The 72089-nt window shown below is 39.2% G+C and overlaps 1 long non-coding RNA gene across 1 annotated transcript; it reads right to left on the minus strand.

The window, feature by feature from the left end:
- Window positions 1–13457: 13457 nt before the first annotated feature.
- On the minus strand, window positions 13458–40617 carry LOC307065999. Its single transcript, XR_013811360.1, has 3 exons — window positions 40542–40617; window positions 38967–39025; window positions 13458–13516 (listed from the first exon to the last, which is right to left on the minus strand). It is a non-coding gene; the product is annotated as an uncharacterized lncRNA (long non-coding RNA).
- Window positions 40618–72089: the final 31472 nt, after the last annotated feature.

Raw genomic sequence — 72089 nt, forward strand, 5'->3', positions numbered from 1 at the left:
TAATGTTGTCCCAGAGGTCTCTGATATTGTCCTCTGTTCTTTTCATTCTTTTCTCTTTATTTTGCTCTGCATTAGTTATTTCCACTATTTTATCTTCCACCTCACTTATCCGTTCTTCTGCCTCAGTTATTCTGCTATTGATCCCATCTAGAGTATTTTTCATTTCATTTATTGTGTTTTTAATCGATGCTTGATTCATCTTTAGTTCTACTAGGTCCTTGTTAACTGTTTCTTGCATTTTGTCTATTCTATTTCCAAGATTTTGGATCATCTTTACTATCATTATTCTGAATTCTTTTTCAGATAGACTGCCTATTACCTCTTCATTTGTTAGGTCTGGTGGGTTTTTATCTTGCTCCTTCTCCTGCTGTGTGTTTTTCTGTCTTCTCATTTTGCTTATGTTACTGTGTTTGGGGTCTCCTTTTTGCCGGCTGCAGGTTCGTAGTTCCTGTTGTTTTTGGTGTCTGTCCCCAGTGGCTAAGGTTGGTTTAGTGGGTTGTGTAGGTTTCCTGGTCGAGGGGACTAGTGCCTGTGTTCTGGTGGATGAGGCTGGATCTTGTCTTTCTGGTGGGCAGGTCCACGTCTGGTGGTGTGTTTTGGGGTGTCTGCAGACTTTTTATGATTTTAGGCCACCTCTCTGCTAATGGGTGGCGTTGTGTTCCTGTCTTGCTAGTTGTTTGGCATAGGGTGTCCAGCACTGTAGCTTGCTGGTCGTTGAGTGAAGCTGGGTGCTGGTGTTGAGATGGAGATCTCTGGAAGATTTTCGCCGTTTGATATTATGTGGAGCTGGGAGGTCTCTTGTGGACCAGTGTCCTGAAGTTGGCTCTCCCACCTCAGAGGCACAGTACTGACTCCTGGCTCCTCAATTTGGGATGATTTGTTGTCTATTCATGTATTCCACAGATGCAGGGTACATCAAGTTGATTGTGGAGCTTTAATCCGCTGCTTCTGAGGCTGCTGGGAGAGGTTTCCCTTTCTCTTCTTTGTTCTCACAGCTCCCGGGTCTCAGCTTTGGATTTGGCCCCGCCTCTGCGTGTAGGTCGCCGGAGGGCGTCTGTTCTTCGCTCAGACAGGAAAGGGTTAAAGGAGCAGCCTCTTCGGGAACTCTGGCTCACTCAGGCCGGGCGGGAGGGAGGGGCACGGAGTGCGGGGCGAGCCTGCAGCGGCAGAGGTCGGCGTGACGTTGCACCAGCCCGAGGCGCGCCGTGCGTTCTCCCAGGGAAGCCGCCCCTGGATCCCGGGACCCCGGCAGTGGTGGGCTGCTCAGGCTCCCGGAAGGGCGGTGTGGACAGTGACCTGCGCTCGCACACGGGCTTCTTGGCGGCGGCAGCAGCAGCCCCAGCGTCCCACGCCCGTCACTGGGCTCCGCGCTTTCAGTCGCGACTCGCGCCCGTCTGTGGAGCCCCTTTAAGCAGCGCTCTTAATCCCCTCCCTTGGTATTGATATTTACCCAAAAGAGATGAACACTTCTGTCTGCACAGAAACCTGCACATGGATGTTTACAGCAGCTTTATCCATACATGCCTAAGCCTGGAAGCAACCAAGATGTCCTTCAGCAGATGAATGAATAAACTGTGGCATATCCAGACAATTCAGTGCTGAAAAGAAATAAGCTATTAAGCCATGAAAAGACATGGAGGAACTTTAAATGCATATTATTAAGTAAAAGAAGCCAATCTGAAAAGGCTACATACTATATGATTCCAAGTATATGGAAAAGGCAAAACTATGGAGACAAAAAGATCAGTGGTTGCCAAGGGTTGGGGTGAGGGAGGAATGAATAGCAGAAAGTATTTTAAGGGCAGTGAAAATATTCTGTATGATACTATAATGGTGGATATATGTGGATACATTTGTCCAAACCCATAGAATGTACAACACCAAGAGTGAACCCTGATGTTAACTATGAACTTTGGGTGATTATGATGTGTCAAAGTAGGTCCATCAATTGTAATAAATGTACCACTCTGGTGGGCGATGTTGGTAATGGGGTGGCTAGGCATGTGTGGGGGCAGGGGGCATATGGGAAATCACTGTACCTTCCCCTCAGTTTTCCTGTTAACTGATAACTTCCCTTAAAAAAATCTTTAAAAAATAATAGTAATAATTGTGAGTTCCCAGAGTTCGGGGGCGGGGGGGGGAAGTCATTGATTTTCAGTTTGTTCAGGTTTTTTTTTTTTCCTTGTTGTAAGAATGGGAGCAATGACTTCCAAGCTCCTTAAATGTCAGAGCTGAAACCAGAAATCCTGAATTTTTTCATCAGTATGAAAACTTTAATTTCCAAAAGAGTCATATATTTCACAGCATTACCACTTACTTGCATAATCATCAGTGCTGGATGTTATGTCTTTGTAATTTTCCAGCTGGCTCTGCAGCTATTTCTTGTTACTAAGTGCTAGCCAGTAGAATGTGAAGGAAAGTAATGTTCTTGTTACTAAGTGCTAGCCAGTAGAATGTGAAGGAAAGTAATGTCTCCAACTTTAGATACCTGTCCTTAAAGTAAACTGATGTGCCTCTCTGCCCCCTTTTCCACTTGGCTCCTTGGGATGTGAATATGATAGTGTGCCATCTTGGGCTGTGTGAATAAGGTTACCACCCTAGGAGTGTTGGAAAACAAGAAAGAGAAGTCATACCAGTTCTGTACTACCTAACTTCAGACTATTAAAGTAAGGATAAAAAAATCAGTTTTTAATTTTATTTTAAGGCACTATTATTTGAGGTCTCTTACATTCTAAATCTGTCTCTCAAAACATTAGCTTTAACAATAAAGGGACCTGAAATACTTGAAGTCAAACCCACACCAATCCTGTGAATTATATGCCAGTGTTTTCCAGTAATTTCACTGTCATTTTTAATGCCATAAGTCAATTCTGCTATTCTGTTCCACTGTCAATATTTGTTCTATTTACTCACATTTTAACATTTTCTTTGCCCACTCTTCTTGTTTCTCAAATCCTCTATCTAGGACCACTTATATTTTTAAATAGCATGCCAACACCTCTCCTCAGTTCCCCTCCCTTCACAACTTTTTAGTCCATTAACAAAGAGTTTTTGAAGAGACCAGGGCAGATGTCAAAACAGCAGTTCTTAAAGAGCGGTTGGAGAATCCCTAGGGGTCCCTTAGGTCAAAATATTTTCATAGTAATTCCAAGACTTTATTTTCCTTTTTCACTTTCATTCTCTCATGAGTGTAGAGTCTCCCAGTCTATATAACATGTGACATTGCTACAGAATGAATGCAGATATGAGAAACCATGTATCTAAAAAATTATATAATGATGCCACTCTCATTATTTTTGTTTTGGAAAATAATTACTATTCATAAAATGTTAACATGTGATGAGTTTATTCATTTTTAAATGAATTTAAAATTTTAATTTCAGTTTGAGACTTGCTATTGTAAAATGTCTGCCTGTCTTAGGTCAGGTTGCCTGGGAAACAGAATCTGAGAGGAAGCAGATTGGGTGGAAGGTGAAGTTGATCTGTGATAGGGTTGCAGTATGTTGGGGAGCTCTAGGACGGGATTGGCTCTTTGGACTTGCTCTAAATTGCCCTTGGGGAGGCAGTGTTAACCGTGCACGACCCAGCTCTCTTTGTGCAAGAGCAACTCCTATAGAGGAACTTAGCTGTGAGCTGTCAGCAAAGATCCTCAGCAGCTGGCAGCACAATGAGGGGGGAATCTTGACAAGTCTAAGGCATAACTTACATTCTAGAGTTCCCTTAGTAATCGGGCTGAAACGTTCCATGGCAGGACTACAGCTGAGATCACACCCTTAACTTCCTCTTTACTGTCCTGCTTCTTCATGCCCTTACCATTCTTACTGGGAGAACTTCCTTAATAAACCACTTGCATAGGAATCCTCATCTTAAGGTCTGCTTCTGGCAGATACAAGGTAAAAGAATGTCCACAATAGAACTCGATTCCATCCTCCAATCTTTACCCCAAAATGTTTCTCCCTAGTCTGCTGCATTTTTAGCAAATGGCGACCATCCAGCTGTTGCTCTCCACAAAAATGTAAGAGCTATCCTTTATCTCCCTTTTCCTCATCTTTCATATCAGCAAACTTCAAATTAAGTCTGAAACCTAGAATGGAAATTCTCCAGGCAGCAGTTCACACGCGTCCAAGTGGAGAGGGATTTATCGTAGTTTGATTAATGATTTTGTTTTCAGATGTTATCTCAGTCACTTAGACCTTATTTCTATTCCTTAGGACAGGGAAAAAACTTAGAGACCAGATCACTTTCTTGTTGACATATAGTCAGCAGAACAGCCTTCTTAGACTTGAGATTCAGGTTTACTCTCAGGCACTTTATCTCACCCAATAAGCACAGCCACTCTTAGTGGGAGAGGCTAAAAGAGGCCCCTAAGGTAGTCCTTATGGACTGCAGGTGAAATTTTAAAAATTTCTGTTGACTCCAAAGCTATGTAAAGGGGCAGAAGATTTAAATGAGATATGAGCCAAATAAAGAAACATGAAGAATTGGGAATTCCCTGGCAGTCCAGTGGTTAGGACTCTGTGCTTTCACTGCCGGGGAACTAAGATCCCGCAAGCTGCCTGGTGCAGCAAAAAACGAACAAACAAAAATAAAAATAAAAAACATGAAGAAGAAAATCAGGGGACTTCCCTGGTGGCACAGTGGTTAAGAATCCACCTGCCAATGCAGGGGACACCGGTTCGAGCCCTGGTCCAGGAAGATCCCACATGCTGTGGAGCAACTAAGTCTGTGTGCACAACTACTGAGCCTGTACTCTAGAGCCTGTGAGCCACAACTACTGAGCCCATGTGCCACAACTACTGAAGCCCGTGCACCTAGAGCCCGTGCTCTGCAACAAGAGAACCACCGCAATAAGAAGCCTGTGCACTGCAACGAAGAGTAGCCCCTGCTCGCCCCAACTAGAGAAAGCTGGCACGCAGCAACAAAGACCCAACGCAGCCAAAAATAAAAATTAATTAATTATTTTATAAAAGAAGAAAATCAGAGTGAAAAATGACAGTTTAGACCAAAAAAAAGTTTTGCAACTAAAAATATACAGATCTTGTTATGTATACAACACATGAACTTTGAAAACTATTTTTAAAAAAAAAGAAGTCTACAAAAAAGTGTGCTGGCAAAATTGGACTTAGCACAAAACCTATGAAAGAAGAGATTATGAAATTACAACACTCATTTAGATATTTAAGTTTTGGTAAATTATTGATTTCATAAAAATCAGCACCTGCTATTTACAATTGTAAGTCACTGTCAGTCTTCAGAAATAGCTAATAAAAGTAAAATTGACATTACTCACGTTTGTACTTCATAAATTTAGTTTGAGATTTAGTTTTGTGAAATCAGCTTCAAAATAAATGTGGCTGACATTCAAACATTCAAAGCTAAAGATTCCTTTTGAACAACATCGCCAATCCTAATCATGTTTTTAAAAAGGCACTAATGGTTTTCTGTATGTCAAGTAATATTGTAGAGGTGATATAATTTTAAAAAAAATTACCTGAAGGGGTGATTCATGTATTGTTACAGAGGATGAGATCCTTTGAGTGAAATTCTTATTACTGCTCAGAGTCTTAGACCACCACTGCTTCCAACCAAAACTAGATAGGTACATAAAACAAGGGCTGTAGAAGAGTGAAACAATTTTACATAATTGCTGATGGCCACCTCAAGAAAATAAAAGTCTTTCTTGGGACTGGTGGTCCAGTGGTTAAGAATCTGCCTTCCAATGCAGGGGACATGGGTTCGGTTCAAGCCCTGGTCGGGAAACTAAGATCCCACATGGCGCGCACCGCAACTACTAAGCATGCACTCTAGAGCCTGTGTGCCACAACTAGAGAGCCCACGTGCCACAACTAGAGAGCCCATGGGCTCTGGAGCCCACTCACTGCAACAAAAGATCCCACACGCTTCAATGAAGATCCTGCGTGTCACAACTAAGACCCGATGCAGCCAAGTAAATAAATAAATAAATAAATAAAATTTAAAAATGGCCTATAAAAGGCTTTCTTGTTTCAAAATATTGTAATAATTAACAATGATATTAATGCCTATGCTGGTTGTATGGAAACTTACAGTGCAAGACTAATATTGTAGAGTTAATTTCTCAGGAAAATCTTTTTCTCTCCACAATGACTCTAAGCATATTACTAACTTATTAGCTATAAATCCAACAAGTCAGCTGCCAAATAATGCAAGACACATTGAGAGAGTAGGGATCATTAGACCTTGATGATGCCCTAAAATAGTAAATAAAATCATGTTTGATTTGTCACACTTCCCTCTGATTTTCAAATTTTTAATAAATAATTAGATACTTCCTTGAATCTAAGATATACTTGGTTGAAAATTGAGTTCTAAATTCAGAATGTGAAAATGTGGGGGAAAAAAGCATCATGGGATTGATAAAACATGTTAACTTCATATTATATAGTAAACAGAACTATCACTTTTAATTACTACTTTTCTGGAAATATTTTTGACAAAATAGTTCAGCACCTGATAGGGCATATGAATCCATTGTAATATTTTATTCTCTGGGTATAGGCTTCCCCTAGCCAATAAATCCTGAGAAATAAGTACAAAAACACTATTAAGATAAGACATCCATATCACCATTATATATCATTAACTTTTAAGATTTATTTTATATGCTACCCATCTTTTTTTAAGGCATAAAAATTACAAGTAAAGCTAAAAGCCCCCTTTGACCAACACCCTCAATCCTAATCTCCTGCCAGAGACAACACTATCGATAATTTGGTATGTGTCCTTTTTAATCCATTTAAAATAGTTTTACATACATATTTCAGTAATAAAAACAATTCTATTCTTTGTGAATGATTTCACTCCAATTTACATGAATGTTATTATATGGTATGTTTCGTCTGGATCTTGATTTTTTTTTCACTCAACATTATTTTAGATAACAACCATGTTACACAATACAGACCAAGCTCGTTGCTTTTAACTGCTATATACCACTCCATTATTTGAATATATCACATTTTATTCATCCATTATCCCTTCAATATATATGTTGTTTTCAATTCATATATATATATATATATTTCTTATTCATATTTATGAATTTCTTTAGGATGTATATCCAGAAATGGAATGGCAGGGTCCTTTTAAAAAATATTTCCCTGCCTCAAAGTCATAGACAATATCCTGTTATTTCCTTTCAAGAAGTTCAGAGTTTGGCTTTTCACATTTCAGTGTTCAAATCCTTTGGAATTCTTTTTCTTTATATGTTGTAAGGTTGTATGTAATTTTATTTTCCCCAATGTGGAGATTCAAATACTCCAACTGTTTTTATTGACTAGGCCATCATTCTTCTACTGATTCACGATGTCATGTCTAATATACAACAAGTTTGCATATATTCATTCATTTACTTCTAGGCATTCTATTCTGTAAATCCTTTTTATTTATCCATTAATGTTCTAATACCACACACTATTATATGACCATACCTTCATAATACATGTAGTATATGGTAGAAGGTGTGTCCTCTCTGTTCTTATTCAATATTGTCTCAGCAATCCATAGACTTTTATTTCATATGGATTTTAGAATCATTTGGTAAAGACCCTAGAAAATTCTTGTTAGATGTTTGGAACTATATTAGGTCCATAGATTAATTTGGGGAGAAAAGACATTTTATGATATTGGGTTTTTCCATCTATATCCATTGTATTTCCCTCCATTTACTCAAGTCTTTTGCCCTTCAATAAAGCTTTACAATTTTTTCATAAAATCTTTTTCATTTTTCGAGACTATGCCAAGACATTTTAAAGTTAAGTAAAGCATGGATTGAATTTAAGAGAAGGCCTTTATTCAATTAGTATACTCGGCGTTTCTCACCTGTATGACCTCTCTTATGTATAGAAAGGGATGCCCTTTGAGAGAATGCTTTCCCACATTCATTACATTCAAAAGGTTTCTCACCGGTGTGAATTCTCATATGTATTATAAGTAATGAGCATTGAGAGAAGGCTTTTCCACATTTATTACATTCATACGGTTTCTCCCCTGTATGACTTCTAACGTGAAGAGTAAGGGATGAGATTCGAGAGAAGGCTTTACCGCATTCATTACATTTAAATGGTTTCTCTCCAGTATGAATTTTTTCATGTTCAAGGAGATTTTGTCTCTGACTGAAAGCTTTTCCACATTGATTACAATGATAGGGTTTCTCTCCAGTATGAATTTTCTCATGTTCAGTGAGATTTGATTTCTGGCTAAAGGCTTTCCCACATACTGTACACGCATAGGGTTTTTCACCAGTATGAATTCTCTGGTGTCGGATGAGGTTTGACATCTGAATAAAAGCTTTCCCACATTCATTACATTCATAAGGTTTCTCTCCAGTATGAATTTTTTGATGTGTAATGAGATTTTCTTTCCGGCTGAAGGCTTTTCCACATTCATTACATTCATAGGGTTTCTCAGCTGTATGATTTCTCATATGTACAGTAAGGGATGAACTTTGAGAGAAGGCTTTCCCACATTCACTGCATACATAGGGTTTCTCACCTGTATGACTTCTCATATGTATAATAAATACTGAGCATTGAGAGAAGGCTTTTCCACATTTATTACATTTATAGGGTTTCTCCCCTGTGTGACTTCTCATATGTAGATTAACAGATGACATTCGAGAAAAAGCTCTACCACATTCATTACATGCATAAGGTTTCTCGCCAGTATGAATTTTCTCATGCTCAATAAGATTTTGCTTCTGGCTGAAGGCTTTTCCACATTCCTTACATTCATAGGGTTTTTCTCCAGTATGAATTCTCTCATGTTCAATGAGATTTGATTTCTGACTGAAGGCCTTCCAACAATCCTTACATGCATAAGGTTTTTCTCCGGTATGAATTCTCTGGTGTCTAATAAGGTTTGACATTTGAATGAAAGCTTTTCCACATTCATTACACTTATATGGTTTTTCCCCAGTATGAATTTTTTGATGTGTAATAAGATTTTCCTTCCTACTGAAAGCTTTTCCACATTCCTTACATTCATAAAGTTTCTCTCCAGCATGAATTCTCTCATGTCTGATGAGGTCAAATTTATGATTAAAGTCTTGTCCACACTGATTACACTTAAAGGGGGTTACAACATGGGATGAACAATGGTAAAATGGTTTCCCATACTTATTACACTCATAATTTTTCTCTCTTATACAGCCTTTCTCATAACTAAGTAAGTCTAAATTATGTTCAAAATCCTTATCAAATGAGTCATATTCACAGAAGTTTTGTCTTGAAGTAACAATGTCTGAGCCCAGAGGAAATACTTTTGCAACTTTTTTACATTCAATGACATTTTCCTTAATTAGAGTTTTCTTGGAGATGGATGTGACTTTCCTCACAAGTGTTTCCTGCTGCTCCTTGATCTGTTCATCATCTTCCCAAACTTCTAAAATGGAGGACCAAAAATTATAACTTTTGAATTTTTCTCCTACTGCATTATTGATAACATTTCAGAAATTTGCCAAAGTGGGGTTGATCTCTGATATTGGCTCTAGTCTCCCAATATGAAAGAAATCCAAAGTGCAAATGTCCCTAGTTTCTAAGATTTGAGAAGTTAACTCCTATAGATAATATTATGGAGAGAAAACTGCCATTAATAGGCCCAAGCTGCTTTGATTGATTTAAAAAACATACTTATACAATGCAGATATCAGTAAAATGAATAGAATAATTAAGATGAAAGGGCAACCACATAAATGACTGGATAGCAAGTCAAATGACTAGAGGATAAAATTAACACTTGTGGTTAAACAAAACAGATCGAATGTATATGTTTATTTCTCCCACTTCTTAAAATTCCATTGAAATGACAGTAAAAGAATAAAGATTGAAATCCATAAGAACAAAGGAAATAGGAGTAAAAAGAAGGGTAAACAAGACATGTCAACAAAATACTGGAAGGCAAAAGGGTAAGACAACTGTCAACTGATAGCTTAGCTAAGAAATTCAAGTTTTGTGCTACGAAGATGCAAACGTCCAACAACAAAGTGCTTTGACAACAAAACACTAGAAAAGCTCAAAAATTGGAGGATTTAGGTACTTAAAAGGCAGGGATAAGAGTGGGGCTGAAAAACAGAGGATTAATTTAAAGTCTGGAGTTATATACTGATTTGAAGGCATGAACACATCTATATCATGAAGGTACATAAAGGAAAAAGGAGTCTATATGTAATTTAGAACTATTTTGGATAATGCTCAGTGAGGGCTGGAGTAAAGGAGTCATGTAAAACACAGTTCATAAAGGAATAAGAAAAAATAAACAGGAACTGAGAAGAAATCAGAATCCTTTAGAGAAAAGAAGACATTTCCAGGAAGGGTGATCCACAGGATCAAATATAGAAGAGGAATTCCTATTTCAATATGGTGGAATTAAACATCTCTGTGTCCTCTCCTCTCTGCAAACATGAAGAAGAAACAGAAAAGAAAATATATCCTCAATAAAACTAAAAGACAGCTAAACTCCAATTCCAGAGTATAAGGAAAGACCAGAGGGCAGACTGAACCAGGTAAGGAAGAAACCCAGACACTGGCTGTTCTTTCTTATCTTAGACAGAAAGCATGGTGAATAGAGTTCTCCAAAACAGAAGGCACACCCTGTGGACAGAATGAATGAGACATTTTTTACAACAGTGGAATCCAGACGTGTTAAGATTGCATGGTGGCAGGAACATAATGGTCTTCTTCTGGCCCTGTCAAATGGTAGGGAATACAGAGCTAAGCAAGGAGATGCAAATAGCCATTATTCTTGTATAAGCAGGATGCTGGCATAGGAGGGTAGAAGAGATACTGAGTGCTAGAGGAAGCATGCAATTAATAATCTCTGATTCAGAAGAAGTAAAGGGCAAACCAACTCTTAACACCAAACCTTGTATGACAGAGGAAGTCAATACGAGCAACAGAGGCTTCCTACTAGCTCAAGAGTATTTTTCTAGACAATCTCCAGCACTCTCCTTCTGTAAATAGTGGGTCCAGCAGGAAATAACCTTATTCAAAGATGAGGAATGATAGTTATAAAAGGAACCAGTATTCAGATCTATACCACACTGCAAGAATCAAAAAACATGAATATGCAAGCTTATAGGAAAAACTGATATTGACTCATCAATAAGCCTCATAAAGTTCTAAAGCTTTCAAGAAAAACAAACGTATGGGCATCCAGGCAAATAAATCAAGTCACCTATGAGGGAAAACAATCAGGCTTCAGATTTCTCCAAGCAACAATTCAAAGCCAAGAGGCAGCAGAGGACTATCTAAAGTCTTCAGGAAACTGTCTACAAAACCTCTAGGAAAGACAGTATGGCTCAAGAATTTTATACACAGCCAACTATCAACTAAATATAAAGGTTTTTTAAAAAAAGATATTTGCTTGTTTGCAAAACCTCAGGGACTCCAGTTCCCACTAAATTATAAGCTCCATGAGCCCATGCCCAGAATAGTATTTTATCTATATTGTTATGACTATAGATGTGGTTTCCTTTTCCTTATATCTTCTACTCGGTTGTTGAAGTATACATGAAAACTACTGATTTTTATTTGTTAATTTGATACCCTACCATGTCACTGGATTCTCTTACTATTTGTTGCAGTTGATTCTCTTGTGTTTTAAGGGATATAATCTTATCATCTATAAATAAAGATGGTTTTACAGGGTCCTTTCCAATTCTTCTAGTACTGATTTTTTTCTCTTGTCTGTTACTTAGGTATAAACTTAGTAAGAAATTTACAAAAGGTATAAAGGAAACCTTGGAAAGCATTTCTGAAGGACACAAAAATAGATAGATCTGAACAAAGACAGAGAACATGTTCTTGGATAGAAAACCTTGACGTTATAAAGATGTCAGCACTCTGAAAGTTAATTTATACTTCTAACACATTCCCAACAAAAAATCCAACAGGTTTTTCTCTGGAAAGAGACAGCTGAATGTAAAATTCTTATGGTGAAATAAACAATCAAGAATAGCCAGCACAGGGCTTCTGTGGTGGCGCAGTGGTTAAGAATCCGCCTGCTGATGCAGGGGACACCGGTTCGAGCCCTGGTCTGGGAAGATCCCACATGCTGCAGAGCAACTAAGCCCATGCGCCGCAACTACTGAGCCTGTGCTCTAGAGCCCACGAGCCACAACTACTGAGACTGTGTGCCACGACCACTGAAGCCCATGCGCCTAGAGCCCGTGCTCTGCAACAAGAGAAGCAACTGCAATGAGAAGCCCGTGCACTACAATGAAGAGTAGCCCCTGCTCGCTGCAACTAGAGAAAGCCCACGTGCAGCAACGAAGACCCAACACAGACAAAAATAAGTAAATAAAGTTAAAAAAAAAAAAAGAATAGCCAGCACAACTCTAAAAAAAAAAGTGTACTCAACTGGGAAAAGAAAGAGACTGAGTGTCAAGGGTAAGAGACAGACTCACTTTTCAATGTTATCTTTTGGACTGTTTATATTTTTTAACTAAGTGTGCATATATTATATTTCAAAAAAATTAAAGGAATGAAAGGTGTAAATAAGCAGGAAGGAGGTAACAATTTGTAAGCCAGAAACTTTTAAACTTATGTGGGATTGTGAGAGTTGTGAAGTACAATGGAAAGTGTGAGTATTGTTACAAAACAAATCTGAGGCTTTTCAAAATAGAAAGAAAAGGAATCTAACTCTGAAACAAATGTTTTAAAAATACTATACATCCACAAAATATTGAACGCATAAGAAAAAGCCCTATGAACACGAAGGAAAGAGAGAGCTTAAGGATCATAGAGAGGGACACTAATCCTGAAAGTAACACTGTAAATGAACTAGGGAAGTTTTGGTATCTAAAATTTGAAAAAAGGAAGATAGCTCCAATACAGTATTTGGAAGTGTCACCATAATCCAAGGCATTCACACCTTTTGTCACTCTAGAAGACTTAAGTGAATCTTGGAAAATGTGAAATGGTATCAACCCCCTGAACAACTGTCATGTGTCTTTCTCATTCAGACCTGCATTTTCACTTATTCACCTGGACAGGGCCTCCCAAGCATTTCTTCTTCTATCACCCATGGCTCCTCTTCCTGCTCCAACTTGAAGATCACATCTGGTTTGGTGACTTGGCAGCCTATTATGAGAGACAACAAAGGACTTGGATATTAATGCTGGAGACAACAATCCAGACCTTGGGTTGAGTCCTGGGGACTTGAGGGCCTATGAAAGATGAGGATGGAGGAACTTCCACAGTGAGACAAAGTAATTAGCCTTTACCCTACAGACAAGCACATACAATCAAATGAAGAAAGGGAAGGCTAGTTAAAGACATCTGGCGAGTTGAAGTCTTCACACATTTCAAAGATAGAAAAGAATTCTGTGTAAAATTGCAAAGCTACCCTTACCCACTGTGACTAGGTTGCTATAGTTCTCCAGCATCACATCACGGTACAAGTCCCTCTGAGCAGGTTTCATTTGCTGCCATTCCTCCTGGGTGAGGTCCACAGCCACATCCTTAAATGTTACTGTTCCCTGTAAAAAGACAATTTGAAGTCATCAAAACTAAACACTGGTCAAAACATCTAAGAACCCATTTAGCTGATCAGATACCATATATCAGGTGTGCAATATTTACTTAATTTTGTATTTATACTATAGGGGAAAATATACCATAATAGAAATATCCTGTAGAAGTATGTTAATTATTGAATCAGCAAACTGATGAATTCATCATCTATTATTCAGGAAGCTGGAAATAGTGGTCACTGATTTATACTAGGCTGTGACAGAGGTGACACAGACATGATTCATGGTAACTGGCTCAGAACCTGTCCAAGCAATTATGTAATCTAGTAAGAAAGAGGACATGGAAATAGTGGGGAAGGAGGAGAAATAAGGCTGGAGGAAGGAGGAGAGGTATGAAAATTTGAACATGCAAAATTTGATATTTCTATAGGACTTCCAGATGGAAATGTCCACTATGCAGCAGTTGGAGGTATGAAGAAAGGAGATGAGAATTTGTTAGCCATCAACTGAAAATTGGGAGCTGAATCCATGGCAGAAGGATATGAGTGGTTGTAAAGAACATATATGGTAGATTGGTTCAAGATGGTGGAGTAGAAGGACGTGTGCTCACTCCCTCTTGCAAGAGCACCAGAATCACAACTAACTGCTGAACAATCATCGACAGGAAGACACTGGAACTCACCAAAAAAGATGCCCCACATCTAAAGACAAAGGAGAAGCTGCAATGAGATGGTAGGAGGGGCGCAATCACAATAAAATCAAATCCTATAACCACTGGGTGGGTGACTCACAAACTGGAGAACAATTATACCACCCAGTGGAGTGAGGGTTCTGAGCCCCATGTCATGATTGCCAACCTCGGGGTCTGGCAACGGGAGGGCGAATTCCCAGAGAAGCAGACTTTGAAGGCTGGCAGGATTTGATTGCAGGAAATAGACAGGACTGGGGGAAACAGAGACCCCACTCCTGGAGAGCACACACAAACCAGTGTGCACATCAGGACCCAGGGGGAAGGATCAGTGACCCCATAGGAGAACCAAACCTACCTGCTAGTGTTGGAGGGTCTCCTGCAGAGGCAGGGGGTGGCTGTGGCTCACCGCAGGGACAAGGACACTGGCAGCAGAAGTTCTGGGAAGTACTCCTTGGCAGGAGCCCTCCCGGAGTCTGCCATTAGCCCCACCAAAGAACATGCAGCCTCCAGTGCTGGGTCACCTCAGGCCAAACAACCAACAGGGAGGGAACTCAGCCCTACCTATCAGCAGACAAGTGGATTAAAGTTTTACTGAGCTCTGCCCACCAGAGCAACACCAGCTCTACCTACTACCAGTCTCTCCCATCAGGAAGCTTACACAAGCCTCTTATATAGACTCATCCACCAGAGGGCAGACAGCAGAAGCAAAAAGAACTACAATCCTGCAGCCTGTGGAATGAAAACCACATTCACGGAAAGATAGACAAAGTGAAAAGGCAGAGGACTATGTACCAGATGAAGGAACAAGATAAAACACCAGAAAAACAACCAAATGAAGTGGAGATAGGCAATCTTCCATAAAAAGAATTCAGAATAATGATAATGAAGATGACCCAAGACCTCAGAAAAAGAATGGAGGCAAAGATGGAGAAGATGCAAGAAATGTTTAACAAAGACCTAGAGGAGTTAAAGAAAAAAAAAACAGAGATGAGCAATACAATAAATGAAAAGAAAAATACACTAGAAGGAATCAATAGCAGAATAACTGAGGCAGAAGAACGGATAAGTGAACTGGAAGACATAATGGTGGAATTCACTGCCGCAGAACAGAATAAAGAAAAAAGAATGAAATGGATTATTACTCAGCCATATAAAGGAACAAAATTGAGTTATCTGTAGTGAGGTGGATGGACCTAGAATCTGTCATACAGAGTGAAGTAAGTCACAAAGAGAAAAACAAATACTGTACGCTAATGCATATATATGGAATTTTAAAGAGTGGTACTGATGAACCTAGTGGCAGGTCAGGAATAAAGACACACACATGGACTTGAGGGCATGGTGGGTGGGAGGGAAAGCTGGGATGAAGTGAGAGAGTAGCAATGACATATATACACTACCAAATGTAAAATGGTTGGCTAGAGGGAAGCAGCTGCATAGCACAAGGGGATCAGCTCAGTGCTTTGTGACGACCCAGAGGGATGGGATAGGCAGGGTGGAAGGAAGGCTCAAGAGGGAGGGGATATGGGGATACATGTATACATACAGCTGATTCACTTTGTTATACAGCAGAAACTAACACAACATTGTAAAGCATTTATACTCCAATAAAGATGTGAAAAAAAGAAAAAAGAAAAAAAGAATGAAAAGAAATGAAGACAGCCTAAGAGACCTCTGGGACAACATTAAACACAACAACATTTGCATTACAGGGGTCCCAGAAGGAAAAGAGAGAGAGAAAGGACCCAAGAGAATATTTGAAGAGATTATAGTCGAAAACTTCCCTAACATGGGAAAGGAAATAGCCACCCAAGTCCAGGAAGTGCAGAGTCCCAGGCAGGATAAATCCAAGGAGAAACATACCAAGATACATAGTAATTAAATTGACAAAAATTAAAGACAAAGAAAGATTATTAAAACCAACAAGGGAAAAATGACAAATAACATACAAGGGAACTCCCATAAGGTTAACAGCTGATTTTCCAGCAGAAACTCTGCAAACCAGAAGGCAGTGACACGATATATTAAAAGTGATAAAAGGGAAGAATCTCCAAACAAGATTACTCGATCTAGCAAGGATCTCATTCAGATTCTACGGAGAAATCAAAAGCTTTACAGACAAGCAGAAGATAAGAGAATTCAGCACCACCAAACCAGCTCTACAACAAATGCTAAAGGAACTTCTCTAAGTGGGAGTCACAAGAGAAGAAAAGGACCTACAAAAACAAACTCATAACAATTAAGAAAATGGTAATAGGAACAAAGATATCGATAATTACCTTAAACGTGAATGGATTAAATGCTCCAACCAAAAGACACAGGCTTGCTGAATGGATACAAAAACAAGACCCATATATATGCTATCTACAAGAGACCCACTTCAGACCTAGGGACACATAGAGACTGAAAGTGAGGGGATGGAAAAAGATATTCCATACAAATAGGAAACAAAAGAAAGCTGGAGTAGCAATACTCATATCAGATAAATAGACTTTAAAATAAAGAACGTTACAAGAGACAAGGAAGGACATTACATAATGATCAAGGGAGCAAGCCAAGAAGAAGATATAACAATTTTAACTATATATGCACCCAACATAGGAGAACCTAAATACATATGGCAAATGCTAACAGCCATAAAAGAGGAAATCAACAGTGACACAATAATAGTGGGGGACTTTAACCCTCACTTACACCAATGGACAGATCATCCAGACAGAAAATTAATAAGGAAACACAAGCTTTAAGTGACATAACAGACCAGATAGATTTAATTCATATTTATAGGACATTCCATCCGAAAGCTGCAGATTACACTTTTTTCTCAAGTGCACACGGAACATTCTCCAGGACAGATCACACCTTAGGTCACAAATCAAGCCTCGGTAAATTTAAGAAAATTGAAATCATATCAAGCATCTTTTCTGACCACAACGCTATGAGATTAGAAATAAATTACAAGGAAAAAAGGAAAAAACACAAACACATGAAAGCTAAACAATACATTACTAAATAACCAAGAGATCACTGAAGAAATCACAGAGGAAATAAAAAAATACCTAGAGACAAAATGACAACGAATACACGATGATCCAAAATGGATGGAATGCAGCAAAAGTAGTTCTAAGAGGGAAGTTTATAGCAATAGAATCCTACCTCAAGAAACAAAAAAATCTCAAATAAACAATCTAATCTTACATCTAAAGGAACTAGAGAAAGAAGAACAAACAAAACCCAAACTTAGTCGGAGGAAAGAAATCATAAAGATCAGAGCAGAAATAAATGAAATAGAAACAAAACAATAGCAAAGCTCAATAAAATGAAAAGCTGGTTCTTTGAGTAGATAAACAAAATTGATAAACCTTTAGCCAGACTCATCAAGAAAAAGAGTGGACTCAAATCAATGAAGTTAGAAATGAAAAAGGAGAAGTTACAATGGACACCACAGAAATACAAAGCATCAAAAGAGACTACGACAAGCAACTCTGTGCCAATAAAATGGACAACATGAGCAATGGACAAATTCTTAGAAAGGTGTAACCTTCCAAGACTGAACCAGGAAGAAATAGAAAATACGAACAGACCAATCACAAGCAATGGAATTGAAACTGTGATTAAAAATCTCCCAACAAACAAAAGTGCAGGATCAAATGGCTTCATAGGTGAATTCTATCAAACATTTAGAGAAGAGCTAACACCCATCCTTCTCAAACTCTTCCAAAAAATTGCAGAGGAAGGAACACTCCCAAACTCATTCTACAAGACCACCATCGCTCTGATACCAAAACCAGACAAAGATACTACAAAAAAAGAAAATTACAGACCAATATAACAGATGAAAATAGATGCAAAAATCCTCAACAAAATGATAGCAAACCGAATCCAACAGCACATTGGAAGGATAATACACCATGATCAAGTGGGTTTTATCCCAGGGATGCAAGGATTCTTCAATATATGCAAATCAATCAATGTGATACACCATATTAACAAATTGAAGAATAAAAACCATATGATCATCTCAATAGATGCAGAAAAAGCTTTTGACAAAATTCAACACCCATTTATGACAAAAACTGTCCAGAAAGTGGGCATAGAGGGAACCTACCTCAACATAATAAAGGCCATATACGACAAACCCACAGCAAAAATCATTCTCAACAGTGAAAAACTAAAAGTATTTCCTCTAAGATCAGGAACAAGACAAGGATGTCCACTCTTGCCACTATTTTTCAATATAGTTTTAGAAGTCCTATCCATGGCAATCAGAGAAGAAAAAGAAAAGGAATACAAATTGGAAAAGAAATAAAACTGTCACTGTTTGCAGATGACATGATACTATACACAGATAATCCTAAAGATGCCACCAGAAAACTACTAGAGCTAATCAATGAATCTGGTAAAGTTGCTGCATACAAAATTAATGTACAGAAATGTCTTGCATTCATATACACTAACAATGAATGATCAGAAAGAGAAATTAATAACCCATTCACCATTGCTACAAAAAGAATACCTGGAATAAACCTACCTAAGGAGGTAAAAGACCTGTACACAGAAAACCATAAGACACTGATGAAAGAAATTAAAGATGACACAGATGAAGAGATATACCATGTTCTTGGATTGGAAGAATCAACATTGTGAAAATGACTATACTACCCAAAGCAATCTACAGATTCAATACAATCCCTATCAAACTACCAATGGCATTTTTTACAGAACTAGAACAAAAAATCTTAAAATTTGTATGGAGACACAAAAGACCCTGAATAGCCAAAGCAATCGTGAGGGAAAAAAAAAGAGCTGGAGGAATCAGACTCCCTGACTGCAGACTATACTACAAAGCTACAGTAATCAAGACAGTATGGTACTGGCACAAAAACAGAAATATAGACCAATGGAACAGGATAGAAAGCCCAGAGATAAACCCACGCACCTATGGTCAACTAATCTATAACAAAGGAGGCAAGGATATACAATGGAGAAAAGACAGTCTCGCCAATAAGTGGTGCTGGGAAAACTGGACAGCTACATGTAAAAGAATGAAATTAGAACACTCCCTAAAACCATACACAAAAATAAACTCAAAATAGATTAAAGACCTAAATGTAAGACCGGACACTATAAAACTCTTAGAGGAAAACATAGGAAGAACACTCTTTGACATAAATCACAGCAAGATCTTTTTTGACCTACCTCCTACAGTAATGGAAATGAAAACAAAAATAAACAAATGGGACCTAATGAAACCTAAAAGCTTTTGCACAGCAAAGGAAACTATAAACAAGACGAAAAGACAACCTGCAGAATGGGAGGAAATATTTGCAAATGAATCAATGGACACAGGACTAATCTCCAAAATATATAAACAGCTCATGCAGCTCAATATTAAAAAAACAAACATCCCAATCCAAAAATGGGCAGAAGACCTAAATAGACATTTCTCCAAAGAAGACATACAGATGGCCAAGAAGCACATGAAAAGCTGCTCAACATCACTAATTAGAGAAATGCAAATCAAAACTACAATGTGGTATCACCTCACACCAGTTAGAATGGGCATCATCAGAAAATCTACAAACAACAAATGCTGGAGGGGGTGTGGAGAAAAGGGAACCCTCTTGCACTGTTGGTGGGAATGTAAATTGATACAGCCACTATGGAGAACAGTATGGAGGTTCCTTAGAAAACTAAAAACAGAATTACCATATGACCCAGGAATCCCACTACTGGGCAGATATACCCAGAGAAAACTATAATTCAAAAAGACACATGCACCCCAATGTTCACTGCAGCACTATTTACAATAGCCAGGTCATGGAATCAACCAAAATGCCCATCAACTGACCAATGGATAAAGAAGATGTGGCACATATATACAAAGGAATATTACTCAGCCATAAAAAGGAACAAAATTGGGTTTTGTAGACATGTGGATGGACCTAAAGACTCTCATACAGAGTGAAGTAAGTCAGAAAAACAAATATTGTATATAAATGATTATATGTGGAATCTAGAGAAATGGTACAGATGAACCGGTTTGCAAGGCAGGAATAGAGACACAGATGTAAAGAGCAAACGTATGGACACCAAGGGGAGAAAGTAGGGGCGGGGGTGTGGTGGTGGGATTAATTGGGAGATTGGGATTGACATATATACATTAATATGTATAAAAGAGATAACTAATAAGGACATGCTGTATTAAAAAATAATAATAAAATAAAATTCAAAAAAAAAGAAGAAAAGAACATACATGGTAGGTAAAGGGCCAAGGTCAGAATCAACCATTAAGCATCAAAGAAAGGGTCTTAGGTTTTTGTTTCTTGCTTATATTTACAGTCGTGGGATGAGAATCAAAGCTATGAGAGTGGTGTGACAGAAACTAAAAAACAAATGATAAATTTTTAGAAAAGAATGTTACTTGATCACAAAAACCAACTCTTCCTCTCCATTTAAAAACTTCAGTATCCAAATAAGGAAAAATCTTTACCTGCAAAAGCTCTAAGAAAGAAATATATATCCCATATTTGGGAGAATATTCAAGAAACAGTATAAATAAGATAGAAAAATGGGAAATATAAATGGAAATTACCAAAAGTTGAATCACAATTAATGTTTCTCAGAAACTATCTCTATGATCATTACTACCATCAATATCATCATCACTATCATCTATTCAGTACTTATATGCCAAGCATTGTTAGAATTTCTTTAGATATATTAACTTCCAAAATTCCCCTAATAAAGTTATGAAGTAGCTACTGTTATTATCCATTTGAAAGGTAAGGAAACCAGCACTAAGAGTTAACTTTCCTAGGGTCATAAAGTTACTATGTGGTAGAGCTAAAATTCCAGCCCAAGCAGTGTAGCTGCAGAGCCCATGTTTTTATCCATCATATTATACTTCTCCAAGTCAGCAGGAAGTCTCAGAATCCCACAAATATTCCCCAATTCAAGATAGACAATTGGAAACACAAGAGAGGTCTGCTGCCCTCTGAGACCACGGGTGGGGGGCACACCTGGGCCTCTTCTGTTCCTTGAGCCTAAGCCCCACCCCCCACAGCTCCCAGGCCCTTTTCCAGCCGTGTGGGTCCTGATCATTGGCCCCGCCCACCACCCAAACCTCGCCCTTGCTTAGGCTCTGCCCTCCACAGCCAAGGTCTTTCCACCCCTCCTTTTTTTTCTTTTTCTTTTCCCTCCTCCTTTTTATTATTGTGGTACAGATGTACCTTCTGGTTGTTGATACATCTATCTTTTAAATTTTATATTCTTCCTAAGATATCTGTTAGTTTCCTAGTCTAATTTTAGTTTTTACTTTGTTATTGTTCTTTTTCTTTCTTGCCGCCCCAGATGGCTTGTGGGATCTTGGTTCACGAGCACGGGGTCAGGCTGTATCTCCTGCAGTGGGAGCTCCAAGTCCGAACCACTGGACTAACAGAGAACCTCAGATCCCAGGGAATATTCAATGCAGTGAGGTCTCACGGAGTTCCTCATCTCAGCACCAAGACCCAGCTCTACCCAATAGCCTACAAACTCCAGTGTTGGAAGCCTCAGGCCAAACAACCAGTAAGACAGGAACACAATCCCACTCAAAAAAAAGAGACAGCAAAAAAGTATGTCACAGATGAAGGAGCAAGGTAAAAACCTATAAGACCAAATAAATGAAGAGGAAATAGGCCATCTACCTGAAAAAGAATCCAGAGTAATGAGAGTAAAGATGATCCAGAATCTCAGAAATAGAATGGAGGCATGGACTGAGAAAATACAAGAAATGTTTAACTAAGATCTAGAAGAACTAAAGAACAAACAGAGATGAACAACACAATAACTGAAGTGAAAAATACACTAGAAGGAATCAATAACAGAATAACTAAGGCAGAAGAATAAGTGAACTGGAAGACAAAATGGTGGAAATAACTGCCAAGGAGCAGAATAAAGAAAAAAGAATGAAAAGAATTGAAGACAATCTCAGAGACCTCTGGGACAACAATAAACATACAAACATTCGAGTTATAGGGGTCCCAGAAGAAGAGAAAAAGAAAGGGTGTGAGAAAATATTTGAAGAGATTATAATTGAAAACTTCCCTCACATGGGAAAAGAAATAGTCACCCAAGTACAGGAAGCACAGAGAGTCCCATATGGGATAAATCCTAGGAAAAACACACCAAGACACATCTTAATCAAACTAACAAAATTGAAATTCAAAGAAAAAATATTAAAAGCAGCAAGGGAAAAACAAAAAATAACACACAAAGGAATCCCCATAAGGTTATCAGCTGATATTTCAGCAGAAACTCTGCAGGCCAGAAGGGAATGACAGGATATACTTAACGTGATGAAAGAGAAAAACCTACAACCAAAATTACTCTACCCAGCAAGGATCTCATTCAGATTCGATGGAGAAGTCAAAAGCTTTACAGACGAGCAAAAGCTAAGAGAATTCAGCACCACCAAACCAGGTTTACAACAAATGATAAAGGAACTTCTCTAAGTGGGAAACATAAGAGAAGAAAAAGACTGACAAAAACAAACCCAAAACAATTAAGAAAACAGCAATAGAAACATACATCTCGATAATAACATTGAATGTAAATGGACTACATGACCTGACCAAAAGACACAGACTGGCTGAATGGATACAGAAACAAGACCCATATATATGCTGTCTACAAGAGACCCACTTCAGACCTAGGGACACATATAGACTGCAAGTGAAGGAATGGAAAAAGATACTCCATGCAAATGGACATCAAAAGAAAGCTGGAGCAGCAATACTCATATCAGATAAAATAGACTTTAAAATAAAGACTGTTACAAGAGATAAGGAGGGACACTACATAATGATCAAAGGATCAATCCAAGAGGAAGATACAACAATTATAAATGTTTATGCACCCAACATAGGAGCACCTCAATACATAAGGCAAATGCTAACAAATATGAAAGGAGAAGTTGACAGTAACACAATAATAGTGGGGGACTTTAATACCCCACTTACACCAATGGACAGATCATCCAAACACAAAATAAATAAGGAAACACAAGCTTTAAGTGACACAACGGACCAGATAGATCTAACTGATATTTATAGAACGTTCCACCCAAAAGTAGCAGAATACACTTTCTTCTCAAGTGCACATGGAACATTCTCCAGGATAGATCACATCTTGGGTCACAAATCAAGCCTCGGAAAATTTAAGAAAATTGAAATCGTATCAAGCATCTTTTCTGACCACAACACTATGAGATTGGAAATCAATTACAGAAAAAAAACTGTAAAAAACACAAATACATGGAGGCTAAACAGTGCACTACTAAATAACCAAGAGATCACTGAAGAAATAAAAGAAAAAATTTAAAAATACATAGAAATAAATGACAATGAAAACACGGCAACCCAAAACCTATGGGACGCAGCAAAAGCAGTTCTAAGATGGAAGTTTATAGCAATACAATCTCACCTCAAGAAACAAGAAAATTCTCAAATAAACAATCTAACCCTACACTTAAAATAATTAGAGAAAGAAGAACAAACAAAACCCAAAGTCAGTAGAAGGAAAGAAATCATAAAGATCAGAGCAGAAATAAATGAAATAGAAATGAAGAAAACAGCAAAGATCAATAAAACTAAAAGCTGGTTCTTTGAGAAGATAAACAAAATTGATAAACCCTTAGCCAGACTCATCAAGAAAAAAAGGGAGAGGACGCAGATCAATAAAATTGGAAATGAAAAAGAAGAAATCACAACTGAAAGTGAAGAAATACAAAGGATTATGAGACTGCTACAAACAACCATATGCCAATAAAATGGACAACCATGAAGAAATGGACAAATTCTTGGAAAGGTACAATTTTCCAAGACTGAGCCAGGAAGAATTAGAAAGTATAAACAGACCTATCACAAGTAATGAAATTGAAACCATAATTAAAAATCTTCCAACAAACAAAGTCCAGGACCAGATGGCTTCACAGGAGAATTCTATCACACATTTAGAGAAGAGCTAACACCCATCCTTCTCAAACTCTTCCAAAAATTGCAGAGGGAGGAATGCTCCCAAATTCATTCTATAAAGCCACCATCACCCTGATACCAAAACCAGAGAAAGATATCACAAAAAAAGAAAATTATAGACCAATATCACTGATGAACATAGATGCAGAAATCCTCAACAAAATACTAGCAAACAGAATCCAACAGCACATTAAAAGGACCATATGCCATGATCAAGTGGGATTTATCCCAGGGATGCAAGGATTCTTCAATATATGTAAATCAATCAATGTGATACACCACATTAACAAATTAAGGAATAAAAACCATATGATCATCTCAATAGATGCAGAAAAAGCTTTTGACAAAATTCAACACCCATTTAGAGTGGGCATAGAGGGAACCTACCTCAACATAATAAAGGCCATATATGACAAACCCACAGCAAGCATCATTCTCAATGGTGAAAAACTGAAAACATTTCCACTAAGATCAGGAACAAGACAAGGATGTCCATTCTCACCACTCTTATTCAACATAGTTTCGGAAGTCCTATACACACACAGCAATCAGAGAAGAAAAAGAAATGAAAGAAATACAAATTGGAAAAGAAGAAGTTAAGACTGTCACTGTTTGCCGATGACATGATACTATACATAGAAAATCCTAAAGATGCCACCAGAAAACTACTAGAACTAATCAATGAATTTGGAAAGGATGCAGGATACAAAAGTAATGCACAGAAATCTCTGGCATTCCTATAAACCAACAATGAAAAATCAGAAAGAGAAATTTAGGAAACAATCCCATTCACAATTGTAACAAAAGAATAAAACACCTAGGAATAAACCTGCCTAAGGAGGTGAAAGATTTGTATTCAGAAAATTATAAGACACTGATGAAAGAAATCAAAGATGACATAAACAGATGGAGAAATATACCATGTTCTTGGATTGGAAGAATCAATATTGTGAAAAGACTATACTACCCAAAACAATCTACAGATTCAATGCAAGCCCTATCAAAATACCAGTGGCATTCTTCAAAGAATTAGAACAAAAAATTTTACTGTTTACAATAGCCAGGACATGGAAGCAACCTAAATGTCCATCAACAGATGAATGGATAAAGAAGATGTGGCACATATATACAATGGAATATTACTCAGCCATAAAAAGAAATGAAACTGAGTTATTTGTAGTGAGGTGGATGGACCTAGAGTCTGTCATACAGAGTGAAGTAAGTCAGAAAGAGAAGAAAAACAAATACCATATGCTAACACATATATGGAATCTAAAAAAAAAAAAAGGTTCTGATGAACCTAGGGGCAGGAAAGGAATAAAGATTCAGACGCAGAGAATGGACTTGAGGACACAGGGAGGGGGAAGGGTAAGCTGGGATGAAGTGAGAGAGTAGCATGGACATATATACACTACCAAATGTAAAACAGACAGCTAGTGGGAAGCAGCTGCATAGCACAGGAAGATCAGCCCAGTGCTTTGTGACCACCTACAGGGGTGGGATAGGGAGGGTGGGAAGGAGGGAGGTGCAAGAGGGAGGGGATATGGGGATATATGTATACATATAGCTGATTCACTTTGTTATACAGCAGAAACTAACACAACATTGTAAAGCAATTATACTCCAATAAAGATGTTAACAAATAAATAAATAAAATTAAATTAAATACATGAGGAGTGCCTTTTTTAATGTAAAAAAAGACATGAGACATGGAGAAGAGAAAGGAAAATGGCAGACATAATTTAGTGTCAACATTAGTGGTAAATGGATTGAACAATCAAAAAGGCAGAGACTGTCAGACTGGATAGGAAAACAAGATCAAACTATATGCTGTCTATAGGAGACATACTTTAGGTTCAAACATAAAAATAAGTTGAAATAAATTGATGGGAAAAGATATATCATGCAAAGAATAACCATAAAAATGCTGGAGTGAATATACTAATATTAGACAAAATAGACTTTAAAACAAAAACTGGGGACTTCCCTGGTGGTCCAGTGGTTAAGAATCCACCTTCCAGTGCAGGGGACACGGGTTCGATCCCTGGTCAGGGAGCTAAGATCCCACATGCTGTGGGGCAAATGAGCCTGCGTGCCGCAACTACTGAGCCCGCACACCACAACTAGAGAGCCCGCACGCCGCAACTAGAGCCCATGTGCCACAACAACAGAGTCCATGTGCTCTGGAGCCTGCGCGCCACAACAAAGAGCCCATGTGCTGCAACTAAGAACTGACACAGCCAAATAAATAAATAAATATTTTAAAAAGGAAATCAATAAAATAGAGAACAGAAAAATAATAGAAAGAATCAATAAGACCAAAAATTGGTTCCTTGAAAAGATCAACAAAATCGACAAACCTTTAAGTTGACTGACCAAGAAAAAGAGAGAACGCTCAAAACATTAAACTCAGGAATGAAAGAGGAGACATTACTACTAACCTTACAGGATTAAAAAGGATTATAGTGGAATATTATGAAGAACAGTATGGTAACAAATTAGATGATTTAGACGAAATGGACAAATTCCTAGAAAGACACAAAGTAATGAAACTGCTCAAGGACAGAAAAAAAGAAAATCTGAATAAACCTGTATCAAGTAAAGAGATTCAATTAGTAATCAAAAAAACTACCCACAAAAAAAAGCTCAAGGCTAGATGGCTTCACTGGTAAATTCTACCAAACACCAAAGAACAGTTAATACCAATACTTCACAAAATCTCCCAAAATAGAAGAGGAGTGAATGCTCCTTCTATGAGGCCAGTATTACCCTGATATACCAAAGACAAAACAAAAAAAAAGAAAAAGAAAACTACAGACCACTATCTCTTATTAATACAGAGGTAAAAATCCTCAACAAAATACTAACAAATTTAATCTAACAATATACAAAAAGGGAACACAGATGTTTGTAACAGCTTTAATTCATAATTGCCAACACCTGGAAGCAATCAAGAGATCCCTTAGTAGGTGAATGGATAAATAAATTGTGGTACATCCAGATAAAGGAATATTACTCAATGCTAAAAAGAAATGTGCTATCAAGCCAGGAAAACACATGGAGGAACCTTAAATGCATATAACTAAGCGAAAGAAGCTGACTTGAAAAGGCTATATACAGTATGATTCCACTATATGACATTCTGGAAAAGGCAAAAATATAGAGACAGTAAAAAGATTAGTGGATACCAGGGGCTGGAGGAGAGGAGAGCAATGACTAGACAGAGCAGAGAGGATTTTTAGGTCAGTGAAAATACTCTGTATGATACTATAATGACAGACACATGTATATACATTTGTCCAAATCCATAGATTATACAACACCAAGAGTGAGCCTGAATGTAAACTATTAGACATTGGGTGATTATGATGTGTCAGTATAGGTCCATCAATTATAACAAGGTACCACCCTGATGGGAGATGCTGATAATGGGGGAGGCTATGCATGTGTGGGGGCAAAGGGTATGTGGGGAATCCCTGTACCTTCCTCTCAACTTTGCCATGAACCTGAAATGGCTCTTTAAAAACAAACAAACAAAGAAATATATAAAGGATTACGTGCCATCATCAAGTAGGATTTATCCCAGGAATGCAATACTGATTTAACATCTGAAAATAAACTAATGTAATACTCGATGCCAATAGAATAAAGAACAAATCCATATGATCATCTCAACAGATGCAGAAAAAGCACTTGACAAAACTCAATACCTTTTCATGAGAAAAACACTCAACATACTAGCAAAAAAGAGGAACTTCCTCAACGTGTTATAAGACATCTACAAACACCACACAACTAACACCAATACTAAATGTGAAAGACTAGATGCTTTCCCCTTATGGTCAGGAACAAGACAAGGATGTATATTCTTACCGCTTCTATTAACATTGCAGTGAAGGTTCTAAACAGAGCAATTAGGCAAGAAAATAAAAGGTATCCAGATTGGGAAGGAGAAAATACAACTATCTCTATTTTCAGATGACATGATTTTCAGAAAACATAAGAAATCCACTAAAATTTTATTAGAACTAATAAACGACTTCAGCAAGGTTGCAGAATATAAAATCAATTGTATAACTAGACATTTGCAGTGAACATCCAAAAATGAAATCAAAGAAAACAAATCCCATTTACAATAGCATCAGAAAGAAAAAATACTGCTCAAGACGGTGGAGTAGAAAGACCCTGAGCTCACATCCTCTCATGGGCACACCAAAATTACAACTATTTACAGAGCAACTGTTGATGAGAAAGACTGGAACCTATAAAGAGAATGAACCACAACAAGATGGGTAGGAGTGGTAGAGTCAACGTATAGTCAAGACCCATACTCCTGGATGGGAAACACACAAATGGGAGAATAATTACAATTGCAGAGGTTTTCCACAAGGAGCGAGGGGTCTGAGCCCCACATTGGGCTCTAGAGCCTGAGAATCCTGCACAGGGAAAGACAAGCCCCCAGAGCATTTGGCTTTGAAGGCCAGTGGGGCTTACTTTCAGGAGACCCAGAGGATTGTAGGAAATAGAGACTCCACTCTTAGAGGGCGCACACAAAATCTCACGTGCTCTGGGACTCAGGAGAGCAGCAGGAATTTAAAAGGAGCCTGGTTCAGACCCCGCTGCTGACCTTGGAGAGTCTTCTGGAGAGGCAGGAGGCAATTTGAGTTCACCCTGGGGACACAGAAACTGGCAGCAGCCACTTTGGAGAGTTCATTCAACCACATGGACGCTGGTGCTGGCAAGTGCCATTTTGGAATCTTCTCTCTAGCTTATTAGCCTTGGGACTCAGCTCCACCCTGCCCACCAGTTTGTAGGCAAAAGTACTGTGACTCCTCAGGCCCACGAATTAGCCAGGCAGGGACACAGACCCATCCATCAGCAAGCAGGCTACCTTAAGATTCTCTGAGCCCACAGCCACCCCTGGACAAGACCCTGTCCACCGGACCCAGCCCCACACACCAGAGATGAAAATGTTGAGAGATGATACAAACATGAAGGATGGAGAATGAAGATCTAATCTAAAAGTTATACACATTGCCAAGGAACCGGAATAAAAGAAAACCCAAAAACACAAATGGAAAAAAAAAACTTGTAGTTGAAATAAAATTGAGATATTATGACTATGTGAAAGGAAAAAAATAATGAAAAAAAGGGTAAATTGTAACTGTGGATAGGCAATGGCTTTAAGATATGACAACAAAAGCACAAGTAACAAAAGAAAATTAAATAAAAATGGACATCAGAAAAATGTAAAAATCTTGTGCTTTCAAGGACATCATCAAGAAAGTGAAAAGACAACCCATAGGCTGGGAGAAAATACTTACAGATCATATACCAGATAAGAAACATATCTAGAATATATATGAAGGTCTCTTACAATTCAATAATAAAAAGACAAACCAATTAAAAAATGGGCAAAGGGCTTCCCTGGTGGCGCAGTGGTTGAGAGTCCGTCTGCCGATGCAGGGGACACGGGTTTGTGCCCCGGTCCGGGAAGATCCCACATGCCGCGGAGCGGCTGGGCCCGTGAGCCATGGTCACTTGCACGTCTGGAGCCTGTGCTCCGCAACGGGAGAGGCCACAACAGTGAGAGGCCCGCGTACCGCAAAAAAAAAAAAAAAAAAAAAAAGGGCAAAGGATCTAAATAAACATTTCTTCAAAGAAGATATACAAATGGCCAATAAGCACATGAAAAGATGCTCAACATTACTAATTACCAGGTACACGTAAATCAAAGTCACAATGAAATATCACTTCACAACCACTAGATGGCTATAATCAAAAGGACAGATAATAAGTGTGATGAGGATATGGAGAGACTAGAATCCTCATCCACTGCTGGTGGAAACGTTAAGATTGTACAACTGTTGTGTGAAACAGTGGGGCAGTTCCTTAAAAGGTTAAATGTAGAGTTACCATATAAGCTAGCAATTCCACTACATATAATGAGAGAACTAAAAATATATGTCCACATAAAGACTTGTACACAAATGTTCTTAGCTACATTATTCATAATAGCCAAAAAGTGGAAATAATTCAAATGTCCATTAACTGATAAAAAGATAAATAAAATGTCATATCCAGGACTTTCCTGGTGGCACAGTGGTTAAGAATCTGCCTGCTAATGCAGGGGACATGGGTTTGAGCCCTGGTCCAGGAAGATCCCACATGCTGTGGAGCAACTAAGCCATGCGCCACAACTACTGAGCCTGAGCTCTAGAGCCCGTGAGCGACAAATACTGAGCCCCTGTGCCACAGTTATGGAAGCCCACGTGCCTAAAGCCCATGCTCCGCAACAACAGAAACCACTGCAATGGGAAGCCCGCACACCGCAACGAAGAGTAGCCCCCACTTGCCACAACAAAGACCCAACACAGCCAAAAAAATAAAATAGAAATAAATAAATACATTTATAAAAATGTCATATTCATACAAGAGAATACTATTTGGAAATAAAAAGAAACAAAGTACTGATACAAGCTACAAAATGGATAAGCCTTGAAAACATTATGCTGAGTGAAAGAAGACAGTCACAAAGGACCATATATTATATGATTCAATTTATATGAATGTCCAGAATAGGCAAATCCATAGAAACAGAAAGTACAAAGGAGACTTGGGGGGAAATGGGAAGTGATAGCTCATTGGTACAGAGTTCCTTTTTAGGGTGATGAAATGTTCTAACATTGATTGTGGTAATGGCAACTCATAAATATACTAAAAATCATTGAATTATATACTTTAAATGTGTCAATTTTATGGTATGTGACTTATATGTCAACAAAGTTTTTTTAGGTTGTGAAACTGTTTCAATGTATTTCAAGTTTTAAAAAAATTCGAATAATTCCAGCAGAAAATGTTACTGATTAACTTGATTATTATTCCACAAATATTCATTTGTGTTCTAGCTAATGTCCCATCCCCCAGTGTGGGCCTTGAATGAGCCATTTGTTAGAGCTAAAGGAATGTCAGTGAACATGATGTGAGAAGAGGTCTGAAATGCGCTTACACCTGTTAAAAACAAGACAACAGGCCCAAAATGGAGTCACTTATGCTAAGACTCATGTCACCAAACTGAGACTTACCTACAGTTTCAGCCTCTCCTAGAAATAAAATCTTAAACTAGTCAAGCAGGAATCACTTGATCAGCATTAGTGAGGTAACCTGCCTGATAGACCCTATCATCCCCTAAAGGAAAGTAACCTGGCCAGAACCAATCCACTTTTTGCTACTATAACTTCCTTATTCCCACTCCCTTCTGCCTATAAAAATCTTTGACTTGGTACCGCTCCTCAGAGTTCCTATGTATCTGCTAGATTGGATGTTCCCTGACTCATGAATCATTGAATAAAGCCAATAAGATTTTCAAAATGTAATCAGTTGAATTTTGTTTTTAAACACACCCTTGACTTGGTTCATGTACTCCAGTGATCTGGCAAGTGAAGAGCCTGCCCCAGAAAGCTGCTGCTCTTTCACCTGAATGAGCACACGTGGAGGAGATGTGAGCCCATGCCACAGCCTGAGTCAGGGCCAGGTGATCTGCAGCCCAAAGCCCACATAGTCAACCTGCATGAGAATAAAGGTCTCATAAAAGAAGCAGAAAAGCTGAAAAGATACCTGATTGAAAAATTTTCGAAGAATTAGGCTCTCAAAATGGAGCTGGATTTAGATATTTTTACTGGTTAACAGGCTGTAGAGTCTGACATCATGAGTTCAAATCCTGGCTTCGAAATTTAATCGTGTGGGAATTCCCTGCCAGTCCAGTGGTTAGGACTCAGTGCTTTCACTGCCATGGCTCGGGTTCAATCCCTGGTTGGGAACTAAGATCCCATAAGCCTCACGGTGCAGCCAAAATCAAAGAAAGTGTTTTTTTAAACTAAACTCGACAAATAGCCAAATTTGAGCCTCATCTGTAAAGTGGCATTTTCCTCCAAGGGGTGTTATGAGGACTAAATGAGGCCAAAAACTGTGAAGCACTCAGAGCTGAGGTTGGCACCCAATAATCATTCAATAAATGCTTCAGGAATAGATAACCCCTATGGAATATGAACCACTAAAAAAAAATAGGGAAGAACAACAAAGAAAATATAGTTTCTACTAGTGCTAGTAAATTAGCATTAAAACATCTTTCCCACTAACTAGTAAATTATCATAAATGTCATACCAAAAAAAAAATTGTACTCCTGACAAAAACGATAAAACAAGTAACAAAAGTAAATATGGGTTAATTTCTAACTGTATAAAATGATGAATCAGTGCTTTAGAACAAATAGTCTATTTTCCTAAGATGCTGACTCTCTTTACATACATATGTCAAGAATTCCATATTAGGAGCAAGGAACAAAGAGGATTGTTAAAAAACACAAATTCTCAGTTCGTGTCATTAAATTTTATTCCTCCTCCTGTCAGACAGAACCAAAAAAAAGATGAGTATCTCCTGGGCCCTGGAAGGCAGCCTTAACATTTCCAGAGGTCCTGCTGGTATCACAGCAGTTTCCTCTCCTTCATTTTTAAGATACTTAATGTGATAAATCTTTTAAAAAAAATAACAAAGTTTACAGTGAAGGCATAAAGGTAATTACATGTCAGTTCTATGGTATATATGCTGACTGGCAACTTTTTTCTTTCTGACTGGCAACTTTTTGTAAAAGTTTTTTTTTCCTTAAAGTTACACAAACATTAAACGAATATTCTTCTTTTTAAAACTTAGAGAATAACACACATTTTTCATATTTTTTCTTGGATATTTTACACACTTATTTTTCAAATGTCTTCTACAGTCAGCTTGAATAGACTTGCCTTAAAAAGAATATTTAGAATATCTGAGATTCCAATAAATCTCAAGATTAAAGAGAATTTATATTGATTTAATAATGATGATCTTTTCCCAAAAAAAGTATGTATTAAAAATTTATTCAAATCCTCTTTTAGGTCTCAGTAATGCTTTAAAGGTTTCTTTCTCCCATATACATGGGGTACTTTTTTTTTTCCTTTAGGATTTTGTTTCTACTCTTAACATTTTTCTTCCATTTTATTTATTTTTTAATTTTAATTGTTTTTGGCTGCACCGTGAGGTTTGCAGGATCTTAGTTCCCTGACCAGGGATTGAACCTGGGCCATGGCAGTGAAAGCACCGAGTCCTAACCACTGGACCACCAGGGTATTCCCACCTTCCAGTTTACTTTTGAACTGGTTGGTGGTTTGTATATAGAAATGCTGTTGATTTCTGTATATTAATTTTGTGTCCATACTGTATTGAATTCTCTTGTTTCCTCTTCAACTGCCCATATACGTAATTGTATCACCTAGATATAATTTTGTATGCACCTTCCCAATTTTTATCTTTTTTTTCTTTTCTATATGCATATAGAATTACAGTAAATAAATGTGGTACCATGAGTAATCTGGTCATGTTCCTGACTTTAGTAGGAATATGTATCATTTCCCGCAGGAAACATGGTTCTGGCCTTTAGCTTAGTATGTGTGTAGAATAATTTTTTTAAATATCATGTTAAGGAAGTGTCCTTTTACTTCTATTTTATAAATAGATCCTCTTTAAAAAAATCTCAAATTCTGATTTTAAAAAAATTAGTAGCTCTGTGGAGCTGATTATATATTTTTTTAACATGATAAATTATATTAATGGATTTCTTTAAATTGAAACATCTTTCTGATAGACAGAAAAAAATGTTTCACTCAATTCTTCTCCAATTACAGACAGTCCCCAACCTAAGACAGTTTGACTTATGAATTTTCGACTTTACAATGGTGCAAAAGTGATACACACAGAAAACATAGATACCTTGAATTTTAAATTTTGATCTTTTCTCAGGCTAGCTTTATGTGGTATGATACTCTCTGGTGATGCCGGGCAGTGGCAGCAAGCCATAGCTCCCAGTCAGCCATGTGATCACATGGGTAAACAACCAATACACCCTTACAACCATTCTATACTCATTCAACTGTTCTGTTTTTCACTTTCAGTACAGTAGTCAATAAATTACATGAGATATTCAACACTTTATTATCAAATAGGCTTTGTGTTAGATGACTGAAGGCTAATATAAGTGTTCTGAGCATATTTAAGGTAGGCTAAACTAAGCTATGTTTGGTAGGTTAGGTGTATTAAATGTATTTTCAATTTATGATATTTTCAAATTATGATGGGTTTATCAGGATGTAAGTCAGGAAGGTCTGTAGTCTACAATTCTTTGCAATTCCAATTAAAATCCCAACAGCGTTTTTTCCTTAGAGTTAGATAAACTGATTCTAAAATTCAAATGAAAGCACAGAGGTCCCAAAGTAGCTGAGGAATTTTTTAAAACTAGAACATTTGTGTAGTGGGAAGTGGGGAAATGCCTGCCAAGCAAACAGGGTTATTATAAAGTTACAGTAGTTAAGACAATGTAAACACATACACACACACACACAGAGGCACACACACACACAGAGCATAGTACTGGTATAGATGTAGACAAACAGATTAAAGAAACAGAATAAAGAGCCTAGAAACAATTAAGCATGTATATTATAAAGGTGGCATCACAAAGTAAAGATCTTTTAACAAATGGTATTGGAACACTGGTCTCCTACATGCAAAAATAATTTTACTGTTATAATTATCAGCAAATTCCTACCTTGGACCAATTACAAAAGTGAATACCAGTTGGATCAAAAACTAAATATGAAAAGCAAAGCTTTGAAAAGAAACTATAACATAATATTAGGAAAGATATCTTATAAAATACCAACATGAGAAACTCATGAAAGAAAACTATTAAACATTAATGTTGCATATGTCATTTCAAAGAGGGCTTATGAGACCAAAACCAGGAGCTCTTAATGCTGTGACCAAAGACTGAAGTTCTCCACGGGATGTAATAGTCACTCAACAGTGCTATGTCTTCCTGAGGAGATACAAGATTTAACCATTTTTATCCATGATTGCTGATATGGGAAAGTAAAAATAAATGTTTCCCAAGTTTAACAACAACAATAAAAATTAATGTTGCATATTAATTTTGACTGAATTCTTACTGCATGCACAAACTTATCATATGCTAGATGAAACGATCCAAATTTAAAGTTTATATATAACAAAAGATACACGATAACATATAAGTGACAAATTAGAAGAAGATATCTGCATAAATACTAATGCTGAAGCAGGCATTCTTAAAATCCCTTAATTTCAAGTAAAAAAAGGACTAATGGCATAAAATGGACAAATAATATGAAGAGTCAATTGGCAAACTTTGCATTTCTTCACTCATGAGTGGATTTCCATTTGTACAGTATCTTAAGAGTGTGGTCCTAGAGTCAGGTTGTATGGGTTTGAATCCTGGCTTTACTGCACACTTGATGCATGAAGTTATGTAAGTTTCTTAATCTCTGTGCTTCACTTCCTTTCTCTATAAAAATTAAAATAATATCTACTTTACAAACTTCTGATAATGATTACATGAAATAAGCTATGTTAAGCTTATAGCACAATATACCTGGCACATAACAGGTACTCAATAAAGCTATTATACTATTGCTGTAGATTTTTCTAGCTGCTGTGTAGTCTATTCAAATATAAATAAAAGCTGCCACGGAATATATTTACATCCATATTCTAGAATGAATGCCCAGAAACATAGGCAGTCCATTTCTGTTCGATAGTCCAGACCAAGATGTCTGGCTCTGGTGTCTGAAAGGAACTGAATGTAGTTTTTTTTGTTTCGTTTTTGTTTTTGTTTTTGTTTTTGCAGTACATGGGCCTCTCACTGTTGTGGCCTCTCCCGCTGCAGAGCACAGGCCCCGGACGTGCAGGCTCAGCGGCCATGGCTCACGGGCCCAGCCGCTCCGCGGCATGTGGGATCCTCGCGGACCAGGGCACGAACCCGCGTCCCCTGCATTGGCAGGCAGACTCTCAACAACTGCGCCACCAGGGAAGCCCTGAATGAAGTTTTTGAAAGCTAACAGAGTGTCCTATTTGTTGATCACAACTCCTTATCTCCAGCTTTTTACTTCATAAGGAAAATTCACATGTGAACTAATTATTTGGAATCCTCTCATAAAAGACGGTCATTACCCACTAATTCAAAATACACCTAAAAATGTATCTACAGGGGCTTCCCTGGTGGTGCAGTGGTTGAGAGTCCGCCTGCCGATACAGGGGATGCGGGTTCGTGCCCCGGTCTGGGAGGATCCCACATGCCGCGGAGTGGCTGGGCCCGTGAGCCATGGCCGCTGAGCCTGCGTGTCCCGAGCCTGTGCTCCGCAATGGAAGAGGCCACAACTGTGAGAGGCCCGTGTACTGCAAAAAAAAAAAAAGTATCTACAAATCTGAATGGTCTGCTTCTTTGTGACATTTTTATTTTAAAATATTTATTGGCCACTTGCATTTTTTCCAACTGCTTGCTCATGTTCTTCACCCAATTTTCTATTTTTTTTTTTTTTTGCGGTATGAGGGCTTCTCACTGCTGTGGTCTCCCCCGTTGCGGAGCACAGGCTCCGGATGCGCAGGCTTAGCAGCCATGGCTCACGGGCCCAGCAGCTCCGTGGCATGAGGGATCTTCCCGGACCGGGGCACGAACCCATGTCCCCTGCATCGGCAGACGGGCTCTCAACCACTGCGCCACCAGGGAAGCCCAATTTTCTATTTTCTTAATTACTGGTTTTTAAGAATTGTTAGTATATTTCTGCATATGTATTACAAAAACTGTTCTCAGTTTTGCCTTATTACAGTGTTTATGGTAGTTTTATTGAAGAGAAGGATTAATTTTGTGAACACAAATGAGGCATCTACTCTTTTATCTTATCAGTTTCATATGTTAAACTAAAAAAGTAGGTCAATGAATACAGCGAACACATTCAAAGACCTTTTCAGGTAGAAAGATTTATATAGCTAATAATTATTAACAATATTTATCATTTATGGAGCACTTACTATGTGCATTTAACCCTCCCAATATTCCTATGGGGTGAGTATTATTATTATCCCCATTTACAGATGATGTAACTAAGGCCAAAGAGATTAAGAAACTTGCCCATAATCATGCACTTAGTAAGTCACTGAGCCAAGATTTGAACCCAAGTCTGTCTAGGCCCAGAAAACCACTCTGCCAAAGGGAGAAATAACTGGGTAAGTCACACAATCATATGGTCAATAGAAATGTGTGTGTGTTTCAGGATGGAAAAGATATGAGCTGAGGAAAAAGAGGCAGTGGAAAATATTTAAAATACAGGAATGTGAGGGATTCCAGTGTTGGAAACAAAAAGAATCAACAGCAGAGGAAAATGAGTCATTTTGTAAGAAGATGAAGAATACTGTATCTTTTGAGACCATAAAAAAAGACGTGGAGAGTTACAGATACCAGAACTATAAAAAGTCTGCCACAGAATTTTAGTATATATTTTAGCTCGACTTAAAAAGTCTCAACTGAAGGAAATATATATGGAGGATCATTTGAAAGAAGTACTCGGGCTTCCCTGGTGGTGCAGTGGTTGAGAATCTGCCTGCCAATGCAGGGGACACGGGTTCAAGCCCTGGTCTGGGAAGATCCCACATGCCGTGGAGCAACTAGGCCCGTGAGCCACGACTACTGAGCCTGCGCGTCTGCAGCCTGTGCTTCGCAACGAGAGGGCACGATAGTGAGAGGCCCACGCATCGTGATGAAGAGTGGCCCCCGCTCGCCGCAACTAGAGAAAGCCCTCGCACAGAAACAAAGACCGAACACAGCCAAAAATAAATAATAAATAAATAATTAAAAAAAAAAAAAAGAAAAAGAAAGAAGTACTCGGTTTACTCTTCCCGATAATTCTAGTTTTTAATCTATGGCCAAGAAGGACTTTTAATAAACTGAGCTTAAAATCATAAGAATTATGGAATTATTTTGGATTTCTTTTTGACCTAAGTGCCAATGAAAAGCTTTTTTCTTTCTTGAATTATAAGCTTTTTCCTCATAAGTAGTGCAAATTATGGGATGAACTTTATGTCTCAGTTTGCTTTTGCTTCTCCAGATCGTATTCAAAATATTTTAAAGATTTTTTTTTATGTGGACCATTTTTAAAGTCTTTATTAAATTTGTTACAATATTATTTCTGTTTTATGTTTTGGTTTTTTGGCCGTGAGAAATGTGGGATCTCAGCTCCCTGACCAGGGATTGAACCCTCACCCCCTGCACTGGAAGGCAAAGTCTTAACCACTGGACTGCCACAGAAGTCCCTCAAATTTGAACTCAAGTTTTATAATCCTGTATGGACCTGTTTCTGCATAGCCACATGTCAAATTTCCCCAGGTTCTGACCTTCTAGCTGTATTTTTCCTCACCTTGATTTTTGATTTAGTTTTTTCCAACTTACTGGTAGGTTAAGGTAACACACTGCAACTGCGTTGTAAAATAATGCAGGAAACAAATAAATGCTTAAAACGTACAAGAAGGGACTTCCATGGTGGCGCAGTGGTTAAGAATCTGCCTGCCAATGCAGGGGAGACAGGTTTGAGCCCTGGTCCGGGAGGATCCCACATGCCGTGGAGCAACTAAGCCCGTGCGCCACAACTACTGAGCCTGTGCGCCACAACTACTGAAGCCTGCACGCCTAGAGGCTGTGCTACGCAACAAGAGAAGCCACTGCACTGGGAAGCCCGTGCACCACAATGAAGAGTAGCCCCCACTTGCCGCAACTAGAAAAAGCCCGCACACAGCAACAAAGATCCAACGCAGCCAAAAATAAATAAATTAAAAAGAAAAAACACAACGTACAAGAGAACTGGTCATATCCTCTTCTTCCTTGAAAAGGGCAGAATCTGGAGAACACCAAGCTGAGGAAAGAGAAATAAAAATCTGTTTACTTCAGAGCCCCAGATAAAGGACTAGAAAAATCTTCAGCACCAGCTATAAGATCACCTATAATGATCCTCAGAGTTTTGAGAAATATTAACCACCACCAGGCTACAGAGACACTGAAATGTACATAGATGGCTTGTAATTTAATCATATAGGGTTGTATGGGAATTTCTGGAGGGCTAAGTCTAGGGTGCCCAATGAATCTATTTCCCTAGTTTCCTGCTATTTTATTCCTAATAGGAGATTTTTAAAGTACATAATAATAAATACCACAAAGATTTAAGGATTAAGTTATTTATGAAGCACTGTAAAGAATTTGGAAAAACCTTTAATCAGAGACAGGTTACAGGCATTGTGGAACATTCATATGATGGAATGAAATGCAGTTATAATTCTAAAGACATTTTAAAATAACTTAATTGACTTAGCTTTTACCCTAAAAAATTCAGGGCCTTCAGGTTAAAAATGGAAGACTGAATACTTGCATTTATTTCTGCTCTCTCTGAAACACAACCAAAACAAAAGAAACAAAAGAAAGAATCTCACAAGGACAAAGAATACAGAAGATTTTAGCGGAAAAGAGATGTCAACAAAATTCTGAAAGACAGAGAGCAAATGACTGGTTTCTAACCTAGAGAAAGATGAAGCTTAAGCGAGGGTGGGGAAACCATGGCAGAACACTTGAAAGGCTCAGGAATGGAGGTATTAGGTACTGCTACAGGCAGAAGTTTGGGGTGGGGCTGAAAAACAGGGAGGTACATACAAGGTGGGGTTGAAGCAATGTAGAGAAAATAAGGGAATTAAGTAAAAGCTGTCAGATTGAAAGATGAAGTGTTCCCCTCAACTTTTTTCCTTTCTTTGCCTCCCAAAAGCAGGAGTCCTGGCTTATACTTCTCAAACAAGCTAGGACTTCTTGCCGGGAAAACTGACTAGCTCAAAAGAAAATGCATACAGATCCTGACATTTGGTCAACCTTCAACCTCGAACAAAACACCATATTAGAAAGAAGGGCAAGGAGAAGAGTGGGTGGGAGTCGGGGTGGGGTGAGGGTGATGAGGAAGGGGTTAGATAGAAAACAGATAAATCCTTATTTCTACTGTCAAAAGTGAACAGGAAATATCTAAAACTGAAATCAAACATTAGCAGTATGAGGATGTTATCCAGGAAATCAGAGCTGAATAACAATATCCAGAAAAAAATGTTCCAAGTAATTGCCTATGGGTAGTGGGAACAGGCTATGGGAAGGAATGGAACAGGAAACTTTTGTTTACAGTTATATATTTAACAGCACTTTAAAAAAAATCTACATGTATTTAAGAAAAATAGGAATTATATTAAAAATTTATTTTAAAAAAGTTGTCAAGTGAATAAAATAAAAAACAAACGTCAACACGGTCAATAACTTGTGAACTTTCTTGGTAGGAGTACTGAACTTCCTAACTCTTTTTACAGACTCTCTCCTAAACTCTGCCCATCTCTGAGCCACCTCACCTGTCTCTTCCATCATCGGGGTCAAATGCTCCGTTGTCACACAGCTACTGCTGATCTCTGAAGGTTGAGATGTCAGTCAGGCCTTTCCCACTCTAAACAGAGGGGTTAAGATAGGGTGCACGTCTAGCAATTCCAGGGTCCACTCTATCTCAGGACTCCCCAGCTTCCAGGGAAGGTCTCAGATCAGGTCTCCTTCCATGATAGATACCTGCTCTTCACGGTTCTTTATCCTCACATCACAGATCTGTCTTATCTTTGTGGAGCCAGGACCTGTGGGCTTATGATATAAATCCAATTTACCTGATGTCTTCTCACTGGATCCCTATGGGAACCAGCCTCCAAGATGGCCCCCAATGATCGTTGTCTTCTGGTGTTCATGTCTTTCATACACCCCTCCCACACTGAATAGAGTTGACCTGTATAACCAATAGGATCTTGCAGAAATGACAGTGTGTGACTTCCAAGGTTAGGTCATAAAAGATATCGTGGTTTCTGTCTTGCACATTTTTGAATCACACACTTTGAAGGAAGCCAGCCACCATGCCATGAAGACACTCAACAAGCCTTAGGAAGAGGCTTGTGCCAGCAGCCAACACCAATTTGCCAGCCATCTTGGAAGTAAATCCTCCAGTCCCCATTAGCCTTCTGATGACTGCAGCCCTGCCAGCAATTGACTGCAACTTCATGAAATATCTGAGCCAGAATACCCAGCTAAGTCACTCTCCACTCCCCAAAAACTGAGATAATAAATGTTTATTGCTGTTTAATATATGTTTATTGTTGTTTAAGCCACTAAATTTTGAGGTACCTTATTACACAGTAATAGATAATTAATACAGTCCCAAACAATTAGCTTCCTTGCTTGTAATTCACAGTCCCTGGAGTCACTGACCAGAGATGCTGAGACAGCAGGAGTCTGGAAGAAAACTCAAAGACTCAGCAACTCAGGTTGAACCAATAGAAACACCAAGAGTCTAGAAACAAAGTGAATACAATAGTGATGTTCACATAATAGCTGCTCCTCAAATATCTTTTGTGAGCATAAAGGTGTAGGCCTGATGCAGTGACAGCTATAAAGCTGAGTCAAAAAACATTCAGATTTTCAGCAACTCCAGATTTGGTGTGAAAGAGAGGTGCATTAAAAGTCCAGATATTCCATTTCCTATCTTGACAATTGGGATAAATGAGAGTTGTAACATAGAACTCCCATACTCGTCATTTGAAATGAGAATTATACTCATGTCACAGTGACATTGTCACATGACATTAATTTATCATCTATGGTGAAAAAAATGATACATAAGAGAGTAGACTAATCCTTACTCTGAATGACAGAAAAGAAGTAATAAAACAGAAAACATTCAATTATAATAAATTTTGAGAAGTGTTATGCTTGGGATATACTCCTACTGTCCCTCACACAGTTTCTATTTTTTTCGAATGGCAATTATCACTAACAAATTATATATTTTATCATGCATATTGTCTTTCCACCCCCTCATATAAAATACATGAAAACAAGGATTTATTTTTGTCTTTTTGCCACTGATAGTAGGTGATCAAAAAATATGTTGATAAACTGGTATAGCCACTAGGGAAAACAGTATGGCAGTCAAAAAATTAAGAACAGAATTACTATATGATCCATAAATTCCACTTGTGGATATATACCTAAAAGAACTGAAAGCAAGGACTCGAACAGGTATTTGTACACACATGTTTGTAGCAGCATTATTTGCAATAGTCAAAAGAAACAAACAATCCAATTGTCCACTGACAGATAAATGGATAAACAAAATGTGGTATATACAATCAATGAAATATTATTCAGCCTTAACAAAGAAGAAAATTCTGACACATGCTTTAACATGGATGAACCTTGAGGACATTATGCTAAGTTAAATAAACCAGTCACAAAAGGACAAATACTGTAAGATCTGGTACACAGAGTACATAATGAGGTAAAGTCAAATTCATAGGGACAGAAAGTAGAATGGTGGTTGTCTGGAACTGGGGGACTGAAGGAATGGGGAGTTATTGTTTAATGGGTACAGTTTCTGTTTTGCAAGATAAAAAGAGTTCTATGGATAAACAGATGGTGATGGTGGCACAGCCATGATGGATGTAATGCCACTGAACTGAACACTTAAAAATGGTTGGTAAAATGGTAAAATTTTTGTGTATTTTTTTTGCCTTTATTGAGGTATATCTGATACACAAAAAAACTGCACAAATCTAATGTATATGTCCTGAACAGTTTGGACATATGCATACATCTGTTAATACCAATACCATAACCAAGGTACTAAACATATCCATCACCTCCAAAAACTTCCTTGTGTTTTGTGGTTGTTTTCCAGTAAGAACAGCTAACATGAGATCTACTCTCAACGTATTTCAAAGTGCATAATACCACTCTGTTAATATAGGTACTATGTTGTACAGGGCTCTAGAACTTATTCATCTTACATAACAGAAACTTTGTACCCATTGGAAAACAATTCCCCATTTCCCTCTCTCCCAGCCCCTGGCAACCACCATTCTACTCTCTGCTTCTTTGAGTCTGATTATTTTCAATACCTCATGTAAAAGAATCATGTAGTATTTGTCTTGTAACTGGCTTATTTCATTTAGCATAATGTCCTAAAGGTTCATCCATGTTGTCACAAATGGCAGGATTTCCTTCTTTCTTAAGGCTGAATAATATTCCACTGTACATATATGCCACATTTTCTCTACCCACTCATCTGTTAATCGATAGATGTTTCCATATCTTGGCTATTGTGAATATTGTTGCAATGAACATAGGGGTACAGATATTAAGATAGCAAATTTTATGTCATGTGTTATGTTATCTCTATTTTACCACAATTAAAAAAATACACACGCACAGAGTGTACCCTTGAACAACACGGGTTTGAACAGTGTGGGTCCACTTACAGGCAGATTTTTTTTTCAGTAAATACATACTACAGTACTACTACACGATCTGAGGTTGGTTGAATCTGCAGCTGCAGAACCTAGGATACAGAGGGCCAACTGTAAAGTTCTACTTAGATTTTTGACTGCAAGGGGTGGGGAGGAAATCGGACCCCCACGTTGTTCAAAGGTCAGCTGTACATATTGAGCAAATGAATAAATACTAATTTGGGGTAATTAAAATTAGAAGAAAGCAAAATATCAGATAAGAATAACATAGAAATGGGTGGGTAGTTTGGAGTTCAAGTGTTCTAAAATCATTTAAGTTTGGGTTTTGTTAAACATGCATGTTAAAAATTCAAGGATAAGAGGGCTTCGCTGGTGGCACAGTGGTTAAGAATCCGCCTGACAATGCAGGGGACACGGGTTCGAGCCCTGGTCCAGGAAGATCCCACATGTTGCAGAGCAACTAGGCCCATGCACTACAACTACTGAGCCTGCGCTCTAGAGCCCACGAGCCAAAACTACTGAAGCCCGCACGCCCTAGAGCCCGTTCTCTGAGACAAGAGAAGCCACTGCAATGAGAAGCCCGCGCACCACAACGAAGAGTAGCCCCCGCTCACCACAACTAGAGAAAGCCCACGTGCAGCAACAAAGGCCCAACGCAGCCAAAAATTAATTAATTAATTAATTAATTAAAAAGAATTCAAGGATAAGAAACCAAAGCATTGGAGAAAGAAATGGGGATAAGGTAAACCTGCACAATAAAAAAGAAGGCATAATAGAAGATAAAACAAATTTTTATCAGCAATCACAATAAATGTAAATGAATTAAACTCACCTATTAAAATAACAGTCAAACAGGATAAAAAGGGGAAAAGCCCAGCAATATGCTCTTAACAAGAGACAGACCTGAAGTATAAAGACATAAAGGGGTTTGTAAAATGAAATTCCTGTAAAATACAATAACAAAACATGAAAAGCAATATTATCAGACAAAAGAGAACATGGACCAAAAGACATTCACCAGGATAAAGAGGCATGTTTCTTAATGTCATAGATTGGAATCTGGGTCCCAATGTTTCACCCCCTTCTAAGAGGATTACACATTCACACTTTTTGCCATTTAACTTTGCCTTGCCCTCTGACTGGGTGTAATTAATGTTACACTTAGGCACCTGAATAGCTCGGGCTAACCTAATATTAGTGTACTTGGGAGCAGAGGTTTTTAAGGGTGTTTATATGATCCGTCTTGCACTCTGGTGATCTACCAGGAGAAGAACACGTCCTGGTAACCACTGTCCTTTTAGCCTGAGCTGCCGAAAGAACACATGTGGAGCAGGTCTGAATCTATTCTGCAGTCCAGCCACCCAGGCAAGCCCAGCCTAGATAAGCTGAACACAGAACCTACAAACCTGTGAACAAGAGAATAAATGCTTGCTGTTTCATGCCACTGAGTTTAAGAGTGGTTTGTTAGGCAGCATTATTATGATCAAAATAACTAATACATATAATAAAAGAAGACATAGGAAGATGAAATAATAAATCTGGAAAAGATCACCAAGGGAAACTGGAGAGCAACAGAACCGGGCCAAGAACTGCTGGGGGAAAAAAAGGGCAGCAAAGGGGACTAAGAAAGAGTAGCCAGTGGGGAGGAAAGACCACGTGAAACCAAATACAGAAATTTTTTTCAAGCGGTTACCAATTATGCCAAAGGCTACACAAAAGTCAAATGAGGTAAGACAAGAACCACTACACATATCACAATTGCAAACACCTCCACACTCACACACACTGCACATCTACCTGACAATAACAGACAACACCACACACGTTATCATAAATCACAGACAACTACAAACATCACCATGACACAAATATTCCATCACAATTACTCCACCACACTCAACACAACCACACCCCCATCACTGTCGCATCATCACAATCACACACACACACACACACAGGATCACAACCCCACAGACCATCTTAATCACACACACACTAACTCTCCACCAGTTTCTTGTTCTAACAACTCCAGCCATGCTCCAGGAGCGTACTCCCACCCCGAGCACTCTGCCACTACTCCAGACCCTCTGGGCCTCCTTAAAGGCTCCGCCCCGTCAGCGGCGGGCGCTGGTTCAGCCCAGATTGCTTGAGGCCCTCCTTCAAGTCCCGCTCCGAGGACGCGGTAGCGTCACCTGCCGGAAACGCCCGAGTGCGCATCTAGCGCGCAGTTTCTGGGAGGCTGGGTGAAGGTGACACGCACGACGGCCCAGGCCAAGTGCCGGTAATGCCGAACCAACCCTCCGCACCCGCCTCCCAACAGAAGTTCCACTACACAACACCTCCCAGAAGCCCTCACGGCCCGACCCAACTTCCGGCCAGAACGGAGAAGGAGTTTCCTGTGTGAGGGAGGCTGGTGAGCTGGGTCTGTTCTGGTGGCTGAGCCCAAGCGTGCCGAGGTACCGCGAACTGCAACTCTGAGACCTGGCTAAACTCTGAGATTTGCAGGAGCACTCATTTCGGGTGGACCTAGCGAGGGCGCTGAGAGGAATCGGCCGTGGGGCTCGCTGTGGACCACATTTCCCAGAGGGCCTAGCGGCCCGTCGTTTTTCTCGCGGGAACTCGAACTTTTCATCACGCCTGGCGGGAGCGTTAGATCCTTGAGGTGAGATCGTGGGCCCCTGGGGGAACTGGTTCAGCTCTGCAGGTTCGGACCCCCGGGGACCTGAAAGGCCTAAGTTGAGGAGACCGGGGGCCGATATGGAGCTCGGTACTTGGGCCTGTGCGGGCGGAGCGGCGTGAGAAGGGGGAGGTTATGCGACCCGTGTGCAGATATAGGATGCCTATCATTGTGGAATTGTGACTGTGTCAACCTATGGTGGTGTATGCTTGTGACCCCGCGACACTGGGGTACCTGCGACTGTGCGAGTGTATGTATTCCGTGTTGAATTTGCGATTGTATCTGTGATACCATGTTTGGCTCTGTGTGCGGATGTGGAGTGCGTGTTCCCTTGTTTTAAGAATGACTGCTTAAGGTATGTGACACTGTGTGTATGGGTATGAGGCTCCTGTCAGCTGTGCGATTGTTACTCCAGAGCTCTGTCCTTAGGAAATCTCTGTGAGGTTTGGTTAGATTAGTGACCTCAACAGCAGTAACCTCAGCTTTCTCCTGAGACACTGGGATTGGACGGGACGCCCCATTCCTCTGATCTCATTCCCTTTATGTGCTGGGGGATGGGGAATGGGCTGACCTGTGACCTGACCAGTTTGAGCAACAAGAAAAACCTGGTGTCTTACGATGACTTTCTACTTTCCAAGTTCTATCCTTCTCCAGGTGAGGCACAGAAGAGAAGGAAACAATGCATGCTGAACTTCTACAAGCAGTTTTCAGGGTATGTTGGGGTTTCCTCTTTTCTTTCGTTCTTCTGAAAGTTAATGCTTAATAAAGATGCCGTTTGATTATAGGTTCCTATAATTTTCCCACTGGAGAAAAGGATAGTTGAGCGTGCTACTGAAGCACAATAACTCCCATATACCTAATGTTTACTTATTTGGAAAATAGCTCCACTTCTGTTTGCCATGTTTTCTTCTTTTTATTTTTATATTTTATTTTTTAAATTTTTTTAGATTTTTTTTTGATGTGGACCATTTTCAAAGTCTTTATTGAATTTGTTACAATATTGCTTCTGTTTTATGCTATGGTTTTTTGGCTGCAAGGCATGTGGCATCCCAGCTTCCCCACCAGGGGTCGAACCTGCACCCCCTACGTTGGAAGGCGAAGTCCCAACCACTGGACCGCTAGAGAAGTCCCAAGTTTTCTTCTTTTTAAATGCAATATTTATTATGACTTTAAAATAAAAGCATGATTATTTTAGAGATTTTAAAAACACAGATTACCAAGAAAAATGAAATGAGACCACTCAAATAACTAGTGCTAATATTTTGGTGTATTTTCATTATTTTTCCAAAATCAGATTATGCTTCATTTACCATTTTATATCCTACATTTTCACTAAAAAGTATCATTTTCCTGTGTTGTCAAATGATCTTTGTAAGTACCATTTTTCAAAGATACACTTTTTTTGTGAATGAGTTATGGTTTATTCGTCTGTCAGATGAGTTGTGTCAGACATGAAATCTTTAAACACTTATTTAAAATATTTATTTGTACAAACACACATATACATAGATGCACATAGGTTTGAGTTGCGATTTCCATGATTAATAATGAGATTGAACACCACTTTATGTGTTTATTGGTTATCAGGGCTTCTTCTTTTGTGACACACCTGTTGAAATCTTTTATTTTGCTCTTGGATTATCTTTTTTTTAATATATAAATTATTTGTTTTATTTTTGGCTCCGTTGGGTCTTCGTTGCTGCGCACAGGCTTTCTCTAGTTGTGGAGAGCTGCTCTTCGTTGTGGTGCACGGGCTTCTCATTGCAGTGGCTTCTCTTTGTTGCAGAGCACGGACTTCTCATTGCAGTGGCTTCTCTTTGTTGCAGAGCACGGACTCTAGGCGGGCAGGCTTCAGTAGTTGTGGCATGCGGGCTCAGTAATAGTGGCTTGCGGGCTCTAGAGCTCAGGCCTCAGTAATTGTGGCGCACGGGCTTAGTTGCTCCGTGGCATGTGGGATCTTTCCGGACCAGGAACCTGTGTCCCCTGCATTGGCAGGCGGATTCTTAACCACTGCGCCACCAGGGAAGTCCCTGGATTATCTCTTATTGATTCATGGGAATTCTTTATATTTTCTGGCTATGGATCCTTTATTGATTATATTTTTCTACTATCTGGATTGTTTTATCACTTCCCTTAAGGTAGTTTTATGAATAAAATCTGAATTTATTTTATTCTCTATTTTTTTATTTTTGGCTGCGTTGAGTCTTTATGGCGGTGCGCGGCTTCTCACTGCCATGACTTCTCTCATTGCAGAGCACGGGCTCTAGGCACGCGGGCTTCAGTAGTTAACAGTGCGGGCTCCAGGGCACACAGGCTTTGGTAGTTGTGGTGCGCAGGCTCAGTAGTTGTGGTGCACAGGCTTAGTTGCTCTGCAGCATATGGGATCTTCCTGGACCAGGGCTCGAACCGTGTCTACTGCATTGGCAGGCAGGTTCTTAACCACTGCACCACCAGGGAAGTCCCCCTAATTTTTTATCAAATTTTTTTCCCTTGGTGGTATCTTTTTGTATCTTATTTAGGAAATCCTTCCCTGTCCCAAGGTTATGTAAATATTCTATATTTATATTTAAAGCAATAATCCCGTTTATTTACTTAACCTATTTTTAATTATTCTAGCTCCTCATTTGAGGTAATTTGACTTTTCTTCCTCTGGCTGTTTTTAAGACTTTCACTCTGTGTTTGGCTTTCTGTAACTCAAGTATGATGTGCCTAAATGTGCATTTCTTTTTATTTATCTGCTTGGAATTTGTTAAGGGTTTTTAAATGTGTGGATAGGCGTTCAGGAATATCCTCAGCCATCTTCAAAGATTGCCCTGCCTCATATTCTCTCTCTTCTTCTTAGGTTCTAATTATACATAAGTTATAATTTCTCTCCTTTTTTTTTTGGTCTCTTACTCTCTTTTTGGTTTTTAGAGTTAATACTTGTAGCTAAAATCAAAGCAATATTAGGCAAAAGAACTTTGCCTTGTTTCAGGACAAGAGTGGAGGGCATGGCAGGTAGCTAGAGTTTTGGGGTTCTTCCTCTAACTGGTAGAAAAAAATATCTTTATTCAGTTATGTTTCAACACTTCTAATCTTGGGGAGCTCACCAAATCATAAGGCTCTCAGTTCACTTTATGATTCTCATATCTGAAAATCAGAGTGTACCAAGGCAGAGGACTCAGAATAGAGATGGTGTTTTCTGAAGGTATAAATTGGGAGCTGAAACTAAATTTGGAACTCTCAATTTTAAAAATGTGTGTTTGGTACAGAGGCAAAGAAAATCAGGATGAGACTCAGCCTCCCCAAGTCTGTTCAGTTTAAGGCCTTTCTATCTGAATTTCTTCAGAAAAGGGCCGAGTCTTTCTAATCCATTCTCCTGTGCCGAAGCCCAAACAGAGCATCTGGTTCCCCTCCCCCATCAACCTCTAATTACACTCGCCATCTCTGTAATGAAGATTATTGCCCAATATTAATGGGAGTAACTCTAGGGAGGTAGTATACTGTAGTGGAAAATAAATTTTAAAAGGAATAAAATGAATTTTGTTCTTAGAAGCTAATCTAATGTTTAATCAGGAAATATCTGAAACATTCCAGGTAAAATCAGAAAAAGACAAGGGTATACAGCATTACCAATGTTATTTAACATTGTTCTGTAGGTATTAACCAAAGCACTTAGACAAGAGGAAAAATTAGGTTAAAAATTAGAAAAGAGAGTGTAAGATTATTACTTTCTGCAGATGCTATGACTGTGTACCTGGAAAATCAAATCAACTTATAACCAACACTTTGAAATAAGCAGGACTCCATAGGGAGCAAGCAAAAGAATTTTTTTTCCCCTATAATTTCCACTCTCAACTCTATGGCTAATGTTTTTGTTGCCCTGAATAAAAGCTTGTGTAGTCCCTATAATTGTTTTGATCACTCTTTGGCATTCTTTGGTTATTTTCAGTCACAAGATCAGTCTCATTTTACTAATTACAACCTCTAGTTGAGTATAATAATGTGCAAATTTCATTTAAAGCCTTTTCTCTGAGCTCAGGCTTGCTTCAGGCTAGAAGCTTACAGTGTGAAAAGGGGGACCTACTAAGCTGCTTTGTTTCTTTAAACTGAACTCCTCTTTTCTTTGCTCAGTAGTCAGTTTCTTTACTATAGTCCTCTATCCTCCTGTTCTAGGTGTTGCTCTCTAGGTCTAGATATTGTTCGGGGACTTGCCTTTTACAATTATACTGGACTTTGTTTACCATTCTCATGTTAGTTTTCTAGTTTCAGAATATAAGACCTTTCATTTTCTTAATTTACTCTCTAGTTTTGATGGAACACTTAGGCCATTAACTTCCTAAGAAAAGCTAGACAGGAGATAATTTAACATTCATTCTCTGTGGTTCTACAATTGTCTTTTTTTTTTTTTTGCCGCACCACATGACTTGTGGGATCTTAATTCCCCAACCGGTGATCGAACCCACGCCCCCTGCAATGGAAGTGTGGAGTCTTAACCACTGGATTGCCAGGGAAGTCCCTAGAATTGTCTTGATTTAATCGTCACACTAACTTGGTATTTAATCTTTCTTTTTTTTTTAATGGGTTTTAAAAATTGTTTTATTTGGGAAAAGTGCGTCTTACAAGAGGGCAGCTGCAAAATACAGAGACATCTGCGACAATTACTTGTTTTTGCTTAAAGTGAAAGAATGAGTGGTATCCAAGGAATCAAAGCAGTAGGTGGACAAATCAGGAGCATCTCCAAGTTATTTTCAGGAAATAGAACAACAAAATGCAAAGCCATAATTTCCGATCAAGGAATTCTTCTAAGAATTTAGCTTATCTCGTGGATTACCACCCCTCCGTCCCCTTTTAGTGGAAAAGCATGACTTACTATTGCAAACCAATTTTGGTATTTAATCTTGCTTCTTATATAATCTTCATACTAGCTTTGGCTGTGTGTGGAATTCTCGGCCAGAATTTGTTGTCTTTTGTAATATTAAAGGAATCACTTCATTTTCTTGTTTTAAATGGTGCTGTTGAGAAATCTATTGCCATTCTGATTCCTGAAAATTTTTATGTGATCCACAGAAGCTTTTAGAAAGTTCTGTTTTTCCCTGATATTCTGAAATTTTACTTCAAAATATAACATAAGGTTTTTTTTTTTTTTAAGTCCATTACATTTTTCCCTCTCTTGGGGCTTAAAGGGAACATGGGAAGGAATTCTCATTTATGCAGACTTTACTGTGGCCAGGCACTGAACTGCATGCTTGCTATTTCATCTCATTGGAAAAGTCCACTCTGTTTGCACATTCCTAGACATACCCCTCTGTATATAGGAGATATGTCTTGACTTACATTGATTTAATTGATTCCAGCTCCTTCAATTTGATTAATAATCTCTGTCCTTTTATGTAGAGCCTCCTACCACCTCATCTACTATCATCTTTTTCTTCTCTCTTTCCATTGTGAAAGCATGTTTGTTGTTTCAGGGGTCAGTGATGTTCAGGGATGTGTCTATAAACTTCTCTCAGGAGGAATGGGAGTGCCTGGACTCTGGTCAGATGAATTTATACAAAGAAGTGATGTTGGAGAATTTCAGTAACCTGGTTTCAGTGGGTAAGGATAACTATCCCCCCAAATTCAGAGTCTGCCCTTGGGAATGTCTCCTTTCTCCATTGTGAATTACTCATTTCAAGTAACCAGTGAAATTTCTGCACTCTGTTCCCCAAGGAATGGTTGAGTTGGAATGGAATGGAAGAGTTGGAATTGGGCAGCTCCACTGGGCTGTGGCTGAAGCTTCATCTTCATCTTTCTCTGGTCCTTCCCTATAGGGGCATCTCTTTCTTGATCACCAAGGGACCAGATCTGATTTCTGGGACACCAACAGCATAACCATGTCCCATGTCTTTTCTTGTGATCAGGACTTTCCAGTTCTAAGCCAACTGTGATCTCCTTATTGGAACAAGGAAAAGAGCCCTGGATGGTTGACAGAGAGCTGACGAGAGGCCTTTGTTCAGGTAAGTGAGAGGTGATTTGTTTAATTCTGACAGTTTTTATGTGGAGCCTTTAGGGTTTTCTATGTCATTTTCAAATAGGGACAATTTTACCTTCTAAGTTTGTTGAGAGTTTTTAATCATGAAAGGATATTGAATTTTATGAAATGCTTCTCATCTACTGAGATGATTGTGTGATTTTTATCCTTTATTCTGTTAATGTGGTATATCACACTGATTTTTGTATGTTGAACCATCTTTGCATCCTAGGGATAAATCGTAGTTGGTCATGATGTATGATCCTTTTAGTGTGCTGTTGAGAATTTTTGCATTTATATTCATCAGGGATATTGGCCTGATGAATATAAATGCAAATTTTCTTTTTTATGACTTCCTTGTCTGGGTTTGGTCTGAGGGTAATTCTGGCTTCATAAAATGAGTTTGGAAGTCTTCCCTGCTCTTCAGTTTTTTTGGAAGAGTTTGAGAAGGATTGGCATAATGTGTGGTAGAATTCACTAGTGAACCTCCCAACAAAGAAGAGCCTAGGCTTTTTATTACTAATTCAGTCTCCTTACTAGTTATAGACTTTCTATTTAGACTTTCTGTTTCTTCATGACTTTCTATTTCTTCATGATTCAGTCTTGGTAGGTTGTATGTTTCTAGGAATTTTTCCATTTCCTCCAGTTTATCCAGTTTCTTGGTGTATAATTGTTCATAGTATTCTCTTATGACAGTTTTTATTTCTGTGACATCAGTTATAATGTCTTTTTTATTTCTGATTTTATTTGAGTCTCCTCTCTTTTTCTTAATCTAGCTAAAAGTTTATCAATTTAATTTATCTTTTCAGTAAACCAACTATTAGTTCCATTGATCTTTTCTGTTGTTTTTCTATTCTCTATTTCATTTATCTCTGCCCTAATCTTTATTATTTCCTTCCTTCTGCTAACTTTGGGTTTAGTTTGTTCCTTGAAATGTAAAGTTAGGTTGTATATTTGCGATTCTTTTTCAATGTAGGAACTATAAAATTCCCTCTTCATACTGCTTTTTCTGCATCCCATAAGTGTTTCTGTTTGTCTAAAGATATTCTCTAATTCTTTGGGCCATTGGTTGTTCAAAAGTGTGTTTTTAATTTCCACATATTTGTGAATTTTCCAGTTTTCCTTTTGCTGTTGATTTCTAGTTTTGTTCCATTGTAGTCAGAAAAGATACTTGATATAATTTCCGTCTTAACTTTCTTAAGCCTTATTTTGTGAACTAACGTGTGATCTATCCTAGGGACTGTTCCATGTATGCTTGATAAGAATATATTCTGCTGCTGTTGAATGGAATATTCTATATATGTCATTTAGGTTCATTTGCCCTATGGTATTGTTCAAGTCACTTTTCTTTCTTGATTTACTCTCTGATTGTTCTATCTATTATTGAAAGTAGGCTATTGAAGTGTCCTGCTGTTGTATTTTTGTCTATGTCTCCCTTCAGTTTTGACAATGTTTGCTTAATATACTTAAGTGCTCTTATATTGGGTGCAGGTATGTTTATAATTGTTATAGCTTCCTGGTGAATTGACCATTTTATCATTGTATAATATCCTTGTTTGTTTCTTGTGACAGCTTTAGCTTAAAGCCTGTTTTAGCTTAAAGTCTATTTTATCTGATGTAAGTATAGCCACCCTTGCCCTCTTTAGGTTACCATTTGCATGGATTATCTTTTTCCATCCCTTCACTTTCAGCCATTATCTGTGTTCTTAAATCTAAAGTGGGTCTCTGGAGGACATCATATAATTGGATATTGTTGTTTTCTCCATTCAGCCAGTCTCTTTTGATTTGAGAGTTTAATCCATTTACATTTAAAGTTATTATTGAAGGATTTACTATTGCCATTTTGTTCATTGTTTTCTGTTCTTTTTGTAGTTATTTTGTCCTGCTTTTCCTCTCTTGCTGCCTTCCTTTTGTTTCTTTGATTTTTTTCTATTGATATGCTTTGAATCCTTTTTATTTTTCTTTTCTGTAATCTCTATAAGGTATCTTCTTTGTGGTTATCATTGGGCTTTCAAAAATATAACAGTATGTTTTAAGTTGATAACAATTTAACTTCAATCACATACAAAAACACTTTTACTTCTCACTACCCACACTTTGTGTTATTGACATTGTACTCTTCTGGTACATAGATATGTTCACCAACCAGGAAGCTTCCCCCAATCCTTGCCAAGTTTTTTACTGGGGGTGTCATTATGTGGGGAGTGGTGACCAGTCCCATCTCTTGAAACTAAGGGTCCATTGTGAATCACCTCTTTATCATAAATTCAGGTATGATCAAAAGGCACTTGTTGTGAATACCAAAAGACAGTCTAGTGGTTTTTGAAGTTCCAGTGGTTTTTGAAGCTCTGTGCCAGGAACTGGAAACAAAGACCAGATGTATTTTTTGTATCACAAGTATGTATATTTTCTGTTAATTCTTTCTTCTCAGTTCAGTACCTATGCCCACAGCTATGCTGGATGTTCCTGAGTCCAGATTTTTTCTGGTTCCATTTTTCTAGATTTCTAGTTTTCTGTGAGAATGAAAAACTATAATCATCCTGTCCTGTGGGATGGGGAGGAGATACAGTCTTTGAATTCATCCTTCAGCTTTTACTGTTCTCTGCACTCCACAATTAGAAGTGCCTGATGCCTCCAATTCTTGTGCATTTGTAGGGATTTGCACCATGAATCAGTACTGTGGAATTTACCCACTGTTGGCTCAATTTGATATTCTCCAGTCTGCAGTCACTTATCACTCATCCATTGGCTTTCCAGTTTCCAAGTTTTATTGCTGCTGTTTCTTCTCTAGTATCTTTTGTCCTAGTGGGGTTTTCCTTTCTCCTTGTTAAGCTTTTATTATAATTTTCCTGTGGATTCATGAACAAGAATTGGTAAACTTACATATACTGTCTGCCATTTTTAACAGAAATTATGCCCCCCTTTTATTAAAAATACAATTGACCCTCATTACTCACAGATTATTTATGAATTCACTTACTCACTAAGATTTATTTGTAAGCCCCAAATCAATACTTACAGTGCTTTCATGGTAATTAGCAGACATATGCAGAGTGGCAGAAAATGTTGACATGGAGTTCCTATTTTCTCACAGATAATGTTTCATTCTTATTCTCTTCTTTCTAACACTCCAGCTTCCTCCCTTCTTAGTAACTGCCATGACTTGAAGATTCCATTTCTCTTTCCCAGCATCAGCATCACAGAATTCCAAGGCAAACTATTTTCAGTGAATCCCCAACATATATGAGGCTCTATTCACAGAAGAAAGTTACGTGTCTGCCATTCTCACCAGTTTCATTCAGCACCCTAGACTTGTTGAGGGCTGTCCCCCAGTGTGAATTTGCCAACAATATACCCTTTGCTTAGAGTTGCTGACCTTCCCCCACTCCCATTTATACATTTCAACACATTTATTCCTCAGTAGTCCTATAGGTATGACAGTTATCCACAAATAACAAAACATATAGTATGACGCTCTGTGTGTGAGTATATGCTTATATAAATGTATATATGATTAGAATCACTGTATAATGTGGAGGATGGCCCTGAACAGTGTGGATTCATTGAAGTTGCAGGTGATTCTGATCCACACCAAGATTATAGAGGTCATCTATTTCCCTAATTACCCTCTTCAGCTTCCTCTGTTGCTTCTCCTTAATGTCTGTACTTTTCTTATCAATTTTACAAATTGCCTAGTCATATTTGAGAACTGTCTAAGCATTTACTTTCCCAAATATTTTCAGCTTAATCTTTGCATTTCTTTTTCAGAAGTTTAACCTTTCCCAGCATAGGAAAAATGAGTGTATGCATTTTTATTTTCTTCCAGATCTGGAATCCATGTGTGAGACCAAGTTACTCTCTCTAAAGAAGAGACATTTTAGTCAAGTGATGTTTACCCATGAAGACATACCCACTTTTATTCAGCCCACGTTTCTTATTCCACATCAAAAAACTATTAATGAAGAGAGGCCCTGTGAATGTAAAATATGTGGAAAGGCCTTTAATCAAAACTCACACTTTGTTCAACATCAGAGAATTCATTCTGCTGAAAAAAACTACGAATGTAAGGAGTGTGGGAAATCCTTTAGTCGTGGCTCACTTGTTGCTCGACATCAGAGGATTCACACTGGTGAAAAACCCTATGAGTGTAAAGAATGTGGCAAGGCTTTTAGTTGTAGTTCATATTTTTCTCAACATCAGAGGATTCACACTGGTGAGAAACCCTATGAATGTAAGGAATGTGGAAAAGCCTTTAATTATTGCTCAAACCTTAATGATCATCAGAGAATTCACACTGGTGAAAAACCCTATGAATGTAAAGTATGTGGAAAAGCCTTTACTAAGAGTTCACAACTTTTTCCACATCTGAGAATTCATACCGGTGAGAAACCATATGAATGTAAGGAATGTGGGAAAGCCTTTACTCAACATTCAAGGCTTATTCAACACCACAGGATGCATACTGGTGAGAAACCTTATAAGTGTAAGGAATGTGAGAAGGCCTTTAGTAGCGCCTCAACACTTACTAACCATCACAGAATTCATGCCGGCAAGAAACTCTATGAATGTAAAGAATGTGGAAAGGCCTTTATTCAGAGCTCAGAACTTATTCAACATCAGAGAATTCATACAGATGAAAAACCATATGAATGTAATGAATGTGGAAAGGCGTTTAATAAAGGCTCAAACCTTACTCGACATCAAAGAATTCACACTGGTGAGAAACCTTATGACTGCAAGGAATGTGGAAAGGCCTTTGGTAGTCGCTCTGACCTCATCCGCCATGAAGGAATTCATATTGGATAAATGATAGGCCCTTATGACTGTAAGGAGTGTGGAAAGGCCTTTGGTAGTCTCTGTGACCTCATCCACCATGAAGGAATTCATACTGGATAAATGATAGGCCCTTTTGATAACCTTTATAATAATATTTTTTAAAACAGGTAATGCAAAAAATAAACAAAAAATCCCAGATAATGCATGATCAAAGTTCCTCTCTGTAGTAGTTTTCTAGGGCTACTATAACAAAGTACCAAGTACCACAAAACTAGGTGGCTTAAAACAACAGAAACTTATTCTCTCAGTTTTTGAGCCTTGAAACCCACAATCAAAGTTGTTGGCAAGGTTGGTTCCTTCTGGGGCTCCGAGGAAGAATCTGTTCCATGCCCTTCTCCTAGCTTCTTACAACAGCAATTTTTGACATACCTTGGCTTGTAGACGCATTGCTCCAATCTCTGCCTCCATCTCCACACTGTGTTCTCTCTGTGTCTCTTCTCTCACATGGACACTGGTCATATTGCATTAGGGCTCATCCTAAGGACCTCATCTTAACTTGATTATATGTGCAAAGACCTTATTTCCATGTAAGATCACATTCACAGATACCAGGTGTTAGGACCTCAGCATATTTCAACCCATTACACTCTGTTAACACTATTTTTTCTAATGTATTTGTAATTTTATACATAAAGTTAATCAAATGTATTTTAAAATGTGAATTCAAGGTCTAAATTGAACTCCCTTTTCCCCAAAAAAAGGTTCTATCCCAAAACTACTTATTCCATAATTCCTTCCCAATTATTCTCTGTTTTGGTTATGTAGTTTGTATTAACTTATGTTTTAGGGCCGTCTTTTCTGTATCTGTGGCCTACAGAATTACTGCACTGTAAATTGTGTTACATAGGCTATCTTTGAATTCATGGTGGAATTATAACTTTGTTTTTGAAGGCAGCTGTATTCTTTTTTCCTTTTGTAAAATTAATATTTTCTTATTGTAAAAAAGAAAAAGAGGACACAAGGAAAAAAATAAAGATTATTTTTAAGCCTACCAAACGAGATGACTACTTAAAATTATCACAACATAACCTTCCAGGCTTTATTTAGTGTAATTGTGACATGCATGCTGTACCATAACCTGCTTTTATCATGCTACTATTTCAGCAAGTATAGATGTTTATGTATCATTCCTTTTAATGGTATCATAATCTTTTCTGTGGTTGACTATCATTTTGCTAAATAACTACCGATAAACATTTTGGTGCCAATCTACTTGAGGGGTTCTCAAAGTATTGCCTCTTTAGATCTACATATTTTCTTTTACTCTGGTGATATCCCAAGGACTGAGCTAGGGGAGAGGCAATAGACCAGGCCAGAGTGCCATCTTGTCAGAAAATAAAAACATTTGCAAGGCCATGTATTTCAAAACACTCTTCCCCCCTTTATTTTGTTTTTCAAATTACAAAAGTAATATATGTTTGTAACAAGTAAAATAATACAAAGATATATAAATTAAACAACTACTTACATTTCCATTCCCCACCAGGGAAACCAATGTTAATGCCTTGTTTTATATCCCTCCACACTTTTCTCTTTGTTCATATAAACACACACATGCATAAATACACATATACGTGTTTTAATTAAAAAAATAGATTCATATACATTATTCTGAAATTTTCTCTTTTCACTTAACAATATACCACAAATATCTCCACAAATTAGTAGAGTTCTAGCTTCCCCCTCAAATTTCTTAATCACATATTTGACATATCATACTTGGTTCAGTTATTTACATAATTTTTCTTTGGGGCTTTCATTTTCCTTCTCTGACTACCCCATTATCCACCTGCATCACCCACCTTCCCCGAACCCAATGTATACTCTTCTATACTTTTCTCCATGCATATAAAATCTTACACAAACATATATGATACATGTTTATTACTCATAAGCACCTAGAAGCATTTTGTAACTGATTTACAAAAAGAGTCATTTTACACACTTCTACCTTGCTTTTTTCTCTCAAGAAAACATTGTGGAATTCCATTCAAGTCCACTAGCATAGTTTTAACTTGTCCACCTTAATGGCTATATAAACATCCTATGGAATGGATATAATAGTTCCTTCCCTCTTCCAATTTCCCTGCGATGGGCATTTATTTTGATCCTAGTGTTTTTTGCCACTAGGAACAATTCACAATAAATGTACATGTCCCTTATGTATTGGGGTTTTACTTCTAAGAGAAGATTCCCCAAATTGGCATAAGTATTTTAAGTTATAATAGATGTCAGATTGCTTTTCAAAAGAGCTGTAACAATTTATGTTTCTACCAGCAGTGTCTTAAGAACACCCTTTGTCCTGACAGCAAAAAGCATTCCTGCTCTTTTTTTGTCAGGTTGATTGCATACTGTTATCTCATTATAACTTTAATCTGCATTCTCCAACAACTACTGAGGCTAACCATTTTTTTGATAAGCCCATCAGCCACTTGGATTTGCTCTCCTCTCAACTGTCTATTCATTCTTTGCCATGTTTTGCTATTGGGTTATTTTTTTCCTGTCAATACGAAGACCACTCTTTCTCTGACTGGCTCTGCAAATATTTTCCCCAAAATCGTTGTTTCTTGACTGTTGATGGCATCTTTTGCCATGCGAAAGATTGCACTTTTTATGTAGTCAAATATTTATTTTTTAACAGCTTTTGAGTGTCCTGGGTTGGTAAAGTTAATCTCCCCCAATTCCTAGATTGTACATGTAGTCTCCTTTCATTTTCTTTCAAGAATTTTATGTTATTTTAAATCTTAAGTCTGCCTCCAGTTTTTTCTTTTTTGTATGGTTTGTGCTGTTCAACTTTACTTTCTTCCTGATTAAAAAGCCAGTTGTACTAGAAAAGGTGGAGAAAATGTGCTGGTTTAATATGTTAAAGCTTTTTAAAAAAATAGTTGGCCATATTATTATTATTATTATTATTGTTTTTTGTATTGTTAGATACCAAAAGGCCATGGTGATACTTAAGAGTGAAAAAGTTTGGTGAATGGCATTCTACATATGTGCTTGATAGTCATAATTTTTTAAATTCACATTTATAATTCTAAAATATAAATAGTGCTTATTATGTGGATCACTGTGGGACATACCATAATATACCTCTAATTTTCTACACATATATTTTGTATTGTTATCATTTAAACTTTCATAAGCCAGAATGAATAGGTTTGTGTTTTATAAAATATTTTCTATAATCTTTAGTATAAAATTTTCTGTCACAATTGGAGCATGACGTGCCTTATGATAAAACACTGTCATTAGATGAATGAGATTTCTCCTAAGGATGAATTCCTCCACATATAATGAAATAGGATATCTTGCTCAAGGCTTTCCTACAATTTTTAGGTTTTCATTCCTATAAGCATTCTTCCTAGCATGAACTTTCTGATGTCTGCTGAGGTTTGGCTTCTGGTAGAAAGCTTTGCCACATTCGCTGCATCCATAGGGTTTTTCTCCGGTATGAGTTCTCCAATGTTTATTGAGGCATGACTTTTGACTGAAGGATTTTCCACATTCTCTGCAACGATAGGGTCTTTCTCCTGTGTGTATTTTTCGATGTACATTGAGGTATGACTTCTCACCAAATGACTTCCCACATTCATTGCACACAAAGGGTCTCTCTCCTGTATGTGTCCTCTGATGTTCTCTGCGGTGTGACTTCTGGGTAAAGGCTTTCCCACAAAAAAAACACTCAAAAGGTCTTATCCCAGTGTGTATTCTCTGGTGTTTAATGAGGGTTGACTTATGTGAAAAGGCTTTTCCACAGTCAGTGCATCCATATGGCTTCTCCCCAGTGTGACTTCTTTGATGCCTAATGAATTCAGACTTGTAGCAGAAGGCTTTCCCACACTCAGTACAGACATGGGGTTTCTCTGTAGGTGGAACCCTCTTCCGTTTGTACACAAGAGAATTGGTTACTGCTGGTTTATACATAAGTGCTGGGTTATGGCTGAAAGCTTTCTCACAGTGACTGCATTCCCAGAATTTTTCTCCATTAGATCTTCTATCATGCTTTGTATGTTGTAATAATTTCCCATATCCATAGCACTCATCTTGCTTTTTTGAATAGTTTCTCTTAAAACCATTCAAGTCTAAATTATGGTTCACACTCTTTCCACAAGAGTCCCAGTTATTAGGGTTTTGAACTGAAGGAAAAAGATCAGTGTTCAGATGTGGTATTTTCCCAAACTTATTACATTCATGGCTTCTTTCCTTGGGCAACGTTTTCTTGCTGATGAATGTACCTTGCCTCAAAAGCATGTCTTGCCGTCTTTTCTTCTGGACGTTACCTTGCCAAATATTTTCTGGAGAAGGTACAGCAAACCTTTCCTTATGAATCTGTTATTATGACCTGGAATAAAACTATTTGAGAAATGCCCTAAAAATTTTAAGGGTGCACAGTATATGAATAGAGAGCATGAATCATAACTAAAGGCACCAATGCAGGGAAAAGTATTATACGAGTACAGAAGATTCAGAAACTGGCACAAATGTAATGGAACATGTCATAGATGATAGAGAGAAATAATTTTGAAGATGAGAAGATATTATAGAGCAGTGGTTGGCAAACATGTTCTTAAAGGACCAGTGACTAGTTTAGGCTTTGTGGGCCATATGGTCTCGGTCACAATTACTTAACTCTCCCATTGTATGGTGAGAGCACAGCCAGTATGTAAATGTAAGGAGGGTGCAGCTGTGTTCCAATAAAACTTTATGCACAAAATTAGGTGGCTGACCTATAGGCCAAAGTTTGCCGATCCCTGTTACAGAGGAAAGGGGTTTAAATGTCATAAAGCACTTTGTTACCCAATGCATGGTTCTCAATGGTCAGCATCAGCCTCATCTGGGAACTGATATGTAGGCAGATATGCAGAATCTTGGGCCCCACCCCCAAACCTACAGAATCAGAATCTGTATTTTAACAAGTTGCCCAGATGCTTCATTATCATATTAAGAGTTTGACAAGCACTGTTATAGCAGTCAGAGAGCTTATGTTGAGCTAGTTAGTAATAATATAAATGGCAAGGGCTCTAAGATGAACTAGATAAAAGAAGGAATCAACGAAGCTAACTAGAATTTAAAGCAGGAGCTCTTAACTTGGTATATAGAAATCTGTTCAAACTACAATTGAGCATTTCCTTTGATTAGGAATGTGAACAACAAAACACAGTAGTATTAGCTCCTGTAACTGTCCTAGTTTGTGAATAAGGTGTTTTCATGTCACACTATAGTTGTCACAGATTTCTCAAAATATGTTTACAATCATCTCTACTTTGAGATCATGACAATTATTTGACCTGATGGGAGATCTCATAATTTAATGTATAAATAAGGAAGTATATCTACTATTATCATTAATATCATTAACATCATTAATGTTTTGATATTGCATTTTCTAACTTTATTTTAGTAATTACTGTATTTTAGTAATTTGTATCTCATGTAATCTTATGGGTTTTATTTTTTTTAATATGTAAAAAAGGGGTCTATTAGGCTTCACCAGAATGGTTAAGAGTTCCATGGCACAAAAATGATTAAGAACCCCTAACTTAAAGACATTCAGGCATGAGGTAATTTGGGTCCAATTTTAGGAGATGTCAGTGGAAAATGAAAAGTAGACAGATTTAAAGTCATTTCTCAAAGGAAAACCAACAAAACTAGCACATATGCATAGAACAATTAGGGTGACAGAGAGAGAAGCTTCAAAATGAGCTCATGGTAGCAAAACTCTGGAATGAGAAGTAAGGTGAAGTATATATGCATGCACTTGTGTGCATGTGAGGTGGAGGGGAGGTAGCAAGTAGAAAAGACGATGGCTTCAGTTCTTGCTCGACAAAAAACAGGGATAAGTGGACATAACTGTGGAGATGATCCAGACTGGTAAAATGGGGGGTAGGGGAGCCTAGGTGGTACAAGGTGGACAAAAGGTGGCAAAATGGCAAAGAGGCCGGTTGTGAGCATCATATGGTCTCAGAACGGATGACTTCTTTAGGGAGTTACACCATTGAGAAGAGAATCAAGTTTGGAAAACAGAAAATGCAGTAGTCCCTTGGAAGGAAAAGGCTGGGCTACAGCCAGGGAAATAGAGGATACAGCGAACTTAGAAAGGAAGGCTGACTGGATACTATTTTTTGGCAGTTATTATATAAAATTCTTGAAAGAGGGAAAAGAAAAGCAGTTGATAGCCAGGTTACAATGGTTTCAGGAAGGTTGACGAGCAGTTTCATGAAGCAAAATACACCTCAGAGGGCACCAGAGTGTGATGGTTAAGAATACTGGTTCTAGGGACTTCCCTGGCAGTCCAGTGGTTAAGACTCTGCACTTCCACTGCAGGGGGAGTGGGTTCGATCCCTGGTCGGGGAACTAAGATCCCACATGCCGCACGGCATGGCCAAAAAATTACAAAAAAAGAATACTGGTTTTAGAGCCTGACCACCTGGGTTCAAATCCCCATTTGGTCCCTTACTTTGTTATATGTTCTTAGACAAGTTTCTTAACCTTTCTGTGATTGTTTGCTCATTTGTAAATGGGGGAATAAAGGCTGGTAATAAACACCTCACAGGTATTGTAAGGGTTGAATGAGTTGATATATGTAAAGGACTGAGAACAGACCTGGCACAAAGTGAGCACACACTGAGTGTTGGCCAGAAATTCTACTGTTATTGCTGCTACTACTACAACCAGTGAAAGCTGGATGGTGGTAATCTCAAAGACATTATTTTGGGGAGAAGCATGAAATGACTTGAATGTTTTGGGGGTTTATATAATATTTAATTCAATCATGTGATTATAACACCAAGTACAAATGGCATAAAGAGATCCAGAAACAGATAGCACTGACTCTTCTTGCTAAACTCATGACTCTATTGGAGAAGCAGAAGTCCAGAGGCATTCTAAAGAGTAGGTTACCAACATTCAGGATACCAGGGGTTATTGTTGAGATATTTTACAGAGCTGATGGGAGAAGGGCAGTTATTCTGAAAATTAAATAGAAGTGGTTAAGACAGGCCAAACTCAGGCGTCTCCTTCACTACCCAACTGTCCCTGTTCATTTCCTGGAATTCACTGCTTCTTCCTCTGTGACTTAGGAAATTAAGGGACTCAGGGATAACTTAAGGGATTAAGGAAAGGATAGGAAGTGAGACTCTGAGTATGGCAGGCAGGTCTGGGGCATTTTACCCAAAAACTGTTAGAATAGAGAATAGGAAGGAATCAGCAAGAACAAGAGAATCACAGAAGCTTATTTGTAAGAATGCCTGAATGTGAAAGAGAAAGTGTACTGATGACCTCAAGAGAGAGACCAAGGATTTGGAGAAAAGGAGATGGAGCAAGCACACAGGGAGGTGGGATGCATGGAGGCTGAAGGGTCACCAAGAAGGCTGAAGCTCTCAGAGAAATGTCTCCAGCGGTTTTCAAAGCTCTAAGGCTTTTAAAAGCTGGACCCTGAACAAAATCCCAAAGGTGCCAGCCTCCCTTAGTACATCTTTTGCTGGATTTATCATACTTACCCCGACAGTGGCAGCCCGAGCATGATGCCTCACAAATCCATGGTGCTTCTTCCTGCTCCAGCCTGAGGATCACATATGGTTTGGTGCCTTCATAACCTGTTCCAGGGAAATGATCCAGGCCTTGGACTGAGCTCCTTGGTCTTCTCAAGCAGCATTAAAGGCTACACAACAGACACTGTACTTGGGAGGAGACTGTACACACACTTTGTCCAGAACTCAAAAGGAACTAGTAATCCAGGACCACTGAAACTCAAGCCAAGCTCACTGAAGCATACAGTATAAGGGTTAGGAATACACACTGTGCAGCCAGACTGCTGGGGTTCAAATCCCGCTCTGGCTCTGCTATGTACTGCATGGCTGACACTGGGCAAGTTACTTCACCTTCTCTGCCTCAGTTCCCAAATGTGTAAAATAGTGGTACTAACAGTACCCACCTCATAAGGCTCTTATGAGGATTACATGAGTTAATAGTTTAAAAGTGGCTAAAACAGTGTCTGAGACATAGAAAGTATTTGGTACTTCAGAGGTTCTAGGTACTTCAGTTACATTTAGCAACTGAAAAAGGAAAGGTGGTCATTCAAGCATAATCTAGATTGTGTGGCAGAGCTGTTCTTACCCACTGAGACGAGGTTGCTGTAGGTCTCCAGCATCACATCCCGGTATAGGGCCCTCTGAGCAGGATTCAGCCTGTGCCACTCCTCTTGAGTGAAGCCCACTACCACATCCTTGAATGACACAGGTCTCTGCTGAAGATGAAATGACATTGAGTCATGTGGGGAAAGTGTAGGCAGAGGTGGATGGTTCTGAATTTTTATAATGTTCATAGGTCAGAGCTTATTATGATCATTTATCTAGGATGCCTTTTATATTCCTGGCTTTGGACTATATATGATGGGATTGGAAGCCACTGTCATTTATATTTGGGTCAACACATATTGACTGAAGACTGTGTCTGACCCAGTCCTGGTTGCTGGGGACACAGTCATGGGTGGCACCTGACCTCAAGGAGCTCACAGCCTGGCAGGGAGAGCAATATGTAAGGCCCTCAGGGTGAAAGGGTAAGAGCTGTGACAGTAGGACATCTGGGCTACGGCATGCAGAGAAGTGAATGGTCCACTAAAATTATCAGGGTCTAGTTAGGCTTCAGAGCTAAGGGATATGAATCTTCTCTGCAGAGATGGAAAAACTGCCTTCCTTGCAGAGGGAGCAGCATGAACAAAGGCACGGGGGCCAAACAGTGATCTTAAGGATGGCAAGTCACTCAGTTACAGGAGAGAGTACAGAGGCCTGTGAGTGATGAAATGATGGACTTTAAGACAATGAGAAATCTATCAAGGGAGTGGGGTGTGTAGAAAGCACATTCTAGAAGGCATGTGGTGAGTTTCTTACATTCCGTGTCAAGCTGTACAATGGTAACTCTAAGCAGACTGTGAAAAGTTAAGGAGGGACATTGTTCCCTAGAGTAATCACTAAACTCAGTGCAAAGAGGTGTACTGAAGTAAATAAAATTCTAAAAAATATTCAGTTAATCCACACAAAAACACACACACAAGAGAAAAGAAACAAAGCAAAAGCAGATGGGACAAATAGAAAACTAAATGCTAAAAAGATATAGATCCAATCCTACCAATAATTAAACTATATTAAATTATAAGGTTATTTAATACATGATTAAACACTCCAAAAAGGCAGAGATTGTTAGACTGGATAAAAAAGTAATACTGCCGGGCTTCCCTGGTGGCGCAGTGGTTGAGAGTCCGCCTGCCAATGCAGGGGACGCAGGTTTGTGCCCCGGTCCGGGAGGATCCCACATGCCGCGGAGCGGCTGGGCCCGTGAGCCATGGCCGCTGAGCCTGCGCGTCCGGAGCCTGTGCTCCGCAATGGGAGAGGCCACGGCAGTGAGAGGCCCGCGTACCGCAAAAAAAAAAAAGTAATACTGCCTACAAGAGATACAGAACTCACAGATAGTTTGAAAGTGAATGGATGGAAAGAGGAATGTGGTGGGTGACCTGAAGTGAGAAGAAAGGAAAGACTCTGTACTAACCTAGGTGGAAGATGATGCTCACAAGTAAGACAGAAACAGTGAGATAGAGAAGGACCAATGTAAAGAAGAGCAGAACCTGTACCTTAACTGGTTGTGGGGTGTGAAGAAGGCGTAAGGGTAACACCCTTACCTTTGTGGTATCTCAAAGGCAACTGGGTGACACTGGTCACCAATCTCAATTGCAGCTGAGAAAAACTGCAAAAGCAAAGAGGACGTGGTGTGTTGGGGGACACAAAGGGGGAGACACTTGGCAGGCAGCAGGATGGACATGAGTCATGTCAGGAACAAGAACAGGAACGGAGCTAAAGCTGTGTGAGCCATCAGCACAGAAGTGGTAGCTAAAGTAGTCACACAGTGTGGTCTCTCTCAGCAAGGAGACAGGATGAGCAGAGTACTCAGGCCAGAGCCCCAGGGGACACTAAAACACAAGAGGCCAATGGCAGAGGGGTCCAGCTGGAGACCCAGAGGAGGAAGTTTGGAAAGGAGGCTCCACAGCCTGGCAAGCCTCAGATTACACTGTCCGGGCAGTCAGTCCTCTGGTTTAGGGCACAGAGAACAAATTCTCCAAAGAGCCCAGTGCCCCGGAACCAGATAGCTGCTGAAAGACCCACAGGTACTAAGCTAAGAAGGCATCTGTGATATTGTGATATATTAAAAAATATAGGGCTTCCCTGGTGGCGCAGTAGTTAAGAATCCGCCTGCCAATGCAGGGGACACAGGTTTGAGCCCTGGTCTGGGAAGATCCCACATGCCGTGGAGCAACTAAGCCCATGCACCACAACTACTGCGCCTGTGCTCTAGAGCCCATGAGCCACAACTACTGAGCCTACGTGGCGCAACTACTGAAGCCCCCCACGCTCTAGAGCCTGTGCTCTGCAAGAGAAGCCACCACAATGAGAAGCCTGTGCACCACAACGAAGAGTAGCCCCTGCTTGCCACAACTAGAGAAAAGCCCGTGTGCAGCAATGAAGACCCAACTCAGACAAAAATAATAAATAAATTAAAAAAAGAAATATATATATATATTTGATCTTCTTGCCTGATTCCCAGCACAGAGCTTCTTAAATCTTTGTAACTTCCAGAGCGACAGAAGTAATAATAGGAGTGTCTTTTATTAGTAGTAACAAGCCCCTGTCAATCATCTCAGAGTTTATACTAATGATGTAACTCTTTGAGGATGGGGGCTGGTTGCCAGAGGAACCACCCAGGTATTAGATGGTTAGAACCTGTAGCCATACACCCCCCAATCTCTGGGGAGGGGAGAGGGATTTGAGATTGAGCTAATCACCAAAGGCCAATAATTTAATCAATTATGCCTAAATAATGGAATCTCCATAAAAACCCTGGAGAGCTTCCAGGTTCGTGAACACAGCCAGGAGGGTGTGCACCCCAAACTCCAAGGGGACAGAAGCTCCTGTGTTCAGGACCCTTCTGTACCTTGCCCTACATACCTCTTTATCTGGTTGTTCATTTGTATCCTCTATAATATCCTTTATAATAAACCTGTAATAGTAAGTAAAGTGTTTCCCTGAGTTCTGTGAGTTATAGGAAATTATCGAAACTGAGGAGGGGGTCATGGGAACCCCCAATTTATAGCTGGCTACTCAAAAGTTCAGGTGACCACCTGGGATATCAAATAGGCATCTGAAGTGGGAGGCAGTCTTGTAAGACTGACCCCCTAACTTGTAGGGTCTGCATAGATTTGAAGAATTCTTTGGTGTGGGAAAAAAACTTCTACTCCTGTGAGTAAACAGTTTTTTCTTTAGTACCTAAGATATTATCTTCAAGTGACTGTATAGTAGAGAATTTAACCTTGCCCAAGGGGAGGTCTGACCTTTGCCCTCAGTTCCTAGAAGTTAATCTCTAAGCCCCTGTAACATCCTCCTAGTTAAGAGTGTCTCTGGGGGCCTTGGGCCACACCAGATAGTCTAACAACATGATTTCTGGGGGAAGCTCTGGCTCACAGACATCAATCAGCTCAACCTCCAGAGGGGCTGGAAACTGAAGTCAGCAGTCAGTCATGTCTACTTTACCAACCCCCAAAGAAAACTCTGGACACCAAGGCTTAGGTGAGCTTCCCTGGTTGGCAATACTCTGTATTGTCACACATGGTTGCTGGGAGAATTTTGCACTGTCCACACTCACTGGGAGAGGACACACGGAAGTCCTGTGTGTGGAACTCTCCTGGACTCTGCCCCAAGTGTCTCTTTTCTCGGCTGATTTTAATCTGTATACATCTGCTGTAATGAACCCTAACTGTGAATATAACATTCTGTGAGTTTTCCTAGGGAATTATCAAACCTGAGGGTGGTCTTGGGAACCTCCAAACTTACAGTTGCTGTCAGAAGTGAGGGTGGTTTTGTGGACTGCTGTCCACTGCTTTACAGTCACTGACAGACGCAAGAGGCAATGGAGCAGATCAGTTAAAAGCATGACTTTTAACTGGGGCAGGACTGCTCGAGTTCAAATACAGGCTCAGCCACTAAATGAGCGACCCTGGGAAAGCTCTTTAACCTCTCTGTGCCTCAGTTTTCTCATCTGTTAAATGGAGATAATAATAGTGTGTGTCTCTTAGTTATTATATTATGAGGTTTAAATGAGTTAACATGTGTAAAGCCTTTATAAACTGTGCTTGGCATATGATAGCATGATATAAAAGTACCTATTTTAAGTAGAAAAAGATTGTAAATCATTATTTAAAAATCTGTTAAGAAAGGGAAAACAATTCTAAAGGATAGAAAAAATGGTGTGGGGGGGGCACCCAGGACCTGTGCCTGGGGGTCAGTGGGGTGGAGAACCCTAGTGCACTGCACAGTGCCAGCGGCACTGGCCCACTACCTCTGGGAGTAGCCGGAGGGAAGAAGCATTGATAGGGCCCCACAGAGGTGAAAGGGCTGAGAGCAGCCACTCTCCACTCTCAGGAGGCTGTAGGTTTCCTTGAAGAATGCTGGGTCCTACGGTGGTGAGACAGGAAGGGGGCAGGGCACAACCTTTAAAAGAATGACAGCCGGGCTTCCCTGGTGGCGCAGTGGTTGAGAATCTGCCTGCCAATGCAGGGGACACGGGTTCGATCCCTGGTCTGGGAGGATCCCACATGCTGCGGAGCAACTAGGCCTGTGAGCCACAACTACTGAGCCTGCGCGTCTGGAGCTTGTGCTCCGCAATGAGAGGCCGCGATAGTGAGAGGCCCACACACCGTGATGAAGAGTGGTCCCCGCTTGCCACAACTAGGGGAAGCCCTCGCACAGAAACGAAGACCCAACACAGCAAAAATTAATTAATTAATTAATAAGCTCCTACCCCCAACATCAAAAAAAAAAAAAAAGAATGACAGCCATTGAGGACACAGCATAAACTGGTTAGAACCAACTAGGTCCAAGATGGTGGATGACTGACTTCCACTAGACCTTGAGCCTCAGTATACCTCAGTATATGCTTATTGTAATACATCAGCAAGCTAAATGACACACCCATAGGTGCCATAACAGTTCCAAGGTGGACCATAAAAGGCCAAAAGGTGGGTGGTGGCCCAATTCCTGGTAATCTCTGCCCCTTCCCTAAAATAGTTGGAATAATCCTCGCACTTACTAGCCTAAGAGATTACCACCCCCCATAAAAAGTGACAGCCCCCGTACATACCCTGGCGCTTCTCGCCTTCTGAGATGGCCCACACTCTGTCTGTGGAGTGTGTTTCTCCCATGGCCTCTCACCTTCTGAGACGGCCCGCACTCTGTCTGTGGAGTGTGTATTTCCCTGAATAAACCTCCTTTCACTTCACTGTGGCTTGCTCTTGAATTCTTTCCTGCGCGAAGCCAAGAACCCACACTTGGCGGCCGTCCCAGGGACTCACCTGAGACCTGGGATGTGACCACCCTCTCGCACCCCACTCTTTTTCCTGCAACAGTAGCACTTGAGTAGTGGCCCAAGCAGATGGATCTGAAGGCAGGACCAAAACCAGGGTGGAGGCCATGGAAGCTGGCATGTGAGACCCTAAGACCTACACAAAGGAGGTACCAACTAGACTCCCTCTCTGATGCCAGAACAACATACTGTGGTAGTGCGTGAGCAGCAGTCAGGCTTCATCACAGAGCACAGGACCTGGCTCAGTGACAGGTTCTGGGCAGTATTTCCCAAAAAGAGCTAACTGGAATAGAATGGGATGGGATGGGGTGGAGTGGGATAGGATAGGATGAAACAGAATGGGAGGGAATAGAACAGAGCAAAGCAGAAAAGACATAATCCTGCACCTAAAAGGCCATGCCATTTTCACCAAACACAGGGATGAAGAGGAGAGAGATGGAAGAAACACTGAGGCTGTAAAATCAGCAAGACTTGGTGACTGAGTGTGAGAGGTGGAAGGTGGGGAGAAGTCAAGGGAAAATCGCAGGGTCTTGGCTTGCCTGGTGGGATGGTACCATCTCCTGAGATGAGAAACAGGGAAGAGGAGACAGAAATCAAGAGTTCAACTTTGTACACATTAAATCTGAAGTGCTCTGGGGCAGCCAGGTGCAGATGTTGGGCAAAGGGGTCTGAAGCTCTCAGAGGAGGCCTCAGCTTAGGTATGGATGTGGGAGTCACTTACAGACGCACCAGCATCAACCTAAGAGTGGATGAAACCACCCCCAGAGGCCCCAGAGAAGGTTCAAACCGACAGGAACATCAATGTCTAAGACACTTCTTAAAAAAGAAGTGCCCAGAAAAGCTAGTTTTCTCTTGGAAATAACAATACACTTCTTCCTTATGGCCAGTGCAAGTCATGGGCTGTGTTTGCCTTTTTGCTGGGCTACCAGGAAGTCCACAGTTGACTCTCACTGGACTCTCCTCTTGTACATCTGTATTCCAACAAAGAATGTTCCTTGCATCATTGCTTAAAATATCAAATTTGGAAACTACTGGAATGTCCATAATATGGGGGATGGGTTAAGTATTCCATGCATATGATGGAGCATTATGTACGTTATTTTAAAAAAAAAGGCATGGTTCTTAGTATTAATATGGTATAATCTCTAGGATATTTTCATTGGGAAAAAAGGGTAGAGTAGTAGTATGTATAATAAGTATCTGGCCATTGTGTCTATGTGCATAGAGAGGCTGTGGTATTCCACCCAAATCTCCCTGCAGTACCGGGGTACTTCTCCCAGCTGCTAGGAGATGGCTGGCTGTTGCCGGCGTGAAACCTTTAGAGAATTTCCCTTGGCCAAAGGGAGCGACCCCACCCAAGGCTATGTCCCCTCCCTGGGGCAGCCTACAACCAATGACTGGTTGATTTCAGAATACAAAGGCCTCCTTGCCTCCATTCAGGACAACATTGAGGACCATCCCAGCTCCAGAGCATCTTATAAGATCAGCTGATGCCTCTGTTCAACAACTCCCTCTGCCCACCTTGCTTCCTTCACTGACTTACAGGTGTTCCAAGAGCCTCCCTAGTAAACCTTCTGTGTGCAAATTTCCATCCCCAAGTTTGTTTTCCTGAGAACCCAGCCTATGACAAAGCATATGTGGTTGAAATGCATATATTTTTTTCTAGAACAGTTTCCCCAAGAAGGGAAAGTAGGCTCATTTTGTTTGTTTT

The sequence above is a fragment of the Hyperoodon ampullatus genome (genome assembly GCF_949752795.1).
Source record: "Hyperoodon ampullatus genome assembly, chromosome: 18".
NCBI lineage: Eukaryota > Metazoa > Chordata > Mammalia > Artiodactyla > Ziphiidae > Hyperoodon > Hyperoodon ampullatus.